Source organism: Cyprinodon tularosa, unplaced genomic scaffold, assembly GCF_016077235.1.
Source record: "Cyprinodon tularosa strain WSP-4 unplaced genomic scaffold, ASM1607723v1 ctg440, whole genome shotgun sequence".
NCBI lineage: Eukaryota > Metazoa > Chordata > Actinopteri > Cyprinodontiformes > Cyprinodontidae > Cyprinodon > Cyprinodon tularosa.
In genome coordinates, this window is record NW_024039164.1 from 251,581 (window position 1) to 314,424 (window position 62,844).

Below are 62,844 nucleotides of genomic sequence, written 5' to 3' on the forward strand. Positions count from 1 at the left end.
GTCCAGTCAAAACCCTGACTTGAATCCTATCGAGAATTAGTGGAAAGAATTGAAAACTGCCCTTTAGCTCAGCTCTTCTTTACACAAAAACATATTCAGATACTTTAAAGTTGGTGGTTTTATTAGATAAAGCCTGGACAAAGTTAAACAGGTCTAAAAAAGAAAATGAGCTCATTGGACAGTGGCTTTTTTTCAACAGCAAGTTATGGATAATAAGCAAGCAAAATACAAGACATTGTAGAAAAATCCTAAGAGCTAAAATGATGGTTCCTAGAATTTCTAAAAATAGAATGGGAGGCAGATCTTTTAGTTATCAGGCTCATCTCCTGTGGAACCAACTACCAGTTTTAGTCCGTGAGGCAGACACCCTGTCTACTTTTAAAGCTAGGCTTAAAACTTTCCTTTTTAATAAACCTTATAGTTAGAGTGGCTCAGGTTATCCTGAGCTACGTATCTCTATAGTTATGCTGCTATAGGCTTAGACTTCTGGAGGACATAGGGATGCCTATTTCATCCTTCTGCTTCATTCTGTCTCTATTCTTCTATTCTGCAGAATCTGTTAGTTCAATCTCTAACGTTCTGCTCTCTCTGCTTTTTCTCATAGTAGCTTTATCTGGTCTGTTCCTGTTTGGCTGTGACTGCATCCTGGAGAGAAATGTCAGCTGTGCTGCTGCCATCAACACCTTTGTTTATAGATGTTGGAGATCAGTCTGTTTTTCAGTGTAGTCCTGTTTCTCTGAATGTTACAGGCTGGATTTGCTCTCTTAATCCTTTTGACATGGGATCTGGCTTGGAGCTCGTCTGCCTGTGTGTTTCCTGGACAGGGTCGCATTTTGTATCTCTGCTTCTGTCTCCTTAAACCCCAGTCAGCCTCGGCAGATGGCCGCTCACACTGAGCCTGGTTCTGCTGGAGGTTTCTTCCTGTTAAAAGGGAGTTTTTCCTCTCCACTGTCGCTACAAGCATGCTTAGTGTGAGGGATTGCCTTTGAGTCAATGAATCAACTGGTTTTCCTTAGATAGGAAACTTTGAATTAATTTGACTGTATGATCTGGTGAACTGTAAAGTGCCTTGAGATGACATGTGTTGTGAATTGGTGCTATAGAAATAAACTGAATTGAATTGAATTAAAATACTACTAAAATGTTGAAGCATGTGAATTTCCCACAAACAAGTAGGTGTAAGACTTGAGAAAAAAAATATGCTGCGAGTTCAAAGCTAAGTGCAGAAGTAGCAATTCAAAGTTGGAGCTCTGCAGAGTTCTTAGACAAACAGTCAGGTTTTCAGTTTGGCGCATGCAGTTCCTCAAAAGCTCTATTTGTTCAGGTGTCTAACAATATCTGCACGACTAAATGGAAACACACAGGGATCGAAAACGACTCCAACTGTCCAGTTCAGGTTTAGATAAGCTCTAGCACAATATTCATGCCAACTTCTGAAGAGGTTCTGCACATCAAGACCTTTAAAGGTTCTATTAATACTGAAGTGGATAAATACATCCCCCAAAAAGGTAATTGGTAATAATAAAGCATTGAAAAATATTATTGGTTTAGATTTTTATACAGCAATGGAGACAGGAAATCTTTAATCTAATTATTTACTGTTTTGCTGAAATACTGGGTTAACATTTAATCCTTGTAGGAGGGGCAGCTTAGTGTGACGCCGCTATGGGGGTGTTTGGCAGGGCCTGGCTTTTTTCTTCCCCATACCCTTCAATGCCATTAATGCCTTACCAGATTAAAACAAACATACTAATTCACTGGAAATGCGCCCTAGATAAGCACAGATAGATGGTCTGCAGCAATCTAGGGGGATTTCCCTCTGGCTGATGCATGTAAGGCAGGATGAAGAACACATCTGCACTGCCATTAAAAGCTTATCTGCTTTTTTGGTGTGGCAGGGATGTTCAGTGAAGCCTTATAGGTCAGAGCTACACTACACCGAAGAATATTTTCTGAAAAAAGTTTACATTTTAATGAAAATAAAACATGATGTAAACATGTTTTAATGATACAAACGTCATTGTATTTACCGTAACGTGGATTGGAATGTATTGAGCCATGGTTTATATTTCATACTTTTTCAGCGTTTACAGCTATGGGTCTTTTGCGAAATTATTTTGCTCCATTTGTAATTATTTGACCTCTATGATTAGGGCTGAACGATCTTGCCAAAAAGTAAAAATTGCAATTATTTTCAACCGATATTGCAATTTTATTTCAATTTTCCTTTGCACTCCCCATAAGCATGTTGGTGTTTCAGTTTTTTTTCCATTCCCCTTCAAAGCTTGCTTGTCCAGAGTACATTCTTGCAGCATTTTCCTTTAACCTTTGTTTGGAAAAGTTCTTATTGCTACTTGCATACACAGTTCTGCGTGCTAGTTGGAAGTTTATTTCATTTTCTATGGAAGCAAACTCGCTGTAGACATATTACCACAATTTATAGGACTGGAGTCTTGTTAAATGCAACGTAACCAAAATTGAAGCCCTATGCATTTTATTAAATTGCAATTATATTCCAAATGCAATTAATTGACCAGCCCAATGAGACATGCAAATTTTGACTTAAAAGGTCAAAAGTAAAAGCCTGACAGTTTGAGCAAGTGCTTACACATGAAACATGGCTGCTATTTGCATTAACAGTAATAGAAGTTCCTTAAATTGACTGTTTTTAGCATTCCTTTAGTATTAATGTGACCTTCAATCAGTCATAAACAGGCTTTTTTTTTTCAGAGTTTACAAAACAGGATGTTTCAACGTTGTTTATAAGCATAAAACGCTAAGAAAAACATCCTTACTGGGTTATTGTCATTTTTCTGACTGTTGTAACAGCTACCAATGACCAAATATGGGCAATGAATAAGAAAACTGTTTTTTGTTTTTTACAATTTAAATAAAGCTTTTGCAGAACTCGAAGGCTGTCACTTCAGACTTCCAAGTTTGTATTTAAGTTGATATGTATATGTTGTAGGGGTGGAACGGTTCACAAAATCCACGGTTCGGTTCGATTGACGGTTTCTGGTCACGGTTTTCGGTTCGATTCGATACATGTTGATTGTTACACCGAAATCCCATAAAAATTATGAAATTAATGAAAAACTCCCCCCAAAAATAATGGATTGCAATTATTTTAAATGATCCACGGAAACCCTGGATCATTTCCTGTTTTGCTGCTTTGAATTTAATCATCTGGCGCATGCTCTCTACCATCTCCAAGGAACTCAGAGGGGAGCAGACGAAGCCACAATGGGGGCTGTAGGCTTTGCTTTGAGCAGCCGGTCTGGAGCGCAGCGGGGCGGAGCGGGGGTTGCTGACGGAGTATGAGGGATTTCGGGGTTAGCATGACATGTTGCTGTTAGCATAAACAAAACGTGTTGCACAATGCTTGCACACTGTTGCACTTTTATCCACAACTTTCTTTCCGCCGTCATCGTAGGTCACTCTAAATGCAAAGTGGTCCCATACAGCAGACCTATAAAGTGCTGCTGGCGCGTCTTCCAACTCCCGTTCTTTCCCACTCGCCATTCCGACAACAACTGATTTTTTTCCCTGCTACACCCGGCTAAGCTGCTTCGCTTCTTCTTCTTCTTGTTTACTACTGGCAGTTGGCTTTGGTCGCAGTACCGCCACCTTCTGCTCTGGAGTGTAATCGCTTCCTCTATGAGAAAAAGGAGCAGCGCTTGAACCGAACGAAACACACGCGAACAGTCGAACCGAACGATTCTGACGGTTTTCATAAATCGTCCCATCCCTAATATGTTGGGCATCTAAAGGTTGAACTTTAATCTAACTCAAGTAAAGTGGATTTCAAAACATAGTTCTAGATCTTTTTAAGTAATCATTTTGTGAAAATTAAATCAAATATTCTATTTAAAAAAGCAGCTGTCTTTGTTATTATACTATATTAGTTACCTATTTATACGATTTTAGGCCACTATTAAGAGTCATGGTTACCAGGAACAACTTGCAGCTCTGAGGTGGCAGACCTCTTTCTGTTTTTTAGGGGATGGATTAAACTCAAATTGAACTTGGGGAATTGTTCGATAACCTAACTCTGCCCTAAATCTCTCCACAATTTAATCTGAAGATTTAAAATACACCACTTTGTCTAATACATATGTTGGTGAATATGATGGGCTACTGTTTAAAACCTCAAACTCAACACTATTCCTGACATTTTGAAATGAAAAAGCTTCCTGGATGGGAAGAGAAATGTCTTCAAACTTGGAAACAAAGTCCAGTGGATTCTTTTTAAACTTTCTTTGTTTTGGTATGTTTAATACAGAGGTCACAGATTAGCGGACTGCGGTCCAGATCCGGATCCACCTGCTGGTTAATCCGCACCCAACCTGATTTAAAAACATTTATAAATCACCACATACTGTCAGATGACAGTGTCTAACTTCACTTCGCTTCTGCTGTTAATATGGTGAAGCCTTCCAGAGCATCCAGGGCCAGGCTACACGTGATACAAATTATCCATCGAGCTGCTGTCAGTCTGGGTTGCTGCTGCTGCTGCTACTTTTAGACACAGCAGGCAAACCTGTGGCAAGCCGGGCGATGGGAAAGAAGGAGAAGACGATGAGAAAAAGAAAGCAGAGAAAGTGTGGACTGCTGGAAAAACCACGGTGAACTGGTGACAGAAAACTGAAATTGCATGTTCAAAGATGACCCTGCACGTTTAGAGTATGTTTGGCTCAACCTGCTGCTGTGAAGCAGGATTCTCCACCATGAACAGAATCAAAAATAAATCTAGATCCAGGCTCTAAATAAGCACCTTGATATGTGCTTGAGAATGGCTTTGTCACCAATCAAACCCAGGTTTAAAGAATTGCAGGGCAGCATAAAGCCCACTGCTCTCATTGAGCCACAAAAAAAAAATGATCAGGTGTTTCATAAAATATGAGAATTAGGAAATTCTCTATATACCAAACTGAATGATTGCTGTTCTCTACTTCAAAAAACACTTTTGATTTTAAAATGGAATAATTTTCTATTTTGTTATATTTTTTTATTTCAAAATTCAATGTACAACATGATGCATAAAAACCTCATTTTAGTGTTAAATTCTATTTAAAGTAACTAAGTAACTAGATTATAATTAAAAATGTCTCCATACCTTTACTGGTTGATGGTTTTCTTTATTCGAACCCTGCTGATTTTTAATTGTTACCCCTGCTCTAATAACTCTATAAAAAACTCTATAAAAAACTAACTAAAAAAAATTTGTTTATACCAGAGTGGAAAAGGGCTCAAATGGGATTTGTGTTTCTGAAAAGTGTTGCACATATTTGTCATCACACTTGAGTGAAAAAAAAAAGCAAAATAAAGTTGCATGTGCTGAGAGCATCATCCACCCTGATATGGTGGTGGGAGTGAACACATACCGGTGTTTTTATCAGGCTTCAATAGCTGCCCATCTCACCCCTTCAGCCTCACAGCAGACTGACCGGATTCCGTTCTGCCTGTTTCCAAGTAACGCTGAACAAAAGCTTTACAGCAGAGCTGGAAAACAATCAGGTCCTCAGTGCAAATTGTCAGATCCAAAGCTGAAAGTTCACCTAACGTTTTGCTGTTGCATAAGAGCCACTGTGCCCATACATGTTAGGCATATTGCCTTTAAAAGTACTTCTTTATTTAACAGAAAAAGTGACCTTGCACAATCAAAACTATTTGTTTTTAACGATTATGCACAACTTAGCATTAATAGGAAATCTGCGCTTGTAAAAAGCCGTGGCTTTTACTAGTTTGGGCTTATTTTTGCCTGCTTTGAGGAAACTTCCAGAGCAGGTTAAGACATGTTGCTTTCTCCACCACAAAAACCACCCATTGACGACTTTCAACAATCTGTCTTTAATGGAAACAAACTGCGCATAGGATTTACAGTAGGGTTCAGTTAGCAGCTAGCCTAGCCTTCTTACTGTATTGAGGAAACTGCTAACATTGAGCAGGGAGCTAACTAGCACAAGCAACTTGCTTTATCTCAGCAGCCGGCTGGAAAGGCTAAATAACGTCCCCCAATTCATCAACATGCCGACAATGAAAGGCTAAGTGAACGGCCAAGCATCGAGGCGATCAATGACAACACGTCTGTGAGCGGTGTTTACCATTTAACCAGGCGATTAACTCCAACACCAGCACAACAACCAAAAGTCCTCCTTTAGCATGCTATGGCAAGCAGTTTAGAAAGGTAAACGTTAATCTAAAAGTTAGTAACTCAAGACAACGCCAAGTGCGTTTGACAGCGGACACATTTTTCTTAATATTAGTAGTATTTATAATGCTGACGTTACCTACAACTTTTGCTTCTTCTTCCTTTTAGTTGAGCTAAGTCGCTAGCTTTTCATTTGCCGTGAGAGCTTCAGCGTCCTGGCCCTCCTCCATTGGAAGGATTTGCGTAGTGATGTGATTTTTTTTTTCTTTTTTTTTTTTCGCAGTGTGTTTGTGAGTCGATGGAGCTCTCTGTCACAGCACGGCAGCCCTTTGGCTCCTCCTTCTCGATTGTGATTGGATATTTAAATTACGCCTGCAAGAACTTAATGTTCTGATTGGTTAATTCCATTCTGAGGTTACGTAGATTATTTTCTGATTGGTTAACTAGTTTTTTGAGGATGGATTTGGTAGAGATGGACGTTGGGTGATTTCACCGGCGTACACCAATGTGTGCTGGGTGAAAAATTTAAAGTAACCATGAAAAAGAAGTTTTTTTTTGTTTGTTTTTTATTATTATTTTTACAATTTGACTTGGTTTCTTTCTATCTATCTATCTATCTATCTATCTATCTATCTATATTTAACCTATAGAATCCAGTTTTTTAGTTGAAAATATCTGGTTGTAAAATATATATTAAATAGATGGGGGGGGGGAAATGCTTAAGTACAAGGCCATTATTTTGTTTTATGTTTTTTATATACTTCAATTACAAATCAACCTTAAAATATATCTGTTGAAGTTTGTGGGAAGGTGACTGGCCCTGTTTGAAAACATACGATTGTATAAATAGGTAAAAAAAAGTGTGTGTAATAATCAACGACCTTATATTTAATTGGCATTTTTTATCAAATCTAAGCGGTCATTAATAACATGTATGTATTTTTATGCATTCTAATTAGACTGGATTAAAGGTTTTCCTTTGCAATGTGACTAACTGTCCCATAAGGGGAGTGTTGGACTAGTGGTTAGAGCAGTGTGCTTGTGCTGTGAGATGGTTTTAAGTATTGTTCTATCCCCCCAGCCTCCACTCTGCCTCCCTGAGCAAGTCCCTTAACCCCACATTGCTCCCCAGGCGCCCCACAATGGCAGCCCACTGATCTCCAAGTGGATGGGTTAAATGCAGAGGTAAATTGCTCCAATGTGAGATCAATAAAGTTCCATTATTATTATTTTTTTATATGAAGTGTATAAAACATGTAAAATACCTTAGATATTAGGAATAAAAAAAGCTACTGTCTTTGTCAATGAATGAAGAGGCAAGGAGAAACAACTAAAATTGAAGCTAACGACAGCCTATCACGACCGTGGAATAATAATTAAACTTTATTGATCTCACATTGGAGAAATTGTCCTCTATATTTAACCCATACCCTTGGGGAGCAGTGGGCTGCCATCATGGGGCGCAAGTCTTCCTTAGAGACCAAGAGTGGTAGTCTGTGGGAGCGGGTTTCAAACTCGCAACCTCAGGATTCCAAGCTCTATATGCTAACCACTAGGCCGCCACTCCCCCATCAAGCCACTGCCGCCTCCGTGCGTCGTCCCAGCCAACCGACATGTTCCACACTTCACCACTAGACGGTACTATGGATGGAGCACAACCTGAGCTTTGGTCAGGAAGGCTGAAACTCCAGTTATTAGATGAAATGAGGCCTTAATTTTACCCTTGATCACAAAAATATTTTAGAAATGCTTGAATGTTCTGTGATAATCACACTGGGCTGGTTTAAACTATTAACTATTTAATTATGTCTGAGTGATTCCAGTATTTATATATTTATTTATTTTTTTAATGCGTTGCTCAAAGCGTTGGAGTTTAGAAAACTCCAACGCACAATCCTCCTTACCATGTATAAGCTTCAACTTGATAGAATTATCAGACCGCATGGGATTAATTTCCCACGTTATACTCAGCTATATTTGTCCTTTAAATTTTGATTAAACTAACCCATTACAGAGTCTACATTTATGTCTTAAAGACATAAAAACTTAGACAACTCTGAATTTGCTGTTTTTCAATGCAGATGCTTTGAGTCTTTGAAAAGAAGCTGATTAATCAGTCACTTCATCTGGATGGGATTAAACAGATCTCAGATGATAATGTAAAAAAAATGTTTTGTTTTTTGAACAGGGGTTTTCACTTAAATCACAAATCAAACAACTTTCTACTATATTCTTTTATCTCCAGAATATTAGAACACTTTGAAATATCTTGTCAAGGGCTGATGCTGAGAAACTACTGAATGCATGTGTTACTTCAAAGCTGGACTATTGTAATTCTTTTCTATCAGGAAATCCACAAACTGTAGTTAAAAAACCTTCAGCTGATCCAAGATGCTGAAAACAGAGTTCCAACAGATCATGTTTTTCTCTCAATATGCAGGTTTAGCAGTGGTTCCTAGAATTTCTGAGGCAGATCTATTAGTTATCAGACTCCTCTCCTTTAGAATGAACTACTACTGTTTTACTCCATAAGGCAGATACCCTGATTGTTTCTAATTCATCCAAAACATAAGAACTGAGAAATGAGTGCCCATCAGCCAGTTACTTATATTTAGCTGGATATCCTGGCTCTCTGTAGCTCACAGAACAGACTTTAAAATCCTTCTATTGGTCTAAAATCACCGAATGGATCAGAACCTGAATACATAACAGATTTGTTGTCAGTGTATCAACCACCCAGACCACTCAGGTCTTTTAGTTCCAGCCTACTCTGTACACCCAGAACTAGAACCAAACATGGAGAAGCAGCATTTAGTTCCTATGCTCCTTTATCTGGAACAAACTCCCAGAAGAATGGAAATGGGCTGAAAGCCTGAGCTCTTTTAAGTTCTTTAAAGTCAAGTGCCATTGAATATTAAAGTTAAAGGGAAATTCGTTTTTTTTTTTTTACATTGGGCCCTTGATTTTACGTTATTGCATCATGTTCTACTCACCCATATGAGTCTTGTGTCATTTAGAGCTGTTCTGAAGGTATTCCGTTAGGTTATATCCAAGTAACGTCTTCCTCTGGGCAGCGAGGTGAAGGCACAAACTAAACTGTTCATAGTTTATTCTTTATGGTACGCCAGCATTCATAACATGTAGGCGAATCACTGTCCTCCAGACATCTGCGGTTATATTATTTATATTTATATCTTTTAAAAACAAAGCAGCGCATGTATGACATCTGCAATGTGCTCTCTTCATCCCCTGACATGGGGCCTGGCAAATGTCAGAGGATGACATCCACATCTAGTGAAAACTAGTGTAATTGGATGAGTCATATAACGCAAACACTCATTGGTTAGCTAAAGGAAATCATCAGAAGCAAGTAGGTGTTCCTCAAACTGTAAACGTGAATTGTCTATGCCATGATACAATGTCGGATTCAGAAAAAGATGTTGAAATGTCTGAAAGGTCGGATACAGGCGAGAGCGTATTGGGAGATGGAGACCAACAAGACTTCCTTCATCCTTTGCCCTATCTCAAAGAATTTTTTCAAAATAGCTGAAAAATTGAGCTTTCAATTCATACAGTGGCATTTGGCTGTTTCTTTTTTTGAAAGGTTACTTTATACTTTATACTGTAAGTAGTTTTTGGAGCACATACTTTTTCACTTTTACTTGAGTAAAGAGGTCAAGTTGATACCTCGACTTTTACCAGAGTGTTTTTAAACTGCAGTATCTATACTTCTACTTGAGTAACAAATGTGTGTACTGACACTACTGTTAGAGGGTGACAAATCAAATAAGTTTCGTAGTATTTTCCAAAGAGAGAGAAACAGCGCCCCCAACATATCTGTGTTCAAAAATTGTATTACATCATACTTAAGGATAATTGAGGATACAATAATTTTAAAAAGATTTAGAGTTTGTAGAAGTACTCCAAAAATTCAAACATGATCGTGCATATGCTATCATATATAGTATTTAAGCTGGTTAAGTGAATGATTCCCAGAAGTAGAAAAATTAAACCCTTAGTGTAACACATTTATAGAAGTTTAAGTAATAGAAAAATATACTTAAATAAGGAAAGATTCATACCAAATTCAAGATTATGGAAAGATAATTTAGGATTAAATACTGTGTGTGGTTATGGTTATTAGTCTTTTGGAAATACAATGATTATCTGCTAAAAAAAAATCACAGTTACGGACTTTAAAGAAGAGCTATGTCATGGTGGCCAAAGTACAGGAAGTAATTAAAGGAAATTATAACTATAGTGATGTGATGAGATAAGCAGAGACTTGAGGCACTTGTGGAGCAGTGGAGGGGGCGTTTCATCGAAGCGCGTATCGAGGCCAAAATAGGTGACGTTCGAGGCACGTGACCAGTTCCGGAAACGGATCAGATTAACCGCGAACTTCGACAGGGATTTAAAAAGCCTCCGTACTAAGTCAAAATGTTGGAGTTTGTAGGAGAGTTACGGCCAGTTTGTGTGTTTGGAGAGAGTTTGGATTAATGATGAGTTAATGAGGCATCCTGAATTTAACCCTTATTTAACAGATTAAACTGAATTGATTTGATGATCTAGTTCATAATATAATTTATGCTATTCTGGGTTATAATATAAAAATTGAAAATATCTGTGATATTTTTAGATGTACACAATAAACAATGTAAACATCAGGGAATTTGGGGCCCCATGAAAGACATTAATATTGCCCCCCCCCCCCCCCAAAAGAAAAATATCTGCAAGCTTTGAAAGTACTATAAAGATGCACTGAAGAGTATCATTGACAATAACAATGTCATTTTTATTATAAAATTTCTACAAAGGAAAATTATCAGAACGTGAAAAAGTTAAAATATATATTAACTTTAAACTTTACATTTACATCCTATATAAAAAAAAACAAAAAAATAGCTTATTTAAAACAAAAAACACAGCTGTATCAATGCATACATGAACAGAAAATAGGTTTAGGATTGTGAGAATATATTCCTGTACAGGCTTGTTTTCTTATGCAGGTTTAGCTCTGACAGAAATCTTCCTTCTTGGCTGCCTGAAGGCTGCAGAGGAGCAGTGGCATGATTGGACCAGCACAAGGTTGTCAAGTCAATTAGATGTTGATGAGGCCCACCTGCACCATATAAAAGGCTACTGGAAAACTTTCAGTTTGGGGACAGCTAGTAGGAAGAGGTTTTGGTAAGCTCTTCCCCCACCTTTGTTACAAACTGTTTTGGGCAGCTAGAACTTGTTGCCCTTGCTTGCTCTGTATATTTTTCTGAACCTTTATTAGGTGGACTTCGTTCAAGCTAGAAGCTTGTGTTTGAGAGGTTTGGTGCTCCCTTTGTCTTCTTTTGGGTTGTTTTGAGTTAAACATAGACTGACTGGTTCGGACATTTTGTAATTTAATTTGCTCTTAACCATTCTTGAATTTGCTCACCCTTTTCTTTTGTTTTAATTGGGTTAAGTTGTATTGAGTTTTGGTTCTCTGAAACGATCTTTTGTAATAAATAATTTTACATTCCACTTATTTTCTCTAGACACATTTTTATGTTACTTCCCCAGAACCCCTAGAACTCGGGGGCGTAGAAATTCCTATTAAGTTTCACTATAACTTTATTAAAAGACACATAATTTTATGTTTGCCCTGAGAACAAAGTTTTTTTCATGAATCTATATGTGTGACGACAAAACATGTATTTTTGGTGTAGCAGCTTCAGGCTGCTCATGAGAATGATCAAGATTTATAGATGTCTTTTAATGGTATGAAATGGTATATCATATAATACAATACAATGTGATATATTTATGGTATATTTTAATAGTATAAAAATGGGGCTGCGCAATGGGTAGCACTTCTGACTTGCAGCAAGAAGGTTGCAGGTTTGATAGCCAGCCTGGGGTCTTTCTGCATGGAGTTTCCATGTTCTCCCTGTGCATGTGAGGGTTTTCTCCAGGTACTCCAGCTTCCTCCCCCAGTCCAAAAACATGACTGTGACCCCGAAATCCCACATACTCCGTGTGCGCTCCGCTCCGCCCCGCTGAGCTCCAGACCGCCTGCACAAAGCAAAACCTACAGCCGCCGCTGTGGCTCCAGACGGCTCCGCTCTGAGTTCCAGATCGTAGAGGGCATGCGCGAGATGAACCAGTGTTTCCGCGGATCATTAAAAATAATTACAATTCATAATTCTTTTTTTAATCAAGGCCTTAATTGGCACTAAAATTAATAAAATATGTTTATCGTTGCATTTATGATTTAATAAAAATGGTTATAAAAACAATTTCGTCAGATATATTATATCGCTATTAATTTGCGTGGAACCGATCATAAAGCCGTATGTTCGGAAAGGAAGCTCCAGGCGGAGAAAAAGCTAGAGGATATGTGTGTGTGTGTGTGTGTGTGTGTGTGTGTGTGTGTGTGTGTGTGTGTTTACATACATACAGGAGTCATGGAACTGTGCCTACAGCTCCTTCATATTTCATGTACACTAATAACTTGTGTACATGGTTCTTGTTGATGGTTTTAAAATAATTTCTAATAGCATTAAAATAGCATTAAATTAGAGTCACTCATTCCTGTATGAACCCTGTGAGCGCTTAATTTACTATGACATATTAAAAAAATCCCACCATCATCCAGCACATGTTCAGTTTCTGCCCAAATATATATATATTTGTAGATTTTTGTAACAGAGATAAGGATAATTCAAAACTGCTTTTTTTTTTTTTTATGAACTTGTTCTCTACTCCCAAACTCAGCATCTCTTCTCATTCCTGTAATAAGAAGTTTCTTTTGAATGGATTTGATTAAACTTTAAGTCCCTCGGTATAAAATAAATATTTGAATGGAGATGAGAAATCTGCTTCCTGGTTGGTGAATAACCAATAGTTTGGATCCAATCATTTAAATAAACGGTGTTAGTTGTTTTTTTTTTTTTTTTTATAGATATTTATAAGAATTGTGCTCTAATTTCTAATCACCAATCTGTTGCTACCATATTTTAATTTGACGAACCGGAATTTGTCGAGGTTCTTTTTCCTGTTTGGTGCGATTGCAATTGCGGATCTTGACTTGGCCGGACCGGAGCGGAGCAAAAAATAGCTCGGCTCCGTAATTTGTCGGTGACGGACGGAGAAGACGTACGTGGACGGAGGCGTGCGGAGGAGGAGCGGTGGATGTGGAACAGCTCTCAATGATTTCCATGAAAGACAAGCGCTCCGCACGACGTACGTCAGCGGGGCGGAGCGGAGCGCTGACGGAGTATGTGGAATCTGGGGGTTAGGTTAATTGGTTTCTCTAAATTCTCCTTAGGGGTGTGTGTGAATGGTTGTTTGTCTCTTTGAGTCTGTGCTGCCCTGCGATGGACTGGGGACCTACCCAGGTCTGTACAGCTGGAGGTAGGCACCAGCACCCTTTGTGACCCTGCTTGGGATAAGTGTCAAAGAAAATGGTTTGCTTCACTGTTTACTGCAGAAAAACGGTGAAGAACACGAAGGTGATTTATTTTCCTGCTGGATTTTCTTTTTATATTTGAAAAATATAACGAGACAAATCTTTTCAATTAAATTTCAGTTAAATTCTTCTTTTGTGGCCACCCTCTGTCAAGGGTCCTTAGTCTTAAACTTTTACCCCACATACTAATATATATATATATATATATATATATATATCTCATAACGTGAAAATTTGGGGCAAAATGAGGATGCTTGTGGACTAGATTTTAAATCATAATTTTAAAACACTAAGTACAGCAAAACAGTAAATAAACGAAGAGTCCATTTGAAATGAACTTTAATTCAGATAAGTTGAGTAATAACTGAGAGGAAAAGGATGACACAAGAAAATTCTCATGCAAGGTACAGTAGTGCTTTGCATGAGAATAAGGCCACCGGAGCCACACCCAGAAATTGTAATACTTAGAATAGTATACATACACAACCACCATTTTTCTTCTATTGTATTTTGTACAACCCTTCAGCATTGTGGATGGGGTTGGATTCAGGGCATTTGTGTCCAAATTGGATCCTAATTATGTTCTTCCAACTCTGCAGGTATATATGGATGCATTTATTAAATGAAAGAGTACTTTGTTTGCCTCATGATTTAGATCTACCTTTATTTTTATTATAGGCTCTAAAGACCATGGTGGAAGGAAGGTTTGCATCTGCTAAGGAGAAGGCTAAGGCTAAAGTAGGAGAGGTGGCTGCTGTTAGCCTTACTACTGACATGTGGACATCCATCAACATGGATGCCCACCTGTCTGTAACATGCCATTTCCTGGATGACCAAACGATTCTCAATGCGGTGCTGCTGGTAGTGCAGTCATTCCCCCAGTCACACACTGCTGAAAATATAGCTTGTGTGAAAACATCCATGATGGAGTGGTGGATCACTAATGAGACTGATGGTTCTCCTAATATGGTTGCCTGTGTGAAGGAGCTGAAGCTTCAGCATCATATTTGCATCGCCCACACGATGAATCAGGTGGTGAAGAAGTCACTTGAGCAGCACCCTGTGCTCTCTGGCATCACCCTGTGCTCTCTGGCATCAGGGCCAAAGCATGGAAGCTGGTTGCCTACTTTAGAAGCAGCACCACTGCTAAGGTACGCTCTTTCCCATTATTGCAGTTTATAATCAGTTTTTTATTGTCTGTGTATTTAAAAGGAGATGCTTTCACAAGTGCAGCGTCATCTGGGGCTACAAGAGCTGAAGCTGATGCAAGAGGTGGAAGCCAGATGGAACAGCACATATTTTATGTTCCAGTGTCTGAGTTAAGGGAAGCAGTTGAAGCAGCATTAGCTGATCTGAACGCTGACTTTTTAAACATCAGAGGAGTTCGACCTCGTTGGAGGGTGCCTTTCTTTACTGCGTCCATTTTATGAAGCTACTGTTGAGCTCTATACCGAGGAGACTGTTTCTGCCTCCAAAGTCCTTCCCCTCATAAAAATGCTGCAGCAAAGCCTTCAGGAGGAGATGACGAAGCCGGCACCACCAGCTTTACTTGAAGTTGGAGACCGCCTGATCAGGCAACTACAGGACAAGCTTCAAATGCTGCAATCTATGAGCATCCTAGCTCTCTTTACCCTCCTTTATCCCAGATTCAAAGCAATAGTTTTGTTTTTCAGCCACACTAAAGCTACCGAGGAAACTGAGAGACTGACCTCTGAATGTGCCACAATGTTGAGTTCTAGACAGAGCTTTGAAACACCCCAGGCTTCCACTTCTCATGGTACCACTGGAGGTAATCTATTTATTTTGTGACCAGTTATTTATTTTACACTTTTACATATTACACTTGCTAACATGTGCTTTTCTCTTAGGTAGCAAGCTGTGGCATCCTTTAGATGCAAGTGTGATGGAGGCAAGAAAATCCAGAAATGTGATGTAGATGCCACCGCTGAAGTCCAGCGGTATCTCTGAGGCCAACATCAGCCGAATGGAAAATCTGTTGGTTTACTGGGAGGAGAAAAAACTCCAGTTCCCCAATTTATACCAAATTGTACTTTTGTTTTTATGCATGTCGGCATCTTTATTGCCTTGTTAACATGTATTTTCAAAGGCTGGTGAAGTTGTGTCCAAAAAAAGAATAGATTAAAAGCTACAACAGTTGAAAAACTATTCTTGAATGAAAAGGTCTGACACCTTTCATTTGGCAAATCATTGCCCAAGTTGCACAAGCACTTTCTGTCTTTTTACATATTACAACACAAAACCTTACTAAGTATATTATACAGACCAATAATGAACAATTTCAAAAGAACTTAAATTAAAAAAATAAAAAACAATTGCAAACATCAAAGATTATATTGCTACATGTAGTGACGCACCCCACCATTGGGTGGTGACTTGTATACATGAAGTTTTATGGACGGTGGCGATCATTGAAGCCATTTGCACAAATGGTTCAGTGCCTCATGAAGCTTCATCTCACTATTGTAAAACGTTTGCCTCATTTGGAAAAACATCGGCTTTTTGAAAAGTCTTTTTTTTTTCATCTAGTCGATGTTGGATCCAAAATGGCTGACTTCCTTTGGGATTGATGCTGTTTCTCCAAAATACTTTTTGGTATGTGCTGGTGAGATACACGTGTACCAAATTTCATCAACCTCAAAGCATTGGTTGGGGCGGAGTTTTTGTTAGTGTTCTCTGGAACGCTGATGAGAATTTAAGCCATGCCAGCTAATTATTGTTCTGGATTCCTGTGTGAGGTTAGACTTTCTAGGGATTTGGGTGCAGATTTGCATATTACTGTGGAAATGAGAGCCTCACATATGATCACTGTTACCGCCCCCCCTTTTGTAAGGAGGAGGGGAGTAACGCGACAACCACAAAAATTGACAGAGTCCAGGTGAATGTTTTAAAAGACATAGGGATTTATTAACAACAAAAATCCCAGAAGGCTTGCACACACTGTGGGGGAGAAAGGGACGGTTAGGTGGTGCCAAATCAAAGAAAATAATAAAACAAAACAGGGCCTAACTACCATCTATTCTAAAGGAAAGAAATAGAAAACAAAAACCCTGCCTATCCAATCTAACAAAGGTTTCCAACAAAACTTTACATGGGTGGCACCCACCTGCTTACCTAGTGTGTCTAACATAAAACACCTGCGTGATGAAATGTACAGGGTACCCCAAACTTACCTCGCCCACTAATCTCCCACCACAAACCTTCAAACAAACAAGACGTGTGTCAGCGTAACAGAGCCAGTTGGAGAGAGAGGCCGAGAGCCCTAGAGAGGCCCCAGCTCCCCAGCTGGGCTTCTTAAATACAGCCTCCCTAGATGTTGATTGGTCCTCGTCAACCATGGCCCAATCAGGGGAGATTGATGTCAGCTTTCATTACTTCCACACTACCTGTGAAGACAAACAAAAGGGGGAGGGGAAGGAGAAACAAACAGCCTGGCAGGCATGTAACACCCCCACCCTTAGAAGTCCAAACAAAATGTTTGGAATACTCAAAGTAAACCAGTCAAAATGCACGTGATAAAGCATCTGCCAACACATTCTCTGATCCCTTTTTATGACAGATCTTGAGGTTGTATTCCTGCATGATCAAAGCCCACCGCATAAGTCTTTGATTGTGATTGTACATCCTGGAAAGAAAGACGAGTGGGTTATGGTCCGTGAAGACAGTGATGGGTTCCACACTCAAGCCAAGATAAGCTTCAAAATGTTGTAATGCCAAGAGTAGAGCAAGCGCTTCCTTCTCAATGGTAGAATATCTACTTTGATGAGGATTAAACTTCCTTGAGAAGTAGCTCACAGGATGCTCTATGCCATCTTTATCATCCTGCAGAAGGACAGCTCCTACCCCAACAGCACTGGCATCTATGTCCAGCTTAAATGGCAGACTGAAATCTGGGGCAGAAAGAACAGGAGAACATGAGAGCAATCCTTTTAGATGTTCAAAAGCATGCTGACATTCATCAGACCAAGTAAAGGGTTTAGATGGGCTGGTCAAGGTAGTCAAAGGAGCAGCTACCATAGAAAAGTTTTTGCAAAAACGACGGTAGAATCCTGCCATTCCCAAGAATCGACGGAGTTCCCTTCTGCTTGAAGGAACTGGAAAGTCAGAAATGACTTTAACTTTTGCATCCACAGGACACACTTTTCCTCCTCCAACCTGTTGGCCAAGATAGAGAATGGTACCTTTACCAAACTCACACTTTGACAGATTGAGGGTCAATAAGGCAGCCGAAAGACGTTTGAAAACCTCGCGCAAAACCGCAAGATGGTTAGACCAGTCATTTGAGTATACCACAATGTCGTCTAGATATACTCGGCAATTTGGCACATCTCCCAGTACTTTATTTACAAGCCTTTGGAACGTAGCCGGAGCATTACATAGCCCGAAAGGCATCACAGTGTACTGGAGAAAACAGTCCGGTGTAACAAAAGCTGAGATGTCAGAGGCCTGTTGTGTTAGAGGTACCTGCCAATACCCTTTTAGCATGTCAAGTTTAGTGACAAACTTTGCTGGTCCTATCTCATCAATACAGTCTTCAATGAGGGGCAATGTGTGTGCATCAAGGACTGTTACAGCATTCACCTTACGAAAGTCTGTGCAGAACCTTGGACTTCTATCAGCCTTCATGTCTAATAGACATGGAGAGCTCCATGGGCTGCAACTCTGAATGGCAAGTCCATTTTTAACAAGGTACTCCACTTCCTTCTTCTTGACCTCCCTTTTAGTGGGATTGACACGGTATGCCCTCTGCTTTATAGGGTTAGGATTGGCAAGAACAATGTCATGAGACACCACATTAGTCTTGGTAGGAACATCCCCAAACAGACATTTGAAGTCTGATATGAGTTTTGTGATGTCCTCCACTTTGTCATCGGATAAATGTAACAGATAGCCAGGCAGGCTAGCCAGTATTTCACTGTTACTAAGCCTTGCAACTTGTGGTGGTTCTTTGCATGTTACCATATCCTCAGCTAACTTGGAAACACAGGTTACAGGGGCAACATCTTCAACCTGCCTCTGGGTTGGATGGTCAGTCCCCCTGGAATGATACAGTTTCATCATGTTGACATGACAAAGCCTGGTCTTGCGACGGCGATCAGGAGTTTGAATAATGTAGTTGGTTTCACTAAGTTTCTTTTCTACCACATATGGTCCAGAAAACTTTGTTTCCAAAGAAGAACCAGGAATGGGTAGCAAGATCAAAACTTTATCACCGGGGTGAAACTCACGAATAACTGCTTTCCTGTCATAATGTTGCTTCATTTTGACCTGCTTGGAAGTCAAGGCATTCCGTGCAAGAGCACAAGCTGCCTGAAGGCGCTCTCTCATCTTTGACACATATGCTGGAATACTTTTTACAGAGTGAGAGGGTGAGGTTAGTTTGTCTCTAAGGACATTTAGAGGTCCCCTAACCTCATGTCCAAACACAAGTTCAGCAGGACTACAACCTAAAGTGTCTTGCATTGTTCCACGCACAGCAAACAGCAGATATGGGATACCTTCATCCCAGTCCCTCTCTGTATCCATACAGTATTTCCTCAGCATTGCCTTCAATGTCTGGTGAAACCTTTCAAGTGCACCTTGGCTTTCAGGGTGGTAAGCGCTTGAGGTAACATGCTCCACACCTAACTGTTTTAGTGCCTGGGCAAAGGTTTTAGACTTAAAGTTTGTACCCTGGTCAGTTTGGACAACCTTGGGAAGCCCGAATAATGAAAAAAACTTTACCAGAGCTTTCGTGACCATGGGAGCTGTAATCCTCCGCAGGGGCACAGCCTCAGGAAACCTGGTGGAAGCACACATCATTGTCAAGATGAACTGGTTTCCACTTCTTGACTTCGGCAAAGGCCCTACACAGTCTACAATCACCCTTTCAAATGGTTCACCCATGACCGGTATTGGGAACAAGGGAGCAGGAGGTATAACCTGGTTTGGCTTTCCTGCAACTTGGCAAACATGGCAGGTACGACAATAAAGTGAAACATCAGATTTCAGACCTGGCCAAAAGAAGTGTTTGAGAACTTTGTTATAAGTTTTATTTATACCAAGATGTCCTGACAGTGGATGATCGTGTGCTAATGCTAGCACTTGTCTGCGGTACCTTGTTGGTACAACCACCTGATAAATGGCACTCCAGTCTTCCAGGTTTTCACCAGCCCAGCGTCGCAACAGAAGACCATCAAGAAGCATATATGCCACCTTCTTCCCCTGGGCTTCCTCCTGGGTAAGAACAGAAGAACGACATTTCAACAGAGTCATGTCCTGTTTTTGTGCAGTGATGAATTCCTCTCTGGAAGCAGGTAATTGCATCGTCTCTGGACCTGGAAGAGGAAATACATTTTCAGATTTTTTAAGTTCAGTCTCTGATCCAGCAGTTGGAGTCTGCTCTGTAGCAAGAAAAGAGTCAGACAAATCAAGACTGTATTTCTTCGCCTGGGCCCGCGTAACCACACAAGCAGGGAAAATGTCAGACTTTGGTTCAAAATTCACGCTTATGTCAGGTGAGTCCAACACCTCAGGGACAGGCAATACCTTTCCACCAGCCAAGTCATTCCCCAAAATGAGATCAATCCCCCTTATGGGCAAGGTGGGAAGAACAGCAACCCTGCAAAAACCACTCACAAGAGATGAGTTAAGGTGGATATTATGCAGTGGTGCTGATACAAAAGTCATTCCAATACCTTGGACAACCACGTTGGACTGACAAGATGACCCGACAGGCAAAGACAAAATACCCCCCCGAATGATTGTTTGGGAACCGCCTGTGTCCCTCAGTATTCTGACTTGTCGGCCATCTTTTGGATCCCCTGTTAAAGAAACAAGACCCTGGGTAACAAAGGGTATGAAACAGGGATCTAGTTCATTCTCATTTTTAACAGACTGATTGCTGGAGTGCAACACATTTTTAAGCAACCCAACACCTTTTGTCTGTGTTGCCAAAGCCTTGCTCTTTAATGACAGACAGTCAGCAATAACATGGCCTTTTTATGACAGTAAAAGCACTCCCTTACCTCACGTGGAGAAACAGGTGTTTGCTTGGCCTTAGCTTCTGACTGAGTGGGGTCAGGTTTTTGTTGACGAATGTTCAAAACTTTATCTGCACGAGGTACAGACACAAATACATTCTTGTGGGTCAACATAAACTCATCAGCGACAATTGCTGCTTTAGACAAAGAGGCCACCTTCTGCTCATTCAAGAAAACTACTAGTCTCTCAGGCAATGTGTTCTTGAAGTCTTCCAACAAAATTAGTTGGCGAAGGGATTCAAAGTTACCTTTAACCTCACTGGCAGCACACCATTTATCAAAAAGTAGTCCCTTCTCACGTGCAAACTCCACATAGGTCTGGCCACCAGACCTCTTGTGGTTCCTGAATTTTTGCCTGTAAGCTTCAGGTACAAGTTCATAAGCACGCAAGACTGACTTTTTCAGTACATCATAGTCCATGCCATCCTCTGTTGACAGCGATGAAACAACCTCCTGTGCTTTACCTATGAGCTTACACTGCAACAGCACGGCCCACATCGCATTTGGCCACTCTAGTGCTATAGCAATCCTCTCAAATGCATTGAAGTACGAGTCCACTTCTGACTCTCTGAACACAGGCACCAAAGCAATATTCTTGCTGACATCAAACTTGTTTTTGTCTGACACCACCTGTGGAGAATCAGAGTACACAGATGAACGAGGAGGTGCGTTGCTACGTGAAAGCCTCATAGCTTCTACCTCCAGCTGTTTTAGCTTAATCTCCTTTTCAGCTTCAAGTTCCAACCTGCGCATTTCAAGTTTGAAATCAAACTCAGCTTTTCTTACCAACTCCCTCTCCTGTGCCTCCAGCTGTAGGCGAGCCAGCCGAACCTTGAGTTTGACACTACCACTGGAGCCACTGAGCTCTGGTGACACCGGATTGAACCGTGGTAAAGTCGCAGGGGCCGCCTGTGGCTCTGCCAACCCCTTTTGGGGAGTTGCCATTACAGCAGCTCCTTCATCCTTTGACGAAGGGAGTCCTAGATCAACAGAAGGATGATCACAAACATCTATATCCATTTTACTCGAGTCCGCTAGGACTTTAATTTCAATCAGTTTTTGAACAACAATGTTTTTGATTTCAGCTTTTGAAAAATGTTTTTTCACTGAAATGTCAAAATGTTCAGCCAAACACAGGGCCGGCGATTGCTATAGGCGAGATAGGCAATTGCCTAGGGCGACAAATGTGTTGGGGGCGCCCTCTAGCGTCGCCCTTAGGCTTACTTCCCATTAATCATAGAATTAGAAAAAAAAGCGAATTAAACCGGTTATGAAGCGTCCGTCAGTTTGACTTAACCTTACGTATATATAAATAGCAAAATATGAACAAATAAATATACCACCGTTTTTTTTTTTTTTTTTTTTTTCACATTTAAGAGAAAATCGGAAAAGATTCTGATCACTTTTCAAGCGCCCTCCAACCCGGAAGTCGTGACGTCAGAACGGGAGCGTTCATGGCGGCCTCCTGCACTATATGCGATAGCCAAAACGAGAAATCTGAAAGCAAAATTTCGACTTCAACCGAGCGATTCCTACCAGGAGACCATTCTGATGTATCAGAGGAAGAATATTTGTGTCTGGAGCCTCACATGTTCGACCCAGATGTTTCAGATGAAGAGAAGGCAGCGGACGAACAACAGCGAGTCGGACAATGAGTGGAGATTGGACGTCGGCCGGTGTTATGCCCAAAAGTGCATGCCTGCCGAAATATGCAACCCCAGTCGCGGGAGCGCGCCTCGCTCTGTTGAACTGCATATCGACGAGGAAAACGGATTAAAATATGTTCAATGGAGCTTAGGTTCTTATATTAATGATATAAAAACGTTTAAAAATACCTCTCGTGGGAAAAAAGTTGTGGTTATTTGGCAGATTAATTTATAACATTACGGATTTTTTGAACAACATTAAATCCAAAGATTTTGACCATGGTACGGCTGATTTATTTGTTGTGGTCTCTTGTTATTTACACACAACACTAAACCGTGATAGCCGACGTGAGTTTGGAGTTTGCAAAGGTTTCTCTTAAGTGGAAAATCAAACGCGCATCTACACAGCACAGCGTTCACAGACCAGTGAGATGCGTTCACTGCGCGTCAGAAAGCTATGGTGCATTCGGGAGCATTGGAACATTTTAAACTTACAAGAATGAGGCATAAAACAGAACTGTATTTTACTGAACTGTATTGTATTTTTGTTTTTGTTTGTTTGTTTATGCATCTCACTGGTCTGTGAACGCTGTGCTGTGTAGATGCGCGTTTGATTTATAATCATCAAATAATCATCAAAATGGGCTTGCACTGATGAGCATCAACTAAGAGGTCTCAAATAAAATCTCATTTGATGATACCATCAACGAATTTGCCATTAGGAAGTCCAGACGAGTCAAATTTTAATGCTGCATCAATTTTGAAGGTGAATAGAAATACCCGAAACAACTGATAGATAGGCGCAAAACTCAATCTCGCCTAGGGCAACCAAAGGGCTAGAACCGGCCCTGGCCAAACATAACAAGTCGTCCTTACGACACAGTTCCAGCTGTTCGTGGCTAGGAGCCTTTACGAACTCCTCTAAGCTGAAGCTCATTTCTGAACAGACACAAGGATCTCTCAAATTATTGTGGATGTCTACAGCTCAGGGAAAATGATCCCGGACAAGCCCCCACTTGTTACCGCCCCCCCTTTTGTAAGGAGGAGGGGAGTAACGCGACAACCACAAAAATTGACAGAGTCCAGGTGAATGTTTTAAAAGACATAGGGATTTATTAACAACAAAAATCCCAGAAGGCTTGCACACACTGTGGGGGAGAAAGGGACGGTTAGGTGGTGCCAAATCAAAGAAAATAATAAAACAAAACAGGGCCTAACTACCATCTATTCTAAAGGAAAGAAATAGAAAACAAAAACCCTGCCTATCCAATCTAACAAAGGTTTCCAACAAAACTTTACATGGGTGGCACCCACCTGCTTACCTAGTGTGTCTAACATAAAACACCTGCGTGATGAAATGTACAGGGTACCCCAAACTTACCTCGCCCACTAATCTCCCACCACAAACCTTCAAACAAACAAGACGTGTGTCAGCGTAACAGAGCCAGTTGGAGAGAGAGGCCGAGAGCCCTAGAGAGGCCCCAGCTCCCCAGCTGGGCTTCTTAAATACAGCCTCCCTAGATGTTGATTGGTCCTCGTCAACCATGGCCCAATCAGGGGAGATTGATGTCAGCTTTCATTACTTCCACACTGAAGACAAACAAAAGGGGGAGGGGAAGGAGAAACAAACAGCCTGGCAGGCATGTAACATCACTTCACCGTGCCGCTACATCTGCAACCTTTGACGAGAATAAACTTCGCCTTAAAGTTTTTGTTTTCTGTCTGCCGACACATTTTTAAATTGTCGAGGTCAAGTAGGATGAAAAGGGACTCTTCAAACTGAAAAAAGCGACTTTCTGTTTGGTTTCATTTCATATATGTGAAAGTTATTACCTTTAAAAAATGTCAGCAACTACTCACACTTTGAGGCCTTTCCACGGCCCTTCAGTATTCTCAAAAACTCCCCATTTTGATGACTTTAGATCTCACATGGCCTAACTGTTCATTCATTAAAGTTCCACATGAGTTTTAGAGCATATCTCCAAGAGACTTTTTGTTCATGATTTTGGTAGATGCACATGTGTTCCCGGGTGGTCGGGCTCCGGGTGTTCTCATCTGCCCTTCTTTGGTGGGTGCAGCTATCCCTATGTCTGCCCTCCTTGTGTCCCAGTGATCTGGAGTGCCTCTGGAAAATGGGGCTTGTGTCGCCTTTCTGTCCTGGGTCCTGTAGGGCTAGTCTGGGGCCACCCACACCTGCTATTAAGCATACTTTCCTTCTGAAGAGTGTTTTCATGCATTGGGTTCCAGGTGTTCAGGGATACACGTTGATACTAAAAAATAATCTGTAGCTACAGATATATACCAACCTGATTAATATTGTATAATTACCACAGGTTCTCACTATGACAAATAGAGAGGATACCCGCTACTCTTGAAGCTTTTTTTAAAAGTTTACTACGGTTTTCTGTTGTCTTCTTTTTGATGTTTTGCTCTCTGTTTTCTGTTCCTCTCGTCTCATACAGCCATGGAAGCAATCTTCTAGGAGTTATGTTTTGTTTTATTTTCTCTCTTTTCGTTTACTCTTTCATTTCTCTATCTCTCTCCCCTTAGTTCTTATGCCATCTTTCTCACTCACCTCCCTTTCCGCGTCTGTTCTTTGCAACTTTACTCTCCAAATAATGTTCAATAAAGTTTAATGCAATGTAAGTATCAAGCAGAACATTATGCAAAACAACAATAATGGTCTGCTTGTGAAAGAAAGCTGCTGGGCTATCAACTAGTTCTGGGACATCAATTCCCAATTCCCTATATTGGCTAAACAGGACACACACAAAGAAGATCTATATCTGTTCTACATTTTAAATCTCTGCTACTTTTGGTTTTCACAATCTCACTTTAGGGGGCCGATTGGACACACCTATTTTTTATTCCATTAAAATAAATTCATTTCCATTGAGGGACAATTTACTGTGAAGTTTAGTGAGCTTTTGAATGTGTTAAATCATGCAAACAGCTGCTTCATTTGTCAGGAGAAAAAAAAACCAATAAAACAAGGGGGGGGGGGGGATGAACTCTACAGATTCAACTGGCATTTGCAGAGCTTTTGCAGCTTAGGCCTAATAAACTTTAAACCATCCTAATGTAAGCTATTAAAAATAAACAATTTACACATCCTTTCTCCTAAAAAGTCAGGAAAATAAAAAAGGGATTTTTTTGTGCAGTGACAGAAACAACTTAGATGAATTGAAAAAAGCTGAAATTTGAAAAATTTATTTCGCACAAAGTCTGTAGCCAAAAGTATGATGATGATGGTAATGGTTAGCTACTCAAGTTATGCCATACAAAGTATTCACCTTTTTGGATTTTAAAAATAAAACAAATAACCCTACAATAGAGGCTTTAGTTTAGTTCACAAGGTGGCATTTATTTAAAAAAGGGAAACTGCATTCTTTATCTATCACCGATGGTATTCTAGCACCATCCAGTGGATTCTTTGAAGAAGCAATACATCAAAAATACATTTCCAGTAAGTTTATTCACATTTTCCTGTGCTAAACAGGAATACAGCTCTGATAAATCCCCTCAGCTGCTTCTTCCCGTGCTGAAAAATTAAAACAAAGCAAAACATGAGAGTAGGTCATGTCAGTACATATTTAGAGGTAATAAATGCTCAGATTTTTCAAAGCTTCGTTGCCATTAGCTTTATGTACCTTGGAATCTAAGCTTGCTCAGCAGGGACAGATTGAGGTTTTTTCTTGCATTCTTCACACTCATGATGGCAGTGTCTGTTGAGATGAGAAAATCATGAGTGATGTAACATGAGATGAAGCAGCCCACCTGCACACCACCATCTGGAAGCTACCGCCCCCAAATCACTCAAACTTAAACTGGATTCTTCAAAACTGAATTCATAATCTTTAAAATACATTTAGAAATTTACCATTTATTTACTCTGATTTAAAAACAAAACATAAAAAGAATTAAGCTGATATTGCTGCAGAAAAGCAACAAAAATGTAGAATGGACAGATCTGGATTGTACTAATTATAGATTTTCTAAAACACAACAGTGATCTTTCCAACCTTCATGAGTGGAGAGACACGTTTTATGTGTTGCAAATAAGATTCATACTTTTGGAAATAGTTTGCATGTGGTGGATAAAATACATAGTGGATTGATGAGGTAATCAGTAATAGTGACACTAATTTTCCCCACCTGTTCCTGCTCCCTGGACCAGAGGGCCCTTTTCTGGACCATGATCCTGGGCCATCTTGAATACCAATCTCCTGGAACTTGCGTCGACAAGTTCCAGCATAGGAAACTTTTCCCACTGCAAATCCCAGAATCCCAGCAACTAAAAAGAAAAGAATTATATATATATTTTTTATAATTACAACTGATAAACCCCCTATGTATCTGCAAGGAGAATAATCCAGACCTGCTAGTTTTGGAAAAGGCCCGAACCTTGCTGATGATTTCCAAACACCTGCAATAAAGCAAACAACAGCAAAAACCCATTAGCTTGAACGAAACACAGTAAAAAATGAATGTTAATGGTTTAATGGATGACTGTGTTTACCACTGTAGATGAGACCACCAGTAACAGTCATGCTACCCAGAGACAGCGGAAGAGCTGAATGGGAAATAAGAAAAATGAAGGCAGGAAGGTGATTAAATTAGCCCAGTAATAGGAAAATGGCAGACATGCACCAATAAACAGGCAATAGATGTTTAGATGCAATTTTCTGAACAGTAGGTTCTGTTTCAGGCACTGTCAATAAATACATAAAACCAGAGCATATATTTGTAGACACTTTTTTCCCTTATATTGTCATTAACATCAGTGAAGTAGACAAGCATAACATAGTTATCCATCCATTTTCTGGCATGCTTTATCCCAAGCAGGGTCGCGAGGGGGGCTGGTGCCTATCTCCAGCTGTCTATGGGGGAGAGGCGGGGTCCACACTGGACAGGTTGCCAGTCCATCGCAGTGCAATACAGAGATAAACGAAGGAGAATTTAGAGAAGCCAATTAGAATCATGTTTTTGGACTATGTACCCAGAGAGAACCCTCTCATGCTCAGGAATCGCCAGGAATCGAACCCGCAACCTTCTTGCTGCAAGGCAGCAGTACCACCCACTGCTTCACTGAGCAGCCCATAACATAACATAGTTGCAATACTGGAAAAAAATCTAAATCTAGATAAGCCATTATTTAGTAAAATAAATGGTTTCTTTCTTGAATTGAGGAGGTGAGACACTTTTCCAATGGAACAAGATCATTTACATTTAAAATAAGAAACAAATATTGCATTATCTTATCTCAAGTGCTTATTATCTAATTATCTTATTTTAGATGTAAAAATAGTAATCACATAGGCAAATCATCTTATTTATTTAAATTAAGTGTAAATATACTTAATTTAAGAAATGTTGACTTATTTCTAGATCGTTTTTGCAGTGTAATTATATAATTTTCTCTGTTATATTATACGATCAAAAACAAACCATAACATCACTGATGAAATAAAAAAAGAAGATAAAGGAAAATATGGGTAAAGAGAGGGGTCTCAAACCTAAGAAAGTAACTTAAAGAGTTCATGAATGTAATCAATGTTTGGTAAAAGATTCATTAAACACATTTCTGAGTTGAATAGATATCAGATTAACTTTAGGCCCAAATACTTTGATGCATCAATGGGTATAATCATGTAAATTCTTCATTTTTTTATGGATTCCTGCAGCTCCTTTTTTTCTGCTATATATGTCTGTAACAAACAAGCAAAAACCAGCAGATAAAAAAAAATCTAAATATGAAGCCCAAACCTCAAAAAAAGGAAGAACCTAATCAGGTCATCTCTAACACATGGAAATGGACACTTTATTAAAACAAAAATAATAAAGTATTCTAAATTAATAAAAGCAGTGAGACATCCGGCTGTTGATGATGTGTGCTTCCCAGATGTTTCTCAAAGGAAGTTTAAGGTTTTGATTTTGCAAGCTAGTCACAAATCCAATGCTCTTTGCCCGTTGTTTTAAATGTTGACCCTTGGAGTGGAAATAAATATCCATCTGATTAATTAGAGGGCAAAGGTACAAATGGAGGAAGTGCTGATTTTTGATGCTGATAGAAGAGGAGCAGCAGCTCCATGGCTGATGGTGAGTGGAGGGGCAGAGAGAGAGGATGCAGATTAGAAAGTGTTTCCACATAAAACACAAAAGGTTTTCTGTTTTCCTTCTATCAGCCACCACTGGAGTACCGTACTTCTCATGCACAGAGTCAGTGGGTTATACCTGTGCTGCAGTATTTATGCCTATATCTGATCGCCTTCATTTAGCAGTTACTTTGACAAATCATTTGTTTGCTTTGTCATTCTTGCAGAGGCGGTTCTTGGTTGGTTTTTCCTTTGAGAATCAGCTTAACCTGTGGCGCTTTGCTGTGGACACTCCCAGCAAAGCGCCATCCAGCCGTAGCCTGAGACAAAGACCATGCAGGCTGTGCTGGCCCGCCATGATGTTTCCCTCAGTTTTATTTGCTCCAAATGAGGAACTACTACCTTCACATATGGAGACTCTTTTTTTAGGTCCTCGCATTTTCCACAGGGAGAAGTGGGAATGTAAACGCCATTACAGTGACTGATGAGTCCAAGTACGCTGCTGCTACACACAGAAAAAAGTACTGATCCGTTTCCTGATAAGAGGTTTTTAAACTTATAAAGTTGAATAAATGTCAAAACTGTGCAGAAATCTACAGAATTATGATTAGTATCTAAAGGAGGTTACCTCTGTACCAGAAGCTCTCCTCCTGGCACTCTTTCCAAACCTTCCTCACATCTTCCCTGTGGACATGAGCGTCACTAAGAGGACACTGTAAGACACACACAGGACAAGTTAGGGATCATTCCTACCACACAGCTGCCCCCCTGTAATCTTTAACTACACTATATTGCCAAAAGTATTTGCTCACCCATCCAAATTATTGGAATCAGGTGTTCCAATCACTTCCATGGCCACAGGTGTATAAATTCAAGCACCTAGGCATGCAGACTGTTTTTACAAACATTTGTGAAAGAATGGGTCGCTCTCAGGAGCTCAGTGAATTCCAGCGTGGAACTGTGATAGGATGCCACCTGTGCAACAAATCCAGTCGTGAAATTTCCTCGCTCCTAAATATTCCACAGTCAACTGTCAGCTGTATTATAAGAAAATGGAAGTGTTTGGGAACGACAGCAACTCAGCCACGAAGTGGTAGGCCACGTAAACTGACGGAGCGGGGTCAGCGGATGCTGACGCGCATAGTGCGAAGAGGTCGCCAACTTTCTGCAGAGTCAATCACTACAGACCTCCAAACTTCATGTGGCCTTCAGATTAGCTCAAGAACAGTGCGCAGAGAGCTTCATGGAATGGGTTTCCATGGTCGAGCAGCTGCATCCAAGCCATACATCACCAAGTGCAATGCAAAGCGTCGGATGCGGTGGTGTAAAGCACGCCGCCACTGGACTCTAGAGCAGTGGAGACGCGTTCTCTGGAGTGACGAATCGCGCTTCTCCATCTGGCAATCTGATGGACGGGTCTGGGTTTGGCGGTTGCCAGGAGAACGGTACTTGTCTGACTGCATTGTGCCAAGTGTAAAGTTTGGTGGAGGGGGGATTATGGTGTGGGGTTGTTTTTCAGGAGCTGGGCTTGGCCCCTTACTTCCAGTGAAAGGAACTCTGAATGCTTCAGCATACCAAGACATTTTGGACAATTCCATGCTCCCAACTTTGTGGGAACAGTTTGGAGCTGGCCCCTTCCTCTTCCAACATGACTGTGCACCAGTGCACAAAGCAAGGTCCATAAAGACATGGATGACAGAGTCTGGTGTGGATGAACTTGACTGGCCTGCACAGAGTCCTGACCTCAACCCGATAGAACACCTTTGGGATGAATTAGAGCGGAGACTGAGAGCCAGGCCTTCTCGTCCAACATCAGTGTGCGACCTCACAAATGCGCTTCTGGAAGAATGGTCAAAAATTCCCATAAACACACTCCTAAACCTTGTGGACAGCCTTCCCAGAAGAGTTGAAGCTGTTCTAGCTGCAAAGGGTGGACCGACGTCATATTGAACCCTATGGATTAGGAACGGGATGTCACTTAAGCTCATATGTGAGTCAAGGCAGGTGAGCAAATACTTTTGGCAATATAGTGTATCTCTTACCTTCCAGCCCTGTTTGGTTGGAGCTGAATCAGGAGCAGCAGCAGTTGCTTCCTCTGTTTTCATGGTGGTAGTTTGTCCTCCTGCTTGAGATGGAAGAGTTTTAAGTGATTCTACCACGAGCTGTGCAACACAACCTTTCCCCCAATGTCCTTCCGCGTTCAGATAAAGAAACAAACTGAGCAGAAAGGCTCCTCCTTGAATTCTTTTTTTAAACTCCACCCTCACTGTAGGTATTTCATTGTTATATACATATATCACTGTATGAATTCCTTCAATAAGAAAAAAACAAACAAAACATTGTTGTACTACCCCTGCTGGACTATCTATTGGGAATTTTAACCTTTGATATTTTCCAGCTAGAAACCCCCATTTCCAGCTCTAATAACTACCAACCAGTTGTACTGAGTCCAACAGTCATTTATCCATTCTGCACTGTCTCATGCAGAGCAGTAGGGGAGCTACGTGCGGCTGCTCTCACAATTCCACGCCTCATCTCCTTCAAACTGAAGGACAAACCCAAAAAAGGGACAGTGGACTGCTTCAGTCTGCATGTAGATTCCCAGCTTCCTCTCGCATCCAGAGAATCCCAGCCAGAGAATTAGTCTGGTTCAACATGCATCTTCCTACCTCAGCCTCAGAACACTCTGCTGTTCACCCTTTACACATATACAACCACAATGCAAAAGACTTATTATTACTTATCATTCTATGCTAGGGGGTGGCATTGGCGTCAGGTGCAGGAGTTTGCCCTGCAATCAGAGGGTTCTCGGTTCAAGTCCCTGCTCCAGCTTTTAGTGTTGTTGTGTCCTTGGGCAAGACACTTCACCTGCATTACCTACTGATGGTGGTCAGAGGGCCCGGTGGCACCAGGGTACGGCAGCCTCACCTCTGTCAGTGAGCCCCAGGGCAGCTGTTGCTACAGTTTACCATCATCAGTGTGTGCGTGAATGGGTGAATGACTGAATGCAGTGTAAAGCGCTTTGGTCAAGTTTCCTGACTTGAAAAAGCGCTATATAAGTACAGGCCATTTAACATTTAATTCTATTCTATTCTATTCTATTCTCACCCCTTCAACTGGCTTCTCCACTGACCCATTTAGAGTTTATCATGTATATACCTAAGTAGATTTACTGCTTCCTGAAGCAGTGATAACACTATAACAAGCTTTTGTGTACTGATGTTCCACATTTTAAGCAAAAATCCAAATGAAATTTGCACCATGGAGTGGAACTGATAAGTTTAGGGAGTGCTATGTGTAAATGATACATTTTCCAGGTGTATATCTCCCTGTCTGGCTGTCTATCTAGGGGTTGCGGTTTCAAAGAACCTAGGACAAGTTCAGAGGAAGGTGTTGTTATCTCTGTGTTTTATTGGTACAGATATTTTATCGGTCAGAAGGACAACATGTTTCAGCTTGTCTGATCCTGCTGCAGACTTTAGAAATGTTAAAGTACCTTAGAAAACTATTCAGACCCCTTGATTTGTTTCATATTGTAAAAATATGGAACAGAGTGACAATGAGTGGTTCATAAATATGGTTTAGAAAAAATTAAGATGGTTTTGGCAAATTTAGGCCTACTATTCTGATAAAAAAAATAATTAAAATTGTAAAAATTGTGATAGTTTTTGCAGTTGGATTTTTATCACCTGTAACAAATAATGGTAATCTCTAGTCTCCTATCAAATGAGAACTCTGCCAGTCTGTCAGCACTGTCCTACAGTGAAGGTGCAGCTGCTGAAATTTGCAAGATATAGTGCACCGACACACCTATACTATTAGTGGATTTATTAGTAAATTATTAATTTGTTATTGCCAAACTGTAGAGTGGTAAAAATCAGAAGACAAACAAAAATAAAAGGGAATTTAAATGTTTGCAGTTGTAAAAGAAAATGAAAAAGCTTCCCAGTGAAACCCCCAAACTGGGCTTGATTATAGGTAGTGTTGCAGTCAAGAAAACTCCAACCAAGACCAAGGAGTACCAAGACAAGACCTTAAGAGGCCGAGACTTAGACCTTATGTGGTCTTGGTCTCGGCCTCTAAGGGTCTTGACCTCGTCTTGGTCTCGGTACTCTTTGCTCTTAATTGGTGTGCCTTTGACTACAATACTAGACTTAGACAACTTTTATTGTCATTTTGTATACACAGATTGCATAGAAAAAGACATTTCGTTTTGTACAGTTTTTATGACATTTCCATTTCTGAAAGTGCAGCAGAGATCAAATATAAACAGTGTGGGAGAAAAAACATGGTGCAAAAGAAACACATTGATATGAAAGATCATAGCATAAAACATATATGCAGTGTTTTGGTTTGGTGTTGTCAGTTTGATGCTGAGTCTGTGACATTTGTTACTTCAAGAAGGCTATTTTAATTCTTTACTATCAGGAAGTCCACAAGCTGTAGTTCAAAGCCTTCAGTTGATCCAAATTCTGCAGCCAGAGTTCTTGAAAATTAAAAAGAGAGATCATATATCTATCTTCTTTGGCTTCCTGTTAAATTAAGAATCGAATTTAAAGTCCTCCTTCTCACATATAAAGCCTTAAAAGGCCAAGCTCCATCTTATAACAGAGATCTGATTGTTCCTTATGTTCCTAACAGAGCACTTCGCTCTCAATCTGCAGGTTTACTAGTGGTTCCTAGAATTTCTAAAAGTAGAATGGGAGTCAGATCTTTTAGTTATCAGGCTCCTCTCCTGTGGAACCAACTACCAGTTTTAGTCCACGAGGCAGACACCCTGTCTATTCTTATGGGTAGGCTGAAAACTTTCCTTTTTGATAAAGCTTATAGTTAGAGTAGCTCAGGTTATCCTGAGCTATCTCTATAGTTATGCTGCTATAGGCTTAGACTGCTGGAGGACATAGGGACCCCCATTTCATCATTCTGCTTCATTCTCTCTCTGTTCTCCTATTCTGCAGAATCTGTTAGTTCAATCTCTAACGTTCTGCTCTCTCTGCTTTTTCTCATAGTAGCTTCATCTGGTCTGTTCCTGTTTAGCTGTGACGCCATCCTGGAGAGTAATATCACCTGTGCTGCTGCCATCAACACCCTTTATAAATGTTTGAAAACGGCCTGTTTTTCAGTGTAGTCCTGTTTCTCTGACTATCACTGGCTGCATGTGCTCTCTTCATCCTCTGACATGGGAGCTGGCTCGGAGCTTGTTTGTGTTGGAAGCTGGAGAAGTACCACCTTTCTCCAGCAGAGTCCGCCGTGGATCCTCCTGAGCTGAGCCTCCTTCACAGCTGCAGCTCATTCCATCATCAGAGGATCCACTACTTAAGCTGTCTTCAGAACTTGCCTCAACGCCGCAGTGTTGATCCAGTTGGTTAGCACTAAGCCTAGAACCTTCTGAGAACTTTTGTTGACTTTTGAATCCAAGCTGGATTCTAACCTCTGTCTCTGTTTTCCAGGAAACCAGTCTTTCTCCTGTGAAGCTTTGGAAGAGCTTAACCTGCCTAGCCTGCCCTCTGAGCCAAACCTGAAGCCTGCCTTTGAACTTCCATGCAGCCTTGGATCAAGAGCTGGAAACCCTGAGCTTAGCTCTGTTCAAACCCAAAGAAGTAAGACGCTGAAGCAGCTGTCGGACTCTGCGAACCAAACTCTCTCCAGTTCCAACAACCTTCCTCTCAAAGCCTAATCGTGGACCCTCAAGGTACAAGCCAGAAACTATATGAAGACAAATCCCTAAGTGCCTCGCTAACTGAACTGTCTTCCCACGCAGACTCCGGTGAACCCGTGTCCCTGGACCAGAACCAGAACCAGTATTCATTGTGCTTTGTGACAATAAACTCTGTTAAACTTTTACACCTGTTTCCGTCTAGTGGTGTTCTGCATATTTGGGTCTCTTTTGAGAACCCATCATGACAGAACACTGCGGCCAAACACAAGGCCCAGCAGATCACCTCCGCCGTCGCTTGGAGGAGCAGGATGCCCAAATCCAAGGACAAACCCAGACACTCCGTGAGTTATATCGCCTGGTTGACACTCACAATCATATGCTTCAGAGCTACGCAAATTATGTGAGCAATGCTAATGCCACGCCAGCAGCGCAACCATTTCCGGGTCCTGTTCCCCCTCCGAGGTCACCAGCTGTGACGTCATCTGAGTTCCGCCCAAACCTTCCTGAAAGATTCTCCGGTAATATGAAGGATTGCAAAGGATTTTTATTTCAGTGCCGGTTACTTTTTCAGAATTCTCCCAACAGCTTTTCCACGGATTATAAAAGAATAACCTTTATTCTTTCTCAATTAACAGGAAGAGCCTTGGAGTGGGCTCAGGCCAGATTTTCTTCCGATGAAAGCCTCAACTGCCGATATTCAGACTTTATTTCTGAATTCTCCCAGGTTTTTAACCAAGAGACGGATCAAACTATTGACTCTCGTGCTCTTTTCAGTATCAAACAGGGAAATTCTTCTGTGGCTGATTTCTCCATCAACTTCCGGGTTAAAGCAGCAGCTTCCGGATGGAACCAAAGCGCTCTGAAAGGGGCTTATTTTATGGCCTTAAATGAAAACATTAAGGACGAACTTGCAACCCTCGACGAACCTGCCACCCTCGAAGAATTAATAAAGTTGACAATAAGATTGGACAACCGAATCCGAGCTAGAAACAGCTCCAAGCCAAGAAACCTAGGATCTCCTTCCGCTGCCCCTGCTTCAAATAATGTGACTGTTTTTTCTCCTCCCACAGAACAGTTGCCCAAGTTGAGACCTAAGGCCCAGTCTCTTCCTCTGCCTGTTCAGGCTTCTCATTCTGGTGAAATGGAAGTCAAACCCATGCAGGTTGGACACACTAGGCTAACTCCAGAAGAAAGACAAAGACGTTTTTTGAGTAAACTTTGCATTTATTGTGGTGAGAGTGGACACTTCATCGCTTCCTGCCCGGCTAAGTCAAAAGCCTGGGCCCGCCAGAGGTTCTGAGGAGTCTGGCGGGCCAAACTAGTTCTAAGAAATCTCCTCGACTGATGCTTCCAGCCACTCTGTTTTTTGCTAACCAAAACCTCTCTTTCTCTGCATTCATCGATTCAGGCTGTGAACGGAACCTCATTGATTCAAATCTCGTCCAACAACTGAAAATTGAAACCATTCCTCTGACTCAACCTCTTCGTGTCTCAGCCATAGATGGGAAAAAGCTCCACCAAGTCACCCATCAAACTCAGCCCCTCGAGCTACTACTTTCAGGTAACCACCGTGAAACCATTACATTTTTTGTTTTTCCCTCCGCATGCTCCCCCCTCGTGCTTGGATTCGAATGGTTGGAGAAAAACAATCCACGTATTAACTGGACTGATCGTCACGTGGAGTCATGGTCTACGTTATGCCATGAGACATGCCTTCGTTCGGCTGCCCCCTTGGTGGGGTCTCCTAGAGGTGGGGGGGAGATGGACTCTCCTGACCTTTCTTCAGTTCCTTCTGAGTACCATGACTTGGCTCCTGTCTTCAGTAAGGTCAGTGCTACGTCCCTTCCACCACACAGACCATATGACTGTGCTATTGAGTTGCTACCTGGAGCACCATTACCCAGCAGCCGTTTATACAATATCTCCAAACCCGAACGAGAAACCATGGAGAAGTACCTTAACGAGTCTTTAGCTGCTGGGATTATTCGCCCGTCTTGAGTGGAAAACTGCCTTCAAAACCACCTTAGGTCAGTTTGAATATTTGGTGATGCCTTTCGGTTTAACCAACGCCCCTGCCTGTTTCCAAGCCCTTGTGAATTACGTTCTCAGAGACTTTTTAAATGTGTTTGTGTTTGTCTATATTGACGACATACTCATTTATTCAAGGAACCTGTCTGATCATAAGAAGCATGTCCGCCTGGTGTTACAAAGGTTACTGGAGAACAAGTTGTTCGTCAAAGCTGAAAAGTGTGAGTTTCATCAACCTTCAGTTACCTTTTTGGGGTTTGTGCTCGAGAGCGGGCAGGTTAAGCCTTCTGAAGACAAAATAAAGGCTGTTTTGGAATGGCCAGTTCCTGAAAATCGCAAACAGCTACAGAGATTTTTGGGGTTCGCCAATTTTTACCGCCACTTCATAAGGAACTATAGCCAAACAGCTCTCCCTTTAACCTCACTGACATCAGTAAATCGAACTTTTCATTGGTCCCCTGAGGCTCAGACTGCATTTGAGAAACTGAAATCTTTGTTTTCCAGAGCACCCGTGTTAATTCAGCCTGACCCTTCCAAACAGTTCATCCTTGAAGTGGACGCTTCAGATTCTGGTGTTGGAGCAGTCCTTTCTCAAAGACTCGACACTGACCAAAAGATCCATCCATGCGCCTTTTCCTCTCGTAGACTTTCTTCAGCAGAGCAGAACTACGACGTTGGAGATCGTGAGCTGTTGGCCATCAAGTTGGCGCTGGAGGAATGGAGACACTGGCTGGAGGGAGCTGAGCACCCGGTTCTAGTTTGGACAGATCACAAGAACCTTGCTTACATCCAGTCAGCCAAACAAGCTAACCCTCGTCAATCCAGGTGGTCCATCTTTTTCTCACGATTCAATCTCATTATCTCCTACAGACCCGGATCCAAGAATGTCAAACCAGATTCCCTTTCTCGTCTATACTCCGTCGATCAACCCGAGACACCAGAGCCTGTCCTTCCGGCATCATGCACAGTTGGAGTTGTAACTTGGGAGATCACCGATCTTATTAACTCCGCCTTGGCCACAGAACCAAACCCAGGTAACGGTCCTGCTAACAGAACCTATGTTCCATCTTCCGTCAGGTCTCGACTAATACAATGGATGCATGCTGCCAAATTTTCTGCCCATCCGGGAGTCAGTAGAACCATCGCCTTGATCTCAAGACGCTTCTGGTGGCCTACGCTCCACAGAGATGTAAAGGAGTATGTGTTGGCCTGTCCCACTTGTGCCAGAAATAAGGCCTCACACCAGCCTCCCTCGGGTCTGCTACAGCCCCTTCCGATTCCTTCACGTCCATGGTCCCATATTGCCATCGACTTCGTCACCGGTCTCCCTGTCTCTCGAGGTATGTCCACAATCTTCACCATCGTAGATCGTTTTTCCAAATCGTGTCATCTCATCCCTCTCAGGAAGCTTCCCTCGGCCTTCCAAACCGCACAGCTCCTAGTGAAACACGTCTTCCGTTTACACAGCATTCCCCAGGAGATCCTCTCAGACCGTGGCCCCCAGTTCATATCTCAAGTTTGGAAGGCATTCTGTTCAGCTCTGCGCTGTAAATCATCATTAACATCCGGTTATCATCCTCAATCCAATGGCCAAACTGAGAGAATGAACCAGCAATTAGAATCTACCCTCCGTTGCCTCACTTCAAACAACCCCACCGACTGGAGCCAATATTTACCATGGATCGAATACGCCCATAATTCACAGAGATCTGCTTCCACCGGCCTATCACCCTTCCAGGTCAGTCACGGTTACCAACCTCCACTTTTCCCCGCAGATGAAAAAGAGATTTCAGTCAAGACCATTAATCAACACATCCGACGCTGCCAGAGAATTTGGAAGGAAACCATCTCCACTCTCAATAAATCTTCTGAGAACTCCAAACGTTTTGCCGACTCCAAGAGACGTCCCGCTCCCGAGTACTCCGTAGGCCAGGAGGTATGGCTGTCCACTCGAGACATCCCCCTCAAGGGGATGTCTCGAAAACTCTCCCCGAGGTTCATTGGTCCGTTTAAGGTTTCCCAGGTCATCAACCCATCTGCAGTCCGTCTCCAGCTACCTCCGTCCCTACGCATACACTCCACCTTCCATGTCTCTCAAATTAAGCCCGTTGTCTCAAGCCCTCTGTGCCCACCGTCCGACTCCCCACCACCCGCCCTGGAAGTTGATGGTCACCCCGCGTTCACCGTCCGTCGCATCGTGGACTCCCGTCGGCGAGGTCGCGGCTGGCAGTACCTCGTCGACTGGGAGGGCTACGGACCGGAGGATCGCCAGTGGGTTCCCAGGCTCTTACATCCTCGATCCTTCCCTGATCGAGGAGTACGAGCGTTCCTGTCCATCAACCTCTTCCGGACCGCCAAGGGGCGGTCGTTGAGGGGGGGGGTACTGTTGGAAGCTGGAGAAGTACCACCTTAAACTTTTACACCTGTTTCCGTCTGTGTTCTGCATATTTGGGTCTCTTTTGAGAACCCATCATGACAGTTTGCCTGGCTGTGTGTTTCTTGGACGGGGCCGCCTTTTACAGTTGCTTTTATATCTGTGCTTCTGTCTCCTTGAACCCCAGGCGGCCTCAGCAGATGGCCGCTCACACTGAGCCTGGTTCTGCTGGAGGTGTCTTCCTGTTAAAAGGGAGTTTTTCCTCTCCACTGTCACTGCGAGCATGCTTAATGTGAGGGATTGCATTCGAGTCAATGAGTCGATGCAATCAACTCGTTTTCCTTTATTAGAAAACTTTGAATCAATTTAAATGTCTGATCTGGTGAAATGTAAAGTGCCTTGTGATGATGTTGTGAATTGGCGCTATATAAATAAGTTGAATTAAATTGATTTTAGGGTTTTCTCAACAATTCAGCTGTCTGATGGCGGTGGGGAAGAAGCTGTTTTGGAATCTGCTGGACCTGCATCCAATGCAGCGAAGTCTCTTCCCAGAGGGCAGCAGGGAGAACAGTCCATGGTGGGGGTGTGAGGGGTGGTGTTGCCCGCTAGGGACACGCAGCGCCGGGATGAAATGTCTCTGATGGAGGGAAGAGGAGCCCTGATGATCCTCTGTGCTGTTCTCTCCCCTCTTTTCACCTTCTTCCAGTCTGAGGCGCTGCAGCCTCCACACCGCACAGCGAGACAGCTGGTCAGAACGCTCTCTATGGTGCTTCTGTAGAAGGCTGTGAGGATGGGTGGGGGCAGGTGGGCTCTCCTCATCCTCCACAAGAAGTACAAGCGCTTCTGTGCCCTTTTGACCAGTGAGGTGGTGTTTAGATTCCAGGTGAGGGTGTCTATGATGTGCACCCCCAGGAATTTGGTGCTGTTGAACACCTCTACAGCTGATGATGAGCAGTGAAGCGTGGTTAGGACGGTTCTTCCTGAAGTCAACGATGATCTCCTTTCTTTCTTCATGTTCAGGATCGGGCTGTTATCTTTGCCCGACTCCACCAGCTGCTCCATCTCCTCTCTGTAGTTTTGGTCGTTGTCGCGTCTGATGAGGCCCACCACTGTGGCGTTGTCTGCAAACTTCACCATGTGATTGGTGGAAATGGATGGAAAAAAATAAGTGGTATACTTGTCTGTAAAGCAGACAGCTGCAGGCTGGCTACCTGAGTGGATTGCCTGACCATTTGGCCAACAACTTGTAAGATCGAGTTACTCTTTTCCTCTGAAAATAGTTTGTTAAACTGGGTTTTTCAAATCTGCTAACAATCAGCATCTGGTTCCCTTGCATTTCTGGTGACACCATCACCCTGGGGTAGCTTTGATGATTTCACCAGTGCAACAGAAATCAAGAAAGTAAACAATAGAGGGCAACATGTCAGGAAGCCATGGCGTAGTAGGTGTACTTTATTGTTTTGCTCTTTTGTCCCTCCGAATCCCTTCCCCCTGTGCTGCTGTATGTTTATTGAATGTTGTTTCGGCTTGTTAGATCAGAAGTGACTGGCGTGTTGTGATGACGTCCGTATGTTGCGCTCAGTGGTGTCATGTAAATTAGCGGGTCAACCCGGCTCTGGTGTTCCCAGAGCATGCCGATCAGAGCCAAGGAGATTTTAACGCCAGTGAGCTGTTCCCACTGCCAATAAAAGCTGATTGTTTAAATGGGTTTTTCGGCCGGTGTGAAAGGGGTATTTGTAAGGCTTTAAATAACAAACTCTAAAAACATAGGCCACATAATTTAAACAGATTTTAAGATTTAATCAGATTTTGCTTGTGTTTGTTTTAGACCTGGGCTTCATGCTTTGTATAATAATAAAACAAGAGTCAAAATAACATACTTGTGACAGATGAATAAATGTTTTTGTAAATGATTAAAGCTCTGGGAATTGTAAACAGTATGCATCCCTCAGCTATTTAGAATATCATTATTTAAACAATGGTTTATTGGTCAAATAAAACATTACTACAGTCACTGCCACCTATCCCATTGCCCTGCTGTGTTGACATTAAGCCAAGCCATCCCATGCTTATTCTGTGAAGTCATTTAATAATGAACAACCAATCAAATTTCATCGTGGGCTGGTTTGCAGATTTGCACGAGGGCCATTTGTTGATTGACATGCTCAAAGCCAGCCCATTCGCCGACCCTCGACCAATCATTTTATTTCAGGGAGGTCTCAAAGGTTATTTTTTTAAATGTCACTTCTAGCAGCCAATCTCTATTAAAGGATGGAGGGAAGCGTGCAAATCCGTCTTTCAGCCTTTGGATGTGCACTATTTGTCAACCGGCAAGGCAAGTGGCGACCACGTAGAAGATTTTTTTCCCAGGGTTTTTTATTGTCATTACAATGAAATGAACTCTATGCATTTAACCCATACCTTTGGGGAGCAGTGGGCTGTCATTGTGCGGCGCCCAGGGAGCAGTGTGGGGTTAAGGGTCTTGCCCAGGGACCCAGAGTGGCAGTCCATGGGAGTTGGGCTTGAACTCACAACCTCAGGACTTCAAATGAAATGTCCTAACCATTAGGCTGCCACTTGAGACCCGGACCCAGATATTTGAAGATCTTGACGTGTATAAGCCAGGATATATCCAGGATTCCTTCTTTAGATATAACTGTGAAAGCACTAGACACCTACTTTAAGCATTTGACCGGAAACAAAAAAGTCAGACAACAACAAGGTGCCAAAAGTTGTTTGCAACCTTCACCAGGATCGAGCTGCTTGTCAATTATAGTGGTAATTATTCTTGGAGATATGAGGTCTCTTGAAATTCTGTGTGTATTTCCAACCGGTTACTCAAAAATCTCACTTCTTGTAAAGAGAATGCAGACCAAACTTTTGGATCCCCTGTTAAATCATGATAAATAAAGTAAAGGCTTTGGGTATAACATATTTCATAGCACTACAGGCTTGTATCTCATAACACCAGGAGCCAATGTGGTGATTTTACAACAGCCTTCTGAATCCGATTGTTTCTGACTTGCAGTTGGAGGCCTTTTTTATCACTGCTGCTTACCTGCACTTTAATAAATGAAATAGTCTACAGAGCTGTACTTAACGAAATTTCTTTCTGTTTACACTTGTGTGTACATAATCACAAAAATAAAATCTAAGTCTAATTTAAGATAACTCCTCCCACTCCCTCTTGTCCGGGTAGCACACCGGCGGACTGTGGAGGAACGCACCCACCCTCTGCGGGCGTACCTTCCGCCAGCAGGGCCCGCCTATTGGCCGGTCTACGGACTTCCCACAGACAGTTGTATGTTTCATAAAAATGCACTCTGATGCGGCAAGTAAGTAGAACCGTTTCAGGGGCTTTTCTGCGTCCATTCGAGGTGTCTATCTGTCATTGAGCCGTTTGTCAGACAGAGGAAAGCGGACGTGTTGTGTTTCTACATCCGCTTTTGTCCCGTGGCTCCGTGGGGTTTGATGAATCCCGTGTTATTTGCCCCTCTCTTTGTATTTGCCTCCACTGTCTGGGGCGACAACAAAGAACGGACGGCTGCTGTGATTTCACCTTTTCTGAGCCCATAGAAGGATAACTAAATCCTTTCATGATGACCTGCATTGGGTTTTTGGTGTTGTGCATTCAGTGCTCGGCCAAATCCCGCTGACGTTGTTTGAGTTCAGATTGTTTTCGAGGTTAATCGGTGAGTTGCGCTGTTTTTTATTCGTCGTCTCCTTTACCCTCCTTTTTATTTCTGCTGAAACCCAACATCGACGTCATGTCAGAATGATTAGGTCGGTTTTCAGAGCAGCTGCGGACTGTTGGGGAGAAGGAAAATTGTGACGCAGTTGTGTAAAACATCTTTTGGTTGCCTGCTGCAGCGTCGCTGTCGCTTCTTGCGTCACCTACAGCAGCTACCGTAAAACGTCTGCGCGCCGCTTTCCTGCCAGTCGCCATATAGCGATACATTTTTTAATCAATGTAAAACGTATTCAGGCAGTGAACGAGAAAATGTTGGGGGTAGAAGGGGTCTGAGAGAAGTAGTTCGCGCGGAAAGCCCTGGGAGTTGTAGTCCAGTATCCTGACCGGTGCCTAAACGCGTAATGGCTTCTGCGACTACGAAAAACTACAACTCCCAGACGCCCAAACTCTGGATACTTTGTAAACTCTGCAAGTTGCTTGTCTGGGCTGCTATTTTAGGTATGCTAGTGCTGTGGCTCTCTCTGTTGGATGTTTTTTTTTATTTTACTTTTTCCCCCTGACTTATCATCAATAATAAAAATCAGTACTTGGTGACAGCTTTACATTTAAAATAAACTTTTTATTTATTTTTGTTTTAAAGTTGTCTTAAAAGGCAAGGGTGTAACTTTGTGATGAAAGGACCTACAGTTTGTCCACCCAAAAGCTTTCATTAGGTTTTTGATTGAATGTTTTGCTATTGCTGAGAACATAAGATTACCATAATAGACAAATATTTATAGTTACAAAGATGCATTTTAGTGCTATCTAGAAAAAAACTTGGAAATATATTTTATTGCATGTTGCACACCCTAGTAAATCTGTTTCACCTTTAATCTGCAGCTCTCCCTGCTTCTCTCTGTGCTCTTTTTAAAAAGATTTATGAACCTCTTTAATAATATAATGGTGCCAGAAACAAAATTTCAAGATATGTAGAAGTTCTGCAGTCTGATTCTGTCTGATAAATAAGAAAACATGTTAATTTTAACCTGTAACAGGGAGTCATTGTTCTCTGAGAAACCAAGCTTTTATAGTAAAGAAGAACACAACATTTAAACTATATTTTCTCAACTTCTTGCATTATAATACTAACTTGTATAAAATTACAATCTTTTGCCTTTTTTATGGAAAAAGCTGCGTATGCCTAACAAACTGATTTTTTTTTTTGGAGGCATCTGTAATTTTTCTATAACTTAAACATGAAAGTAGCTGCTGGTTATCAAATCAGTCTCATCATCGGATCTGCCTCAAAGTGAAAGAACGGATGATGTTACACTGAGAGGCAGGACATGGGATCAGCACGAGAGAGGGAAAAAACTCACACTCAAAACGTTCTGAACAAAGTTAGCTGTACCCAACGTCTGCTACTTTTGGCTAAAGGAAATGAGCAGCAAGGGTAAAAAAAGCGGAAATTATAGATGGGGACATGTCCCCACCACTCCTTCAGAAAGTTACTCCTGTGTTAAAAGGCACTACGCCTTATTTTTGGAAAAACGGGAATATTTCCGGCAGTTTTCGGGGGCATGCATGTTTGATATGGCGATTGTTCGCAAAAAAACCCCAACATATTTGCTGTACAATGAGATCATCCAACTCTACCGCTGCATGATTAGGTTGCTGTGGAATATGTTATCAATATAAAATGCACTTTTTTTTTTTCGTGTCAATAGATTTTCCTCTGAATTCCCATCTGACTACACTAGCCAGTATCCACAAGATTCATCACACCTTGCACAGGCTGGTAAATATCTTCTGTGGTTTGTGAAATCTTATTTTAATCCAGATGTTACTGAATTTATCAGCCACACTGACACATCTGTATTCTGTTAGAATCTGACTGAAGACGTTGGACAGGACAGCCCCCCGTCAGGTAACCCATCATCACAACTGTTGGCACCAACACGCACTGGAATACACATAATAAAATCAAGGATTTAAAAGAAAATATTTTTGACTTAAATTTCTGGGGAAGTCATATTTAAATGACAAATCATTCAGGCTTAAACATGTATATAAATATACTCTTTATCAGACCATTTTGTCCCAAAAGTTAAAAATTTCTTATATTAAAATCTGTGGGTTTTTTCCATTATTTTATGCAGGCTAGTTAGTTGTACGTCAGCTTTTACACCTAAATTCGGCCAATCATATATCAAAGGTCATCTTTCAATCAAAATTTTTCGGTCATAGCATCTTGATTCATATGTAGCAGCTAATATACGCAACAGTTGAAATGAGAAATAAGAATCATTTACTTTCCCATTGAGTTCCGTCCCAGTGTTCACAGGGATGGACGTCTGTGTCTTCAGCAGGCGTAGAGCTAACAGAACTGGCAGTGTTGCGAGGCAAGGGCTCAAACATGTACGGCTGTAAGCCTTCTACACCAAACCAAGCTTCTGCCGCCCTAGCGTCGTCTTCCACAACTACTTCTAAATAAAAAAATGTATGTTGGAGGAGACTCATCCACTACATCCGACACAGAACTCTCCTCCTCTTGCATGTTTCCTCTGTCCATACCGTTCCTTGACAGCGTCGTTTCTAAGTTACCAATTTAGTGCTACTTGGTCCCAATGTGATTTCCCATTGGAAACCTACTAGCACTAAGTTGCTAACTGGTTAGCAAGATGCTTCCGAGACACCTGCCACAACAAAACGTGCTTGCATACCTTCCGCCACAACAACCCCGCCCCCTTGATAAATGACCAATTCACTTTATTCACTCGTGTAAAGTCAGGCTGCACTCGGGAGAATTCGGAAAAGCAACGGTTTGAACAGCCGATTCCCTACGACTTTAACACTCTTATTTGATGTGGAGGAGAAAAAACTATACTAATTTGTACCTCTGCTGTCAGTCTCCTTACACCTCAATTTTAGTAATAAGACAGTAATTCAAAAGGTTGGTGCATAGAGAGAGAAGGATCTTCGACTACTCTTCTTTGTACCATCGCTGCATTACTCCAAGTCATGGGTTTTTTTCATCCATAACTCTAAAGACATGGATGAAGGCCAGCTTTGTATTGGGAACAATATCTGAGGTGCTTTGATCCGTTTTCCATTCTCTTACAAATTACATCACATCTTTGTAGAATGTCAGGGTGTCTTCCACTGTATTAAGGTTTCAACGCTGTGGAACGTCACCACAGCTTCACAGATTCTCTAATGTAATGTCATTGACTATGTTTCCCTCAGAATTGGAGCAGACAGAACCGGTTCTGAACAGTTTTCGATTCCCATCCCTAACACCAACACATGGCGTAACCTCTCTGGTTGGTTTTCTTAGCGTGTCGAGGAGCAGAAGTTCAGATTTTCCAACTGCTTGTGAAGTTCCTTAAATGCAAAAAATGCACTGCTTGAAATGCTTCAAGATGGGCTGTTCCAGCAGTTAGAAATGTGCTACAGGTCAATTTAATGCGCCTTGATGCGTATCAACCTCAGACTTTGCTTGTAAACCGGCCGCTCCTGTTGCTCAAAGTGGTTTGTTGTGAACGCGGCTTAACAGCTGCAGGGTAGAAACCGTTTCTGGATGCTCCTCAAGCCACCTCCCTGAGGGAAGAGGTTTGAACATTCGGTGAGCAGGATGGTTCCTTCATGATGCGGGCCGCCCTCTGCATCTCGATATACAGAGTTTTAAGGAGAAGGGAAGGTTACACCCTACAGTCCTCTGTGTGGCCTTAAGGCAGGCATACAATGCATGATTTTATTTTATTGGGGGGTTTTTTCCTTCCCTTTTTGGGCAAATTTTTCTAAACAGGCATGTAGAACAGATATCATGAGCTGTGAACTTTTAATCCCCAGGGTTTCTCTGTACAGTTTGAGCTGTAGCTGAGTACAATGATGATACCGCGCACGCCCACCCTTTAACAACCCTCTGCAGAGCCATCCCTTCACTCTGCTGCCACAGCGTGTTGCAGTTCCTCAGGACTGTATTCCCTGAGTTCAGCTCTAAGCAATTTCTATAAGAAGTAGAATCGCTGATGGGATCCTCTGACTAGACAGGAAGCACCGGCACTTCAGGTGAAGCCCCTGGATAAATTCACACTCAGGTACCTTTGGCTAATACACCTTTCACAGGTGCTCCTCTGAGGTGCACAGGATGAAGAGGATTCTAGTCCTTTAAATCACCACCATCTCCTCTCCACTTTCATACAGAAGATATTTATCTCTGTACCAACTTTTTCACCTCCGCTCTGTATTTGGGCTCATCGTTGTTTGGGAGGGGTCCCTCTATCGCTGTGTTACTCCTAAAACCCCTCTGACCAAAGCGCCCAGTTGTAGTTGAAGTTCCAGTAGAGATCAGGGTTTGTGTGTGATGACGGGAACATAGCAAAGCTTGTTCCTGGCCAGGTTCTTTAACAGCTGGCTGGCATCTGGAAGGTGTAGAACGGCACGTCCTGCTCTTTGGATGTCGGCAGCCTTGTTGCTACGTGCAAAATGCTTCTTTTCAGGATAAGATACTGCCAGAGAGAACACCACCAGTGATTTATTGGTTTCTTTTTGTAGAAAAGGACGATCTCATAATATTGAGGCACATTGGTTATAGTTACATCCTTCAACTGGTTAACTATTTATTTTTAAGAATCTTTATAAGATGTAGAGCAATGTGACAAATATGTCATGTTTGTTTCCCTACTTGTAACCATGTGGCGTCATTAGGTTAGTCAGCGGTCAGTTTTGTCCTAGTTTACCTGTGATGATGATCTTCCATCTATTCTGTTACTTTCAAGCCATGCCGCCTAGGAAAAAAAGGAGACCCTCTGCTGGAGACGACATGTCGGCCAAGAAAAGTCGCCAAGACAGGTGAGAGATTCCTCTGTCCACCATGTAGTAGTTGTCTTTTAGCTATTTTTTTATTTTTAATATTCACGCATCTTTAACCTTTCCACATTACAACCAGAAACCAGTGTTTACCTCAGGTTTCTGATTGACAAGCAAAAAGTGGTGCAGAAGAAAATTAAACAGAGTTTAAAGATCATAACAAACAAAGATCTTTAAAGGATTTAGAAAAGGACAGTTTGGCAATCTGTTTACAAAATGGAGAGATGGAAATTACAGCTGCATGCTGCAGAGTGTTTAAAGGCTTTGCAAATCTTAAAGAAGGATTAAAGGAGAATATAGATTTTCACAGGTAGTTGCAAATGAGGCAATTCTGTGATGCGGAGATTAGAGATGACCTTTCAGGGAAGGGAAATGTGCCGAATGCTTTGTATAAAAAATGATCATCTTAAAGAACAAAAGCTTACAGAACAGGAATGTTAGCAATTCTCTGTATGTTAAAAGTAAGAATCAGAGTAACTTCCTATATTGCCAGAGGAGGATAATTTGATCTGCCCGTCACGGCACATCTCCAGTTTTCAGATGTTGGAGAGAATTTAGCTGGAAAAATTATGTGAGGTTGTTTATCGCTCCTCATGTTTAAAACAAGGACAATGCTGGAGGCTCTGTGGCCAATATTTTTTTTACTGATTTTTTATCAAAAGACAACAATTTAACTTAAGAGCCTAAATTAAAATTTCTTAAAATGTCCTCAAAACAGAGATGAAATAAATCATCTAAAAAAGGATTTAAGCAAAGAGTAGCTCCACCATCCGTGTCGGTGACTGCAGTTACTCAGCCGTGCTTGATGCTCGTGTTTCCAGGTGGCTAGTGGGAACGCTGCTGCTCCAACTGTTGAAAGTTGCTTCATGGGGGGGTTTGCTGGCTTTAAGTGATGTTCGTTATTCAGGGAAACACGAAGGATGGTCCAAAAGACTCCTGTTTTTCTCCTGAAAGAAGTCCATCATGCTGGAATAGGAAATGGCCATACTGTCCATCATAGTTATGAGGGAGAGAGCTGTGTGCCCACAGTCTACTCTGACACCCCAATGTCCAAATGCTGAGTTTATTCTATACTTACCATTTCAAAGTTTAAAAATCTTTGACTCTCTCTCTTTACTGTCTGTGTGCTCTGCTGATAAATCCTAAGGGACTGTTGGATGCCATATTTGATAGTAAAGTGTCATGAATTTATACTCTTTATACTATCCTATAATGTATTTGAACAGGTGAAAGGCCTCTGAATGCCCTCAGTGTTCACACCAAGAGCATTTCATAAGTGGATACAATGCTAGAGCTCATGGAGAGTGTAGGTGGAGGGATTGTACCATGAATAAAGGAAAAAAAAAATTGAAATTATGGTTATCCTTTAGTGTGCATGTTATTATGGAATGGTTTTGCAATCAGATATTTTTTCTGATAATTAGGCAGCTCTACTCCAAACATACGTTTTAGGATGTCATCCAAAACATTGCATTTTGCCTCTAACATCAGACTCTGCCACCAAAAATCAATATTGCATGAATTTTATTTTATGTTTTTGCAATTCCAGTTTTACTTCAATTTTTATTTCAACATCCTCCTTTTCTACTTCTAGCATATACATTTAATGTAGAGTCTCCTTCTGTAACGGTGCTTCCAGCTCCAATGCATTTGCCACTACCTGATCCGTCCCTGAAGCACGATCCACTCTGCACAAACACGTATACATTCGGGTGTCCATAAATAATGTAATTATGGTACTAACACTACTGATTTCTATGCATAGCTCACTAAAGAATAGTAATACCTTTCTGTAAAAAATGTTTTATGACTTTTGTGAGACAATTTTGATGCTTTTTACATGTTCATCGTTAAACTGCTTCTCTGATGTCATCATCAGACATGTTCAGAGCAGTCCAGCGAAATATTATCTGCATTTTAGTTGTTTCTTTCTTTAGATAACGCACTATATAGCATAAGGTTAAAACGAAACGAAAACATATAACTCAAAAACGCTAGATTTATATTTAAATCCAAAGCCGAAAAAGTTGGTTGCCAGAAGTAGCGTAGGATCCGGTTTATTTCCGGTGCAGATCGGGCAGAAATGAGTGATAAGAGGACTTTAAGGGATTTATTTTCTCAAGAGTTACATCATTAACCTTTAACACATTGTATTTTAGTAGGTTTACTATTTTTGGAAAAGGAAAACGTCATTTAGGTATTTTTAACAAAACAAAATTGAGGACGACCCGGAAGTATATCTGGATGTGCTGTGCAAATGAGCTGATGGTGTATGTAGAGAACGGGTCGTGCTTCAGGGACGGATCAGGTAATGAGAGCATTGATCTGTGCCTCAACTATGACTCTCTTCCTCCTTCTGTGTCTGTAAACCCACTAAAGGGCTGGAATGACAAATCATGTGTCCTACTGTTTTTAAATATAATATATTTGGAAAATCCTGCTGGCACTTTAAAACATAGATAATATATTATGAGTTCAATAACTTGTTGAATTTAGTCTCTTTAGTCTTAAAAAAGTGTAGAAAGTAGTTTGCTGAGACTCAGATTTTCAATTTTATGCATTGAGATATGGTCATGAAGATGCAGTGTTTTATAGAAGATATAAAAAATCTGCACCAACCATGTCTGCATGTAGTACGGTGTGTGTATTGTGTTGCTGTTTGTTCTCTGACTCCGTCCTCTACTGCAGCATTTTCAGAAAACATGAGAGCTCACAGATCCAGGAGGAGGAGGCGTTTTCCAGTAAAAGATGTGTGGAGTGGTTCTATGAGTATGCAGGTAATTGGAAATCGCATACGTCTGCTGTGTGTTCTTACATCCTTGAGCCAAACTAATGCTGTTCATTTATTCTAACTAGCTTATGACAACGTGGTGGGTCCGGAGGGCATAGAGAAGTTCTGTGAGGACATTGGAGTGGAGCCAGAGAATGTAAGTATTTTTTTTTTTTTTTTTGTGGGTTCTCACCGCAAAAATTAAACTAAATGTACATTACATTTTTTTTTTAAATTAGCAGGGTTCCCACGGATCTTTAAAAAGTCTTAAAAGGCATTGAATTCTTCAAAATAAAACTAAGGCCTTAATTGGTATTAAAATGTCTTAAATTAGTCTTTCGTATGTCTTAATTTTTAAAACATCATAAATAGGATTATTTTTATTACGATTTATTTTTGTAATCTAGATAAAACGTTAAACATTTTTTTGTTTTTATAAAAAAAAAAAAAAAAAAAAATGGGTCGCCATTATTGGTTCCGTCCCGATAGCCAAACCAATAAAAGCGTTGTTGCTGCCGGGACATTTGGGAGATGCGCCATTAACTTTTTGTCTGGAAAATATGAGCAAGTGTAAATGTAACCAAAATTGTCTCCAGCCAAGAGTTTTCTCCATGGCTAAAACCAGGGAACATACATGAGGCTCAGTGCATTTTGTGCAAGAAGCGATTCAAGCTCGGAACGATGGGAATTAAGGCTGTGGAGTCGCGCATGCGAAGCACGAAACACAAAACGTCAAAATCGAGTTACCAAGTTACTCAGTTTTGTTCCACCCTTGTCTCTGCAACGCCTCCACTTATCACCAAATCAAACATACTAAGAAAACGATACAAAGAAAAATAGCTGCAAAAAAGACTTAGCACTGGTTATGTTGGGGCTTTAAAACTGATTTGTTTTGGTCCCTGCTGAAACAAAGTTTGTGAATTCAGTTAAATAATTGTTAAAATATATCTGTCATCTGTGTGTTTTTAGCTTTCTTCCTGTATGGGAAGCTTTTCAAAATTTGAAACATTAGTGCAGTGGTTTATGTTATAATAAACCTTTGGGTTAAGTTGTCGCAAGCAGGTTTTTCTTGTGTTTCTTGTGAATTTGGTCTTAAATTTTTATCTCAAGTGGCATTAAAAAGTCTTGAATTTAACTTGCCTTATGCTGTAGGAACCCTGATTAGGGTATTTGCAATTAATTTTAATAGATCATAGTGTGGTGAACTCCTGATCTCCCACTTGCCTGCAGTTGGATTGAACTACAGGGGCTATGAAAGACAAATAGCGATGAGATAGTGGATCTAACTGGTGACACAATGTCATATGACGATGAAATAAGACATTTTTAACTTTGGTTTTGTGCCACATTCCTGCACTGCCGTAGCCTCTTCCGACTCGTCAGCGACTAATGTGCTGAAGAGTTTAGAGCAGAGGTCACGGATTAGGGGACCGTGGTCCGGATCTGGACCCAACCTGATCGAAATCATTTATAAATTACCACATGTTGTCCGATGCTAATTTCACTTGCGCTGCTTCTCCTGTTTGTACGGTGAAGCCCTCCAGAGCATCCAGGACCAGGCTACACATGATCCAAATTAGCCAATGAGCTGCTGTCAGTCAGGGTTGCACTGCTAGCCACTTTTAGACACAGCAGGCAAACGTGTCGCAAGCCGGGTGATGAGAAAGAAGAAAGACGATAAGAAAAAGTGAAAGAGTGAACTGCTGGAAGAACTGTGGTGAACTGATGACAGAAAAGTGAAATGGTGTGCTCAAAGATGATCCTACATTTTGAGGATGTTTGGCCCAACCTGCTGCTGTGAAGCAGGGTTGTCTACCGTGTAGGGGTGTAAATAATAATCGTTTTGTATCGATGCATCGATCCAAAAGCCGACGATCCGATGCATCGACACGTCCGCAAGATAATCGATTCATGTTTTTTTTTTTCCTCCGGTCTATTTTTATCCATTTGCTCCTGGGCGTAATTCTCCCTCCCGTGCTGCGGTGCCGCTAAACCTATTTTGCCCTCCTACCGCGCTTCCTGGTTATACCCTTACAGCAGTTTGTTGCAGCAAGCTTCACACAGACATTTTTAAATTATGCTCAGTATTGAAGCGTGGTCTGTGCTACACGCTGTGGGTCTAGATACGGCCGAGGCGATGAGGAAGTGGGGGCGAGTTTAGTCCGACGACGGAGGGACAATGGGGCAAAAAGAGCGGAGATTCAGCTGGAAAAAGGGTCCCAGCGTTCTCGCGCACCTCGCTCTTCTAGCGGGTCAAACTTCACGAGTTGTTTTCCCCAATTTCGGTCATAAAAACAAAACAAGCCGGCCTCCTGTCTGGTGCACTGTTTGCAATCAGCTACAATCTGGGAGAGGTGCAGCGGAGCGTCTCTCAAGGGGGCGGTGACGTCGACACTGGAGCCTTCTTCTTCTTCTTCTTTTTTAATGGCGGTTGGCAAACAACTTATAGGTGCATTACCGCCACCTTGCAGAATGGAGTATGGACCAAACAAACTATTATATTCTCCCTAAAATACCCGTTCTTCTTAGAAAATTAAAAATACTACCAAAAACTACATCCCCAGATGACCTTTGAAACAATTCCCTTATATCTAGTTTATTTTTATTCCTGTCTAACTCTCTACGCAACATCTCTCTTTCCTGAGTATATTTATTACATTCTAAAAAAATATGTTGGACGGTTTCTCTGGAGCCGAGGTATTGCATTGAACTCATTACACTGATATTGTGCAGTATTTTTGCAGTATTTTTTGATGCAACTTTTCTACTTCTGTTATTTGCTGTTGTTTCTAAAGAAAATGCATAATGATATTACAGCTTTGATTGATTTATTTCAAACTTGAAACTTTGTTTAGCCTGTAAGGTGTAAAAAAAATAATAATAAAAAAAATTTTTTACCGATTAATCGATTAATCGAATCGAATCGAATCGTGGTGTATTCTTGAGTATCGAAAATAATCGAATTGTTGGGTCAGGAAATCGATACTGAATCGAATCGCCATGATGGATGTGATTTACACCCCTACTACCGTGACAATAATCCAAAATAAATATTGATCCAGGCTCAAAATGAGCACCTTGATATGTGCTTTAGAATGGCTTTGTCTCCATTTAAACCCAGGTTTAAAGCCTTGCAGGGCAGCCTAAAGCCCACTGCTCTCATTAAGACAGAAAAAAGAAAAAAACTAACGGTCATTTCAGGTGTTTTATAAAATATGTGAATCAGGAAATTGTCTATATACCAAACTGAACGATTGTTGTTCTCTACTTAAAAAAACACTTTAGATTTTAAAATGCAAAAATATGTTCTATTTTTTTTTTTTTTTTTATATTTTTTACTTAAAAAGTCAATGTATAACATGGATGCATAAACGACTCAATTTATTTCAGTGTTAAATTATGTTTAAAGTAACATGTTAGAATTAAAAATGTCTCCAGACCTTTACTGGTTGATGCTTTTCTTTATTCGGACCCAGCTGATTTTTAATTGGTTACCCCTGATATAGAGCCTTGAAATGGATAAATATAATCTTATGTTTGATAATTTCACAGTAATCTTATGTATAGATCACAGTAGGAAGGTGCTGCATTTACAGTGTCTCTAGTCACATTGACTTCTGTCTTTATAAGGAATAGGGAAAGGCTGAGGTGACATATGCCGTAAAGTAGTCGGGACATTTGTAGTCTCTTTGTGTGGCAGGCTTACTGCCATCTATCTCTGAGTTGCTTAGTGTCAGTGAAAGAGAAACATACGCGCTCAGGCCATGACAGAGGAGTCATTTCACTAGTTGTAGTTCGACACACAATCATAAAAGTTATGAAAATATATAATGAAGGTTGAAAAGTTGCTTAGTGTTGTTTAAGGTTCTCCTAAATAATCCCCTGTATCACCCATCCCTGTGCAAATTGCTCCTGTTGAATAACTTCTGTTTTGTTTTTTATTTCCACATTTTCCCCAGGTGGTGATGCTGGTTCTCGCCTGGAAGCTAGATGCTCAGAGTATGGGCTATTTCACTCTTCAGGAGTGGCTAAGAGGCATGGGCTCACTGCAGTACGTCAGCCACCATCTCTCCATCAGTTTTAGTCTTTTCTTAGAGTTGTTTTAAGTGTTGATGAACTTCTGGTGTTTTCAGATGTGATTCCACTGAGAGACTGAGGAATTCTCTAGACTACCTGAGGTCCGTCCTCAACGACAGCACGAGTTTTAAGCTCATCTACAGATACGCCTTTGATTTTGCTCGGGTAAGAAGACTTTTCTAGAGGCACGTCTGTATAGGAAGAGCTCCAATTTAATTAACTTCAACTGAACGGGGGAAAAAAGATTTTGAGAAGTGTTGTTCAACTCAGCCTTTACTGAAATATCACATTTTCACTAAATGAACTGTTTGTAGGGAAAGTAAAAATCCTCGTTCTGATTGACTCTAAGGTCCTGTTCTCACTGCAGGAAATTGTGGCTTAAATGTGACCGGGTTTGACCCTTTCTGACCTTTTCAAATCATATATGAGCCTCTTCCCTTTGTGGCCCAATTAATGTGACCCCAGTTTAGCCCCTTTGATGTTTGTCTTAGTTTTTGTCAGCAGCAACCAAATCTCTGTAAATAGCTAAAAGATGGAATTACATTTTCTTATTTGTGTATTTCCTCCTCTGCACCTGCTGACACAATTAATGCATTCCTTAAGACACTTCCAACACCTTATCCCTCCATGTTTGCTGAACACAAGCAAGTTTGGTGTTATCATCTTGCTCCTAAGGGTCAGTTCTGAGTTGCAAACGGCTCAAACATTTCCTGCACTCAGGCACAGGCATCATTTTAAATATGATGTGAAAATTTTTATTGCATTAAGACCTAATTTCCCATCATGGATGAAAAACGGCATCCATTGTTCCATGTTTTTTTTATAGTACACCACTTTTTTTCAAATTATACAAGGGGCGTTCAAAAAGCAATTACAGCTCTGAACTAGTTGTGGTTTCGGATTTACAGGTGTTTGAAGTGAATCAAGTCTGAAATGGAGCCTCTTGAGTGTCGAGCAGTGATGTGGTTTGTGTATTTCAAAGGACGCACACCACGGGAGACTTTGGATGACACGAAAATTACTTATGGTTATGATGCCCCATCATATGACCTTGTAAAATGTTTTACAATGGTAAAGTCTCTCATGGTGTGCGTCCTTTCAAATACAAAAACCGGATTAATACTTGACATTCAATGCTCTGTTACCTTACAACCATTTACACACCACGCTAGCACGGTTCTTCGCCTCCTAGAGACAATCTACAGTACTGCTGGAAATATTAGCTGTGCTGCTGCTGCACTCAACACCTTTGTTTATAGATGTTTGAGATCAGCTTTTTTTCAGTGTAGTCCTGTTTCTCTGACTGACTGGCTGGATGTGCTCTCTTCATCTGCCTGGCTGTGTGTTTCCTGGATGGGGCCTCATTTATAGTTTCCTTTTGTATCTCTGCTTCTGTCTCCTTGAACCCCAGTCGGCCTCAGCAGATGGCCGCTCACACTGAGCCTGGTTCTGCTGGAGGTTTCTTCCTGTTAAAAGGGAGTTTTTCCTCTCCACTGTTGCTACAAGCATGCTTAGTGTGAGGGATTCCTGAAGAGTCAATGAGTCGATGTTGTGAATTGGCGCTATATGAATAAACTGAATTGAATTGTATTACTAGGTAGAAAAAAAAAAGAAAACCAACATGGCAATGTCTGTAACATTCAGGAAGTTTGGTTTTATTGTGATATTTCATTGTTTGCGGAGGGTCCGGTAAAGAAGGCAGCCTTTGGTGAATTTACTTGATAGAGTCAGCTTTTGGGAAGTGGATACGACAAACGATAGTCTAATCACGGCTTACAGACGCAGGAAACAAGGACGGACATTGAGGTTCATCACACTGCTAACTGGAAATTGTGTGACAAGGTAGGGAAGCTAGGATTTTAATGGATGTCTTTAATTTTATGTTTACGGAGGCTGACTCATGATGCGGTCTTCCCATGAGCTCTTCATTATCCGAGAACTGAGCCAGAACTGAACCACGCTGAGCCCTACTGATGAACTAGTACTAGTCTAGCACGGTTCGGTTGTGTCTGGCATGGTCCGGTTGAGTTGTGAGTGTCATTTATACTCAACAGTTACCTCGGTTACCGGCTCAGACCGATCTCGACACGGTTTCAAAAGGGTAGAGTAAATGGGGCTCTAGAGATATAAATAACTGCACATGCAAAATTTCAGCTAGATTAAAAAACTGGAAGTGGGTAAAGGGCATTACTTGTTCAATGTCCTTCGTGGTCACAAACCTCAACGTTAGTTTATCAGAATTTTACGACAACAAAATAAGCGCTGATACATTTGGATTCTGCTGCCTCCTAAATTAAATCCAGTCCAAGCACCCGCCATCACTGTGTAATTTAATCCCAGCATAAATGCAGCTGTTCTGTGAAGGCCTCCAGAAAACAGATGGCACAGACCAGACAGCTCAGAGACGAAGGTTTTGGAGGAGTTTGAACTATATTGAGACCTTTGAGCATCTCTACAGATTGTTTATTCCATCAACTGAAATCATAAAAACAGCCTGACTGTTGGCCTACAAAGATCTGGTCCTACAAGAAAGAATGAAGAAACATGTCTGCCTTTCGGGAAAAAAACCCCCTGCAGGTTACTTCCAGATACATCACTTTCTCTGTTAACAGATTGGATTAAATTAAAATCCCTGTTTTATTTTGATTTCTTTGTTAATGCAGGTTTATGTTCTGTGTAGGGCTGCAACTAACGATTATTTTAAAAATCTATGAATCGGACGATTATTTTTTCGATTAATCGATGAATCGGACAAAAAATATTTTTTATATTAACCTCTTTATTCCAAAATAAACATTTTAGACAGAACAAACAAGCACACAAGAACAGGTTGCTCATTAACTGTACTGGTTCAATATGAAAAATAAATGTGTTAAAACTACGCAAACTTACATGAGAAATGTAGCTGTACATCCACAAAATATAGGGTACTTTGTTTCATAAAGCGCAAAAAAGACAGGAATTTTTGTTTTTAAAAGCCCCTAAGGGGTTCAAACAATAGGCCCCCTGTTTCAACAGATGAGTTTTTTTTAGACTAGAAGAGTTCTGCCTTTTAAGACAGGAAAGTATAGCAGTTAAAGTTGCTACTTGAGAAAATACTGAACCATAGAGATAAAAATAGCCCTGTGATTCAAATTGTAAATTGTATTTGGAATAAAAATGAGAGAACTAGGGATGCTAAAAAACACATCCTCCAAAGACAGATATTTACATGGGAATGTGGCAGATAATTAATTGACATATTACTGATCTTGCTGGATTTTATTCTGCTTTACTTCCATAAATTGCAGGATCTTCTTTACTTTATCTTTGCCAGAAGATTTAAACTTTAAAAGCCTTGCCCTCATAATTTGCAAGTTAATTTATTTATAAAGTAAATATAAACGCTGCTTAAGCTAATTCAAATGAAATTAAAAGTAAAATAAGTAGCCAACCTTATCACTGTCTGTAACCTACTAACACGGTAAGGAAAGCATCGGATGAGCTACCTGAGAAACTAACGTTACGTTTCCCCACTTTAAAACCAAACAAACATGGTGGTTCCGTGCCATGTTAATTTCTTTTGAAAAAAAGTTGCATGTTATCACTTTTTTCCCTTTACAAAGCGCAGGCTATTTTAATTATTGTGATCAATTTGCGCCGTCAATCCCGGTGCATGCGCGCTTCATTTGCAGTCTGGACGCTGAGGCTCTGACTGCAACGCTGAGAGGGACTCCTGCGGGAAAACGCGGTTGGGGTGGGGGAGGCGCCCCACGGCAGAGTAGGAACGATACATGCTTTCACGTAAGAGTCTCTAAAAGCCGCCAGTGACACTGAAAAAAGTCGCCAGATTTGTCGCTAGTCGCTTTTTTGAAAAATAGTCGCTGGAGGGGTCTGAAAAGTCGCTGAGTTGGCAACACTGCACCTGCGGCGCTGACTCGCTCTGCCATTTTTCTTTTCTTCCTCTTTCAGTCAAGAGGCAGTGATGACGGCGCGGCGGATGACGCAATAATCGCGCGACACAACTAATCGATGATGAAATTCGTTGCCAGCGCTTTTAAAAGTCGATTTTTATCGATTTTATCGATTCGTTGTTGCAGCCCTAGTTCTGTGTATCCTATAAAACTCAAATATAGTAAAGGGCCATTTCAGGCTGTAACATGAGCAAGTTCTTTAGCTGCTTTTTTTAAAGCCGGGCATACACTGTGCAATTTTTATTTTTTTATTTTTTCAATTGTTGCACGCAGCTAACTTGCGCTAACACCACAGTGTTGAGTTCACAGCTCACAGTGTAAGTTCTCACACTGTGTGGCCCGACGCTCTGATGCGATCTACCTGCTAACAAAACCACGTCGGACTCAGTTTCCCAGTGAGATGGTGCTACTCGGATTGTCTATCTGGAAGTCAGACGAGTAGAAGTATGAAGCTCACTATAGTGAAACGCGCCGCCTTGGCAATTTGTGCAATTTTGTGCTGAAAGCCATTAACAGAAAAGGCAACGACGTATTTGGACAAAGACATGGATGAACAAACGAGGCTCTACCGTCTGTCAGTTTTACAGAAAGAACTCTATTTCACTCGCTTGCTTTTCTTTTTTCATGAGAGGAAGAAGAAGTAGTATCCTTGTTTGCCCACTGAGCGATTTGCCCACGACCACCTTACGACGGCCAACTGAATTTGTTGACTGAACATGTTTGATTTTCTCCCGAACTGACGATTGCTGATCGTGAGAGGATTGGTGGTCGTAAGAGGCTGATCACCGTTCATTATCCCCTACACAACATGACTCACTATCAAACTGAAAGTCGTCTCAAAAAGGGCAAAAAATGGTAGAGTGTAAGCACGGCGTAAGCTGCGGTCGCCATTTTAAATGAATTCTTCCATGAATGTTTTTAACAGGAAAAGGATCAGAGGAGTTTGGACTTGAACACAGCCAAGTGTATGCTGGGGCTTCTTCTGGGGAAAACATGGCCTCTCTTCCCTGTGTTTAATCAGTTTTTAGAGGTGAGCATACAACTAATGCTGCACCTGTAACGCAGAGAACTGTATTAACCTGAGGCATTTGTTTTTTTTGTTGTTTTTTTTGTTCCTCAGCAATCCAAGTACAAGGTCATCAACAAAGACCAGTGGTGCAATGTTTTAGAGTTCAGCAGGACAATCAACCTGGACCTTAGTAACTACGATGAAGACGGCGCCTGTAAGTCGGCAGCTAAATGATTGTGAATGTGTCCCAGTTTTACTACAGCAGTAATGGTTGTCTTTTTTTCCTCAGGGCCCGTGTTGCTGGATGAGTTTGTGGAATGGTACAAGGAAAGACAGATGTCATAGCTACAGATTTGGGAGAATAAAGAATTACAACTAAACAAAAGGAAGTCAAAAAAAAATAATTCAACTGTGACCACAACAACTCTTGAGTATCAACAACCGATAAAGCAGACGCAACAAAATGAGTAAAGCAGTGACAGTTGGTGGCTGCTGGTGAAGGTTTGGGTTCAGGTTGGGGGCGGGGCTTTGCTGCCCAGAGCTGTTCTCACATTTATGCTCCCTATGGAAGTCACATTGTCGGTAGGTTTGCAGCGATTCCTCCCACCCCCTCTTAATGGCGTAGCTCTCTGTCACTGTGGCGTCTCATATTGCCGTCTATGTTGGGGTAACATGGTATCCCACGCCGACGATGCAAACGGCAAGAGAAACCAACAGAGCTGACCATTAACACATTGTATCCAAGTCTTAAACAGGATCTCTTGGACCTAGGCAGACTCAAGTATTATAGACCCGTGCAATGAAGTTCAACTTGATCTCTGGACAGATGGCACTAACTACTGTTTGTGGTTCTTCTGTAGTTTAGTAGTTCTCCTAAAAGCACACTGTGTCAAAGGCTTGACCGCAGGTTTCTGATGGCTGTGCCGTTTACTATCAAAAAGCCAGTTCTTTCTTTCCCTCCATTTCTTCTTCGTTTTGCTAATAACTTCCGCTGCCCCATGCAAAGACTATTCAAACCTCATAACACCAAACAAATCAGCATTGCTGCTTACTAACTCTTACTACAGTGCAACAGTGAGCCGCCAGCGCTCTGCTCTGCATTCATTGGTCCAACGGCCAATTTATGTATCTACGCTGCGTAGACAAGAGTATTACTGTGCCTCAAACATGAAAGTCGCTTTGTGTCTCCTGCACAGATACCACCAAACCCAAACATATGTATGTGTGACCCTACGGTGCCTTTCAAAAGTATTCCTACCCCTGTTTTTCACATTCTGTCTAAACACAGATTTTCAGTGCATTTTATTTGGATTTAGGATGATGGACCAACATGGAGTAGTGAATTGTTTGCAAGCAGAAGGCAAATCTTACACTAGCTACGTTTACATGCGCAAAATTTCCCCGATCCGATCCAAACCTTGGTTGATCGGAAATTCAAAATCTCCGTTTACATGGACACTAAATGAAATGATCCGATCATGACGTGTGTATACATGTATCAAGCGTTGGATCAGATTAAATCTTTTAAGCATGCGCAGAACTTCCTGACAAACTTGGCAGTTCTGTCTGCGTCTGGTTTTTGGGAGGCCTGACAAACGAAGCGCTCGGAGCGAGCGGAAAGAAAAAAGGAGAGAGGAGGAAAAAAGCGCTTGGCAGCGAAATGTCCGAGAGAAAATGTAGAGAATGAGCGATTGAACCGGCGTGGGAGAGCGAGTGGGCTGTGGAGAGGAAGAAGAGGAAGAGGAGGAGGATAAATTCCTGCTTCCTGCAGCTTTAAATTAACTTATAAGTCGGCGTTCCTAGACTCCCCCCGCCATGTTGTTCACAGCGAGAGCGAGAGCGACCGGTGATTTCCTGTTGTTGACAAGGCGGAAAACGTCACGCTGACGTCGCACACATGCGCAGTGAAGATTATTTTACTCTTTAGATCCGAATGGGTGTTTACATGGACGCCAATCGGAATGGCGATCGGCAAAAACCACCTCTCTCATTCGGAATTAAATTTAGATCCGATCGGACCGAATCGGATTAGAATCTTCAGTCTGACATGTTTACATGAAACATTTTTGATCTGATCAGGCCTTCAATCCGATTAGTTGTGTCCATGTAAACATAGCCATTGTTTTAAAATGTTTAATGAACATAAGTACATATTTTTATTCAACCCCTCCTGAATAAGTTTGGTTTAAAACTGCTTTTCACTGCAGTAATAGTTGCAAGACTAATTTTGCACATATTAAAATCCTTATCCATTCCTTATGATTGGTTAGACGGAGAGGTTTGTCAATGTTAGTTTTAGAGTCTTCATATGATTTTTCCTTTAGATTTAGGTCTAAACATTCATTGATCCATTTTATCATAGGAGTATGCTTTTATCCTTTTTATCACAGATGTTTTTTTGTTCCCATTTTCTTCTTTTGTTTAGCTACATCTAGTAGTTTCCTTTTCAACTTTGACCACAACTGACTGATAGCTGCAGATCAGCGTTCCAATAGCATAATGCTTTTTTTTTGCTCCAGCAGTTGATAAGCAGTATTAGTTTTCCATGTTGGCCTAAAAGTTTAACTTTTGTCTTGTCTGACCTAAACCCCTTCTTCCATAAGTTTGCTGTATCATCGTACAAGTCTAATAATGAATTCAACTTGTAGTCTTCTTTAATAATGTCTTTCCTCTGGTCACTCTTACATAAAGGACAGATTTGTAGCATGAATGATGGCATTCATAGTGTCCTGTCTGGCAATGTGGCAATAACAATAATTGTTTTGATGCCAAAAAGAGCCCAAACAGATTTTACTTTCACAAGTGGAGCAGTAGGACTATTGCCATAGTGTTCCGCTTGTTTTATGCATATAACTTAATCTTGTGTTATTGAATTGTTATAATTATTGAAATGAAGTTATTTTGCTTTCAAACAATTCCATATTGAGTATAGAATTAGTAGTACTGGGTACTGACAGTAAATTTAATGTGTTATTTAATTTAGACCACCAGAAAACAGCAAAGTGCTTCCAGAAGTGATCCTTGGGTGTGTTGGCTATGCACTGAGCAGGCATCAGTGCTAAACACACGCCGCCTTCGCCCTCTGGTGGCTTGAGGTAGATTTCAGACCATAGTATTTAAGGAAACTCTCTCCGTGTCCAGTGAGGTGTTTTCTGTGATATTTTTGCTGTTTGTTCTCTAATGTTCTCCGCTTAGTTCTTTACAGAAATGCTGCATTTATGGTGTGATTAAAGTTACACACAGGTTGCATATAGCTGCTGATTATTTTATGGCATTTCCTTCATGCATTTCAAAGGAGTTAATACAAACACTCCACAGTTCTTATTTAAAAAACTTTATTTTACTCTTCATTTTTCCTCCCCTTAAAAGTGCTCTTCTGCTTTTGTCCGTCATATAAAATACCAATAAAACGCACTGAATTTTGTGGTTGTAAAGTGGCAAAATGTGAGAGTTGAAGGAGTTGTAACACTTTTTGCAAGACACTGTACATTCAGCACATGCAGGTAGTGACGCACAAGCAGTCAGGTAATCATTCAGGATGAATTCAGACTGTTTAGGCTGTGTTATAAGTTAACATAGTGCCAGATGGTGTCCATTTTGTCTTGGTGTTTAGCATTTGTTTGTCTTCCTCAGTCCACTGATAGTTTGTTGGTCTCATTTTTTCTGGTAGCCTTCCTCCAAACACTGACAGTGTTACTGTAGCTGCAGTGGAACAACTGAGACCCTCTGAGGACATGGTCTCCTTTAGGCTAGTGAGGTACGTAGGTTTGCTGAAAGCATTTCTTTATACCACCTGTAGGACGTAAACAAAAAATGTGGACACCGACCATTTGGACGTTTGATGATGATGCTATGCTGTTCTCTTCGCCTAGTGTAATGTTCTCGTAACACATGTATAAAAAAATAAAAATACTTTTTTTTTTGTCTTTGACTGTGATGTGATGCTGCACCGTCAGAAGATTTACTATTTGCATGCATGCTCCAACAGAGCCTTTTGTGAATGGATGAGCTTTTGAAAACATTTTTCAAACATTGTTTGTTTTGTACAGTTAATTGTGC

General features: G+C 41.3%; 3 protein-coding genes across 6 annotated transcripts in view; 1 reads left to right on the plus strand and 2 right to left on the minus strand.

Moving 5' to 3' along the window:
- Positions 1–6,426, minus strand: part of fryl (furry homolog, like) — a 109,253-nt gene extending 102,827 nt beyond the window's left edge. Inside the window, exon 1 of one of the 2 annotated variants that reach the window (XM_038300126.1) lies at positions 6,295–6,426. The gene's annotated coding sequence lies outside the window, so the exon portion shown is untranslated. Of the gene's footprint in view, positions 1–6,290 lie in introns of both variants that reach the window. The other variant, XM_038300125.1, reaches the window with a different exon arrangement.
- Positions 6,427–25,616: 19,190 nt separating this feature from the next.
- ociad2 (OCIA domain containing 2) lies at positions 25,617–30,573 on the minus strand. Its single transcript, XM_038300138.1, has 7 exons — positions 30,416–30,573; positions 29,002–29,086; positions 26,798–26,851; positions 26,657–26,704; positions 26,434–26,572; positions 25,929–26,003; positions 25,617–25,819 (listed from the first exon to the last, which is right to left on the minus strand). Exons 1-6 carry the CDS (start codon positions 30,476–30,478, stop codon positions 25,937–25,939), a joined length of 456 nt encoding a protein of 151 aa, XP_038156066.1. The 5' UTR covers positions 30,479–30,573; the 3' UTR covers positions 25,617–25,819; positions 25,929–25,936.
- An 11,080-nt stretch (positions 30,574–41,653) lies between these two features.
- On the plus strand, positions 41,654–59,217 carry dcun1d4 (DCN1, defective in cullin neddylation 1, domain containing 4 (S. cerevisiae)). Of its 3 annotated transcripts, none has more exons than XM_038300135.1 (11): positions 41,654–41,769; positions 43,832–43,902; positions 43,992–44,031; positions 46,886–46,958; positions 49,665–49,753; positions 49,833–49,903; positions 53,706–53,797; positions 53,880–53,988; positions 58,702–58,806; positions 58,897–58,999; positions 59,075–59,217. In XM_038300135.1, exons 1-11 carry the CDS (start codon positions 41,751–41,753, stop codon positions 59,128–59,130), a joined length of 828 nt encoding a protein of 275 aa, XP_038156063.1. In that variant the 5' UTR covers positions 41,654–41,750; the 3' UTR covers positions 59,131–59,217. The 3 variants fall into 3 exon arrangements, with proteins under 3 accessions (XP_038156063.1, XP_038156064.1, XP_038156062.1); XM_038300136.1 differs by lacking the exon at positions 41,654–41,769 and adding an exon at positions 41,778–42,126; XM_038300134.1 differs by lacking the exon at positions 41,654–41,769 and adding an exon at positions 42,224–42,623.
- The last annotated feature ends 3,627 nt before the right edge of the window (positions 59,218–62,844 follow it).

Excerpts from the sequence above, each read along its gene's own strand:
- ociad2 (XM_038300138.1), bottom strand. The coding sequence starts at position 30,478 with ATGAAAACAGAGGAAGCAACTGCTGCTGCTCCTGATTCAGCTCCAACC. Across the intron at positions 29,087-30,415 it reads CAACCAAACAGGGCTGGAAG|TGTCCTCTTAGTGACGCTCA; the intron begins GTAAGAGATACA and ends TGTGTCTTACAG. Across the intron at positions 26,573-26,656 it reads GCCTTTTCCAAAACTAGCAG|TTGCTGGGATTCTGGGATTT; the intron begins GTCTGGATTATT and ends TTTTCTTTTTAG.
- dcun1d4 (XM_038300134.1), top strand. The coding sequence starts at position 42,527 with ATGGCTTCTGCGACTACGAAAAACTACAACTCCCAGACGCCCAAACTC. Across the intron at positions 46,959-49,664 it reads AAGAAAAGTCGCCAAGACAG|CATTTTCAGAAAACATGAGA; the intron begins GTGAGAGATTCC and ends CCTCTACTGCAG. Across the intron at positions 58,807-58,896 it reads TGTTTAATCAGTTTTTAGAG|CAATCCAAGTACAAGGTCAT; the intron begins GTGAGCATACAA and ends TTTGTTCCTCAG.